Here is a 72,089-nt window from a genome sequence, read left to right as displayed (position 1 = left end):
CTGTGGGCTGTGTGAGAAGATAGACTCAGGCTCTGCATGACCTGTTGCTGCTAAACAGGCAGCGCTGTGGGCAACAGTTGGCCTGTGGACTGTTGTTTGACCACTAATGACGTTACGTATTATAACACAATATAGCACAAGCACATAGCAAGCCTCTGTAACGTTACTTAAGTGAAATAAACAATTCAATTAGCCGTTAGCGCACCCTGCTAGCCTGCCTGACAATATGAGGCGTCAGATATCTAACACCATCACACAAATTAGTCAACGTGAGCTAAGTTAGCAAGCTGTATGTTTAATCGAAATATCAAACAGAGTAGGCTAATAACGTGACACCAATCATTTTAATACGGTTTTATCTACTTACCAACAACTCCACCACTGCTTCCTGGCTCGCTGGCGAGTGGCGACCATGACTTGCTTGTCAGAAAGACGTCGTTGGTGTAGACACTTGTCACTCAAGCATGTCTGACCAATGGGGAAGCACCCGCCCCCACTGCGGTACGTTTGTGTCAAAATGATTTAAAAAAAAAACGACTTCAAAACTTTTTTCACTTCATTCAAAAAAAAAGAAAGTTCAATAAAAAAAAAACACTTCAAATGATTTTTTTTTTTTTTGCATTTAAACAGTTTTTTCTTTGATTGAAATTATTTTTTTTTGATTGAAAATGTTTTTTTTTTGATTGAAGCAACTTTTTTGGGATTGAATAATTAAGACACAAATGTCCTACCCATAACATGGTCCAAACACAAAAAAGATTACTTCAATCAAAGAAAACATTTTCAATCAAAAAAAAAGTGTTCAAGTGCAATTTTTTGAATCTCAAATATTTTTTTGCATTCAAAAACATTTTTTCTATGATTGAAAAGGTTTATTTTTTGATTGAAGTGATTTTTTTATTGAAAATATGTTTTGTTTGTTTGAAGCAACTTCTTTTTTGATTGAATTATAAAGACACAAATGTCCTACCCATAATATGGCCCAAACACAAAACAACAATACTTCAATCAAAAAAGTTGCTTCAAACAAAAAAACCTTCACTTCTATCAAAAAAAACATTTTCAAGCAAAAAAAAATAGTGTTCAAATGCATTTTTTTGAGTCTCAAATATATTTTTGCATTCAAACACTTTTTTTCTTTGATTGAAACGGGTTTTTTTGATTGAAAATATATTTTTTGATTGAAGCAACCTTTTTTTTGATTGAATAATAAAGACACAAATCTACCTCCATAATATATTTCCAAATTGTGCGCGGGCGAAACACATTCTAAATAGAAGCGGGCTGGAGTTCTGTATGGAAGCCTGTTTCCGCCACGGTTGAGTAAAAAAAAAAAAAAAGATTCTTTAAGTCATAATAATGAGAAACTTTCTCGAAATAATGACTTAACATCTTGTAATAATGAGAAACGTTCTCGAAATAATGACTTAACATCTCGTAATAAACTTTCTCGTAATGAGAAACTTTCTTGTAATAATGACTTAACATCTCATAATAATGAGAAACTTTCTCGTAATAATGACTTAACATCTCGTAATAAACTTTCTCGTAATGAGAAACTTTCTTGTAATAATGACTTAACATCTCATAATAATGAGAAACTTTCTCGTAATAATGACTTATTTTCTCGCACTTCTACACATGCGCAAAGCAGCGGAGCCCCTAAAGGTACGTGGTGTTGTAAAAAAAATTAGGATGGGAGAAAAAAAACATTCCAAATCTTTTGCGCTCCCTCGCAAAGATATTTGCGTTTCCACGCAAAACCTGTTTTGAGCTCGGACAGACACTTCCTGTTTAATGTCTCGCTGGCAGTGTTTCCTTTGGGGGAGGGACACAAAAAATAGCTATGTGGTTCCTTATCACAATCAATCATGGTGGCAAAACAATTCTCTCTTCAGATGGCTAGAGAAATATTTACAAATTAGAGAAGACAGACATAATAAATTACATTTTTATTTATTTATATTTGATTAAAAATAAAGATACTATAATTCATTTGAATTAACTAGATTAACAAACATATACAAAATTCTATTAGAATTTCCACCGGATTTCTAACAGGGTGGAAAATTCTGAGCTAAGTTAGTCATAGCTCTTTGAGTGATCAACATTTAGCTAGCTAACCTTCTACAGATGAACAGAACTTTTATAACTATGTCAGATTTGTTTTTACATTTTTTTGATAGGACAAACATTCTCAATAACATAGCCTAACAGGGTGGATCTTTAAGGGTGGGACAAGCAGGATAACATTTCAAAAACTAAAACAAATTTAGAGTTTAAATTTTAAAGAAAATTTAATTTTCTTTAATTAAAATGAAAGAAAAAGACCTATATTTTTATAAATTTCTATGAATTTAAAGAAAAAGACCTATATTTTCACATGATTTATATGTATGATTAGAGGCAGTTTAGTCTAGTCAATAACATAATTTAAAAATATTTTGAATTTTTTGTCATTTCATGGTTTATATTTCTTGCAGAAGTTGATAAAATTGAATGCATACATCAATTAAAATTGTGTAAAAAACAAAATATTATTTTAATGTGTAAAAAACAAAATATTATTTTTAATGTCTATTATCTCTGTTTAAATGGTAAAGAATATTTAAATCTACAATTTAAGCCATTTATTATAAATATGTGACTCATTTTAGAGAAAATATGAGTAAATAAATCATTGGGACAGGAAAGTCACCGCATACCAGGAATGACCCATCTATTTACAATCACAGTGACCTAGACAAAGCGTAGGTCCTGCCCTTACTCTCACAGAAACGGTTAATTCAAAGTTTACTGTGTGAAATAAACCGAAAATCCAAAAAAAGACACTTGGTGTCTCAGTGGCTACTTCGTTTAGAGAAGCTGTCAATCAAACACTTTAACGAACACTTAAACTTAAATCAGCTTGATAAAAACTACCTAAAATAACAGAAAACATCTTTTAAAAAAAATGTATGTGAAGTGTAATTTGATTGTTTAGTTTCCATCACATCCATTAAACTTCATGGGGAGGCGGGCTTTATGACCTATACTGGGACCAGCCACCGGGGGCGCTTGGCTTCACTTTTCAGCACTTGTGCAGCACCCTTGGGTTTGACTGACAGTTTGAGGAGCCAATGGTTGGGAAACACTGCTGTAGACAATAATGGGTGGTAATAGAATGCAAAAACAAACAATTAAACATTTTTTTTTTAATTCAATCAATGTGGTGTTTTCTCAGGCAGTAAGTGAGGGAGAGTGAATATTTTCATAAAAATATGAGCAGACAGGAATGAAGAAAGTGAACAGCATGATTGATATTCAAAATGGTAAGCAAGTGCTTCTTTGTTTAAGGTTTGTATATCTGCAGCCCTTTTTTCGGTTCCCATTTCTTAAAGATAGACTATTGATACCTGCTGATATAGAGCGTTATTAGGCCTACAGATGGTACTCAACCAGAATAATACTTTTACCGCCGCCGTTCCTGCGGCTCATTGAGAGCGATTGAAAGCTTGTAGCAGTTAAATTCAAATGAAACATTTAATGAGTTCATAATCACAATACTGAAATCACTGAAATTAAATTGAATAAATTTAATAATGAAAAATATCAGGCTACATCAACGAGGCTTTGCCAGAGCATAGACGTTAATTTGACTGACTGCATTCTAGCTCTGTGGTCAATGCAACAACATGAGCCTCGCGCGCGATGCTAGATCGAATCTCAGTGTAGCCGACGGCGTTTATGTTTTACCTTTCTTGATGCTTAAATATGTAACTGTTTATTTAAGAGAAGCGTTTTGTTTAATTATCAGTTGTACATTACAACATAAATTTGCTATTCCATTTGAGCCGGTGCACAGACGACAAAACTGATGAAGGAAAATTGTCAGCCGATCGCACCAGAAAATGAAGATGATGAAGCTCGTCTTATAATCTGCTAAATTATTAATCAATGGGAAATACATCATGCTAAAATAATCTGTCATAGTGTAACGGAGACTCAAGCTGATTGGAATCCATGTGCAGCTTTATTAGATACTTCAAAAGAATAGTCAAACAGGCGTGGGTCAAACAACAGTGGATGCAACAACGTAGACAGATCGTAACTCATAATCGTAGAACAGAAGTAATAATCAGGACAGGCGGCAGGCAGTCAGAGGGGTAATCCAGATAAACGAAGCACTAGGTCGGTAGGCAGGCAGAAATGGGTCAGAGGCGATAAACAGTCCAGGTAAATAATCAACAAGACAGAATACGGGGAAACGCTCAGAATTGTCAGCACGGCAAAACAAGACTTCGCGAGGAGAAGTAGGAGAAGCTGGCTTAAATAGTCATAATAATGAGTGACACCTGTGAAGGTGATCAATCCCAGGCACGGGAATTATGGGAAATGGAGTTCGAAAAGAGTTAATACTCGGGAGATGGTTCCCGCTGGTGGTGATCGGAGGGGACCACAGAGGCTGTATTTGTGACACATAGGCTAATACTGGCTCACATTATTGGGGTCGCTTTCAAGTCGCAGCAGCACGAATTACGTGACCAGCAACATATTCTGTTTCAAATATTGTGTGTAGTTAACAGTGAGTGGTGGTTTCAGACATTATTTTATTAAAGTGCATTTGTCAGTGCCGCACTCGTACTGACTGTTATTCTGCCTGACAGAAAGAAAAGCTTGTAGCTTACTGAAGGTGGAGCGGTTTGACCAATCAGATGAAAGGGGCGTTTCAGCACCGCCCACGTGTGCAATGAAATATCGAACCCATAAACCGATTTGTAAACCACAAATGATAGATGAAAAATCGAGCCAAAATCTCATTTTTCGTTTTTTAAACTAAACTAAAAAACGAATAAACGAGCTGGTTTTCATTTCTCGTCATTCCATTCAAAACAGGAAATGAAATGATCAAAAAGTACAGGGACCCACGGACCCTAGACAAATCTCTCTGCATTAATAATAGGCTATAAAATGCATTAATAGGCTAATATAAAAATTACAGTAGTCCAAGTTGGTTCGGGATTTGAATCCGTGTCATCTAAATGATCGTAACGTAAGTTCTACCACTCGGCCATGACTTTACTCGTTGCGAAACGCCCAAACGTTCCAATGTGTGTTCGCTCACACAAGCGAGAAGCGCTCTTCATTCGTCTCATTCCTCAATAGAATAGTACAAATAATCAGCTTCATTGCTCATAATTTACTTTTGTTTGTTATTTTTGGTATTATTATTATTTATTTATTTATTAATTTTTTTTATCACACTGCTCCCCGGGGAATAGGCTTGTCACCCACTGACGTCTAGGCCTACAATATGAAATACAGGTTATATTGTTATCGTCTCTATTTTTAACTTGTTATTCTAAATTTCTGGCCTTATAAAAATGTTCTATTCTGTTTACCATAGTTGTAGTATTTCATCCTTACTGTAAATTGACATTAACCCCACATACGGCAATTGAAAAAAAAAATGCAGCAATTGCTGCTGTTTTGCACAATATCCCTTTGTGCCACCTGGCGGTCATTTCGCGAATGACTTTGAAATGCGACTGGTTTATTTTTGCCACTGTACACTCAAAAAAAAAAATTGTGTCTAAAAATAAGATTTATGTATTTGAATTGCATAACAAATTCCCATGCATTTGGATTACATAGTTTTAACATAAACCAATCAATAATCTGAATGTGATTCATATTTTAAGTCATATCTAAATGAAACAGATAAGATTTATGTAATTGTATTAATAAACTGAATGTGATTTATATTTGTCAGTCATATGTAAAGGAAACAGGTAAGATTTATGTAATAGTACACAGAAAAACACCCATGTTAAATTAACACTGCTCAGTGTTCATATGTGTGCACACTACAGAGTTAAAGCGGTGTTGAAGTTAATGAGCTAATTAACTGATGATTGAGCATTAATTATGAACACCTGCTGTTAACAAGCAGAATCACTGAAGGAAAGAGAAACACAAGAACTACAACTGACTTCAGACACAGCCTTAGATTGACATCAACTGAAGAGAAAAGAAGACATTAAATCTGAAGATCTCAGCAGAGGAGGATTAAACAACTCCACAAACAGCATTACCAGCTTCACTTATTACTAACCAGACTGACTTTATTTCATTTCCGTTTTAATTAAATCAATAGTTGTATTTTAAAGTCACCATGATGGTGGTTAGCGTTTGCTTTGGTTGGGCTCTTGACCATTGACTCTTTAAGATAACATTTTCTCTGGCTGCTATAATTATGTGTTTATAAAACACATTTGTTGCAGCGAAAAAGCCAAGAGAAAATGAGATCAAGTGACATTGGCTGTTTATTGATGAAGGTGTAATCATCATATTGTGGCCTGAATCACTTATCTGTTTCAGTGTCTAATGCTTTGATTATTGGGCTTATGTGATTTTGTTTTATTTATTATAGTAGCTGTGTGACCTGACAGCATTAGATCCAACAGTTAATCAAATAATATAAAGAATTTTAAAAACATTACTTAGACATCAAGAATCAGTGTATGACTCTCAACAATGGTGACAATCAATGAAATGCTTCATACTGCAGTGCATGCTGGGTACCACCAATCAAAACTCATCCATATCTCCCAGCATGCATTGTGGCATTAATAAATTATGCATCAGGATTTTTTGTATCTTTTGTCACCATTGTTGAGATTCATATGCTGTTTCTTGATGTCTGTGTGAGTCTAAGTAATGCCATAGATGAAAGGTTTTTGTGCACTAACTATTAAAAAAAAAAAAGTATATTTTTTGATAAACAACACTGTTAGATTTCATGCTGTAAAATCAAATGGCTTCTGTTATGAATAAAACAATATTAAAAAGCATTAGACACTGAACAAGATCAGCGAATGAGGCAATTACATGATGATGACTTTGTCGTCATCATCATCAATAAACAGCCAACATCACCTGATCTCATTTTCTCTTGGCTTTTTCGCTGCAACAAATGTGTTTTATAAACACATAATTATAGCAGCCAGAGAAAATTTTATATTAAAGAGTCAATGGTCAAGAGCCCAACCAAAGCAAACGCTAACCACCATCATGGTGACTTTAAAATATAACTATTGATTTAATTAAAACGGAAATGAAATAAAGTCAGTCTGGTTAGTAATAAGTGAAGCTGGTAATGCTGTTTGTGGAGTTGTTTAATCCTCCTCTGCTGAAATCTTCACAGATTTAATGTCTTCTTTTCTCTTTAGTTGATTTCATCTAAGACTGTGGCTGAAGTCAGTTGTAGTTCTGGTGTTTCTCTTTCCTTCAGTGATTCTGCTTGTTAACAGCAGGTGTTCATAATTAATGCTCAATCATCAGTTAATTAGCTCATTAACTTCAACACCGCTTTAACTCTGTAGTGTGCACACATATGAACACTGAGCAGTGTTAATTTAACATGGGTGTTTTTCTGTGTACTATTACATAAATCTTACCTGTTTCCTTTACATATGACTGACAAATATAAATCACATTCAGTTTATTAATACAATTACATAAATCTTATCTGTTTCATTTATGTATGACTTAAACATATGAATCACATTCAGGAGTATTGATTGGTTTATGTTAAAACTATGTAATCCAAATGCATGGGAATTTGTTATGCAATTCAAATACATAAATCTTATGTTTAGACACAATTTTTTTTTTTTTTGAGTGTAGTTTTGCCGCGCCGGCTGGCACACAGGCGCAGAAGACGTGTGCTAGTTGGCAGTCGCCTTTAGTCCTTTTGGTGTGTTCAAGCACAGTGTTTTGGCCAACACTTATGAATAGAAAATATATTTCCCTATATATGAATGATCAATATTAAATGGTTTAACAGTATATTTGAAAATATACAGAATAATATATTGTGTTAATATATTACAATATATTTAATAATACGTAAGGAATTGACGTTTTTTATATATTGAAAAATATGTGACAATATATTTACTAATATATCATAATGAATGTAATTTTATATTCAGTTATACACTTCATAATATATAGATGTATACAGATATGGTAGCCTACTTAATGTGTAATATATTGCAGATATATTTACTCATGCAGCATATCACGCATATATAGATAAATATATAATATAAGATATTCACACCTGCATGTACTAAAGTTTTTAGCCAAGAGACTATCACTGTACTGAGGAGTGCACAGACATTACTTTTAAATATAGTAATTATAGTCTTAATTATGTTCAGTAGGGATGGGTCGTTCGAGACCCGGTGTCGACACACGTCTCGAGTTTTGACACACTAGTGTGTCAAAACAGTGTTCCGGAGCATTGCTTGAAATGAGGCTGTCACGTGAGAAATGAAGATTTGTTACATCACTGACACATCACGCCGGGCTTAAATACAAAGCGCATCTCAAAGAACAAAACATCTGAATGACAAAGTTGAAGTACGAATTTGTACTGAACTCCAGATGGCAAAGTCGAGCACTGTGTCAACACTTTCAAAGCTCCAACACAGTGTTTTTATAAAAGCATCACAAGCTTTATATATAACATCCCTAGCATTAAGCCAATCGTCACGTCAACCGAACCACAGGCTCTTCAACACAATAAATTTGGAGAAACAAGGTTGGAAGTGTAAAATTATGAAATTAAATTTACTTTCATAATATGCTCTAAGTTTCTTTCTTAAACCAAAGTTTAAAAGCAGAGAAATAAGAATACTAATAGCCTAATAATTCCACTGATAAAAAAAATAAAAATAAACGAAAATGAAACTGAACTGGATATTGTGTATCAGATGCATGTAAAAGTTGTAAAAGTTGATTTCTGCCTGAAGAGCACGCCAAATGAAAGCATGAACTTGTGTTATAGATACGCTGTACCACAGGACTACACAACAATAGCCACTTTTCCACCATCCCACAAACTGTTCTCTGTGATTAATTACTCCATTCCGTGCCAATCCGGCCCAGCCGGTATGGATATGGTTTCATTTTCCATGTGGGATTGATACCAGCACTCTTTGCAATGTGTTCTAATGTGTCAGTCATTGCCTTTATAACACAAGAGTTTACAGATGTATGAGATACAAATTAAGTCACTGCGTTACAGAGGATGATTGGATAATTCGGTAACACTTTATATTACGACCCGCAAACAACTGCGTAAGTAAACCGAAACTACGGTGTACGTTTCTGTAATTATAGTGTACTTCCGTGTAGGTATAAGGGAACAATATGTTAAGTTTTGGGTAATAAAGGGGTAACAAGCAGATATACAACCCGCAAAGAACTTCGTAAGTAAACCGAAATTACGGTGTACGTTTCTGTAATTATAGTGTACCTCCGTGTAGGTATAAGCGAACAATATGTTAAGTTTTGGGTAATAAAGGGGTACAACCAGATATACAAGCAAATTATTTATAATGTAATTATTTTAAAACTAACAGGTACCTATTCTGTTAATATATTCCAGGCAAAAATTGTACGTCTGTTGTATATAAAAGTTTTTATCACATTTCTGGAAAAATATGTTCTTGTGCAATGTAGTTACAGGGTAATTTTGACATCTGTGGGTTGTAAATTAAACTTTTTGGCAATGCTATTTATTGGCTTTTCTTACTAAACTACTTAACGTTAAGCCAAAAAAATTTGTTTTTGCTATGATTTTAATTTAAAACGTACCATGTAGTACTTAGTACTTACCTTATCACATTGTATTGCAATGACAAAAATGTCAGGGCAAATATACTGTGTAATTAAAAGTTTTTTTGTTTTGTTTTTTTAATAAGAGTACCTTTCTCTGTAATTACTGTGCAAATAGTGTTGTTTCGTATTGTTACATAGTAAGTAGTGTTTGTTACCCGTTTCAACCGTGTATTTACAGGGTAAGTGTAACTCCTGCGGGCTGTAAATTAATGTGGTGCTTGTTACCCCCTTGTTCTGTGTAGTTACAGGGTAAGTGTAACTCCTGCGGGCTGTAAATTAAAGTGGCGCTTGTTACCCCCTTGTTCTGTGTAGTTACAGGGTAAGTGTAACTCCTGCGGGCTGTAAATTAAAGTGGCGCTTGTTACCCCCTTGTTCTGTGTAGTTACAGGGTAAGTGCAGTAAATATACAATAAAGGATCCAATTTAATTTCTGACTTTTATTTTACAAAAAAAATTTCAAAACACTTTTTCATCTTAATAAAACATTATCTTTTCTACAGTATACTCAAACAACAAAGTAACACATTATACCCCCCCCCCCCCCCCCCCCTTTATTTGCGTCCCTTGCTTTTCTTCTTCTTTCTTTTCTTGCTCTTCTTTTTCTTAACTTCCACTGGGGACTCTGAAGTTGAGGAGTTGATGGAGTCCCATTGGTCTTGCTGCACTGCAAAAATATGAATATATATACATGCTCTTAGCAAGCTACACCTTCAATTTTAAGTTGTCGAACAATCCTCCACTCTAAACATTTTGTGCCACCTGATATTACTGTAGTAACTGTAATTTTGAAGAAAACACATTTTGGTGAAGTTTGAGTCAGATCATGGGGGGTTGTGATATTTTATAGTGATAATGACTGTAGTGCAGCAGAAAATGTTTTTTTTTAAAAGGCATAGTTGTTCTGACTGCAAAAAAAAAAAAAAAAAAAAAAAAAAAATAGCATGAAACACAAACCTGAGGGCTGTGGCAATAGTTCAATAGTTCGGATTGAGCTGATCAACAAACGGACAGGGAACTACGTCATCACGTTGAAAGGTCACGCCTGCGCCGGCAATACTATTTGAACTACTATTCATATTCATCAGAATGTTATTCATACTATTCATATTCATATTCATATTCATATTCACTGAATACTATTTCTATATATATAATCGCAAACAATACTATTTGAATTATCCTCCTACGTACGGTCGCATTGTAAACAGTGGGGCGGTACTTCGTTCGGCCGGCGCAGGCGTGACCTTTAACGTGATGACGTAGTTCCCTGTCCGTTTGTTGATCAGCTCAATCCGAACTATTGAAGGTAAAAAGTCTATAAATTATATATATATATTTTTTTTAAATGACCTATCGTTTCGCTAGATAACAACCTCTTCTTCAGCTGTGATCGCGTACAGCCCGTTTAAACACTTAAAAGACTTCTGAAACTGCATTGATTTGGACTTAACGATGGTGACCAATGAAGTCCGTTGTAAATTTTCATTTTGGGGTGAACTAATCCTTTAACAAGTGCATTTATAATGTACAGTACCAGTGATGTTTAGTTCTTCAATTTGATGTTTTAAAAAATAGGAAAGTGGTCACAAGTAAGCCCTGGAGTAGGGCAGGAGTAAAATTTAAACGTCTAACCTTTCTTTCTTTCTTTCTTTCTTTCAAAGATAAGATTATCACTCTTAAAGCAGAGATCACCTTGCTCAAAGATGAGTGTGATTTTTTGAAAATGGAAATTGAAAAGATGAAGTCTGCTGTCCCATCTGCAATGACACAAAGATATGCTGTTCCTATAGTGCCACAGCCCTCATGTTTGTGTTTCATGCTTTTTTGTTTTTTTTGTTGCTGTCAGAACAAATATGCCTTTTTTAAAAACATTTTCTGCTGCACTACAGTCATTATCACTATAAAATATCACAACCCCCCCATGATCTGCCTCAAACTTCACCAAAATGTGTTTTCTTCAAAATTAAAGTTACTACAGTAATATCAGGTGGCACAAAATGTTTAGAGTGGAGGATTGTTCCACAACTTAAAATTGAAGGTGTAGGCTAGCTTGCTAAGAGCATGTATATATATTCATATTTTTGCAGTGCAGCAAGACCAATGGGACTCCATCAACTCCTCAACTTCAGAGTCCCCAGTGGAAGTTAAGAAAAAGAAGAGCAAGAAAAGAAAGAAGAAGAAAAGCAAGAGAAGCAAATAAAGGGGGAGGGAGGGGGGGGGGGTATAATGTGTTACTTTGTTGTTTGAGTATACTGTAGAAAAGATAATGTTTTATTAAGATGAAAAAGTGTTTTGAAATGTTTTTGTAAAATAAAAGTCAGAAATTAAATTGGATCCTTTATTGTATATTTACTGCACTTACCCTGTAACTACACAAAACAAGGGGGTAACAAGCGCCACTTTAATTTACAGCCCGCAGGAGTTACACTTACCCTGTAACTACACAGAACAAGGGGGTAACAAGCGCCACTTTAATTTACAGCCCGCAGGAGTTACACTTACCCTGTAACTACACAGAACAAGGGGGTAACAAGCGCCACTTTAATTTACAGCCCGCAGGAGTTACACTTACCCTGTAACTACACAGAACAAGGGGGTAACAAGCGCCACTTTAATTTACAGCCCGCAGGAGTTACACTTACCCTGTAACTACACAGAACAAGGGGGTAACAAGCGCCACTTTAATTTACAGCCCGCAGGAGTTACACTTACCCTGTAAATACACAGTTGAAACGGGTAACAAACACTACTTACTATGTAACAATACGAAACAACACTATTTGCACAGTAGAGAAAGGTAGGCTACTCTTATAAAAAAATTAAAAAAAAACTTTTAATTACACAGTATATTTGCCCTGACATTTAAGTGTCATTGCAATACAATGTGATAAGGTAAGTACTAAGTACTACATGGTACGTTCTAAATTAAAGTCATAGCAGAAACAAATTTTTTTTGGCTAAACGTTAAGTAGTTTAGTAAGAAAAGCCAATAAATAGCATTTATAAAATTGCTGTTTTGAAATATGAAATCAGCTGTTTATAAAATTGTTTCAGATTAAATTTTATCATACTGTGCTTACATACAGCCATATATATATATATATATATATATATATATATATACATATATATATATTTAATTTACAACCCACAGATGTCAAAATTACCCTGTAACTACATTGCACAAGAACATATTTTTCCAGAAATGTGATAAAAACTTTTATATACAACAGACGTACAATTTTTGCCTGGAATATATTAACAGAATAGGTACCTGTTAGTTTTAAAATAATTACATTATAAATAATTTGCTTGTATATCTGGTTGTACCCCTTTATTACCCAAAACTTAACATATTGTTCGCTTATACCTACACGGAGGTACACTATAATTACAGAAACGTACACCGTAATTTCGGTTTACTTACGAAGTTCTTTGCAGGTTGTATATCTGCTTGTTACCCCTTTATTACCCAAAACTTAACATATTGTTCCCTTATACCTACACGGAAGTACACTATAATTACAGAAACGTACACCGTAGTTTCGGTTTACTTACGCAGTTGTTTGCGGGTCGTAATATAAAGTGTTACCGATAATTCTGTTAGTAACTTGTTTATTACGCTCAAATAGCGCACTTGACCAGCTACAGAGAGCCAGACAACAGACAAGTGACCAATCCTGAGTGGCGAAGTCACAACATGACAGATCCGTTCGGCCTGACAGTGGAAAAGCGGCTAATGTTTCCCAACCCTGTTCCCAGAGGAATGCCAGAACTGCACATTTAGCATGTTTGCCTATTCAGACACACCTGATTCAAGTCAGCTTATTAGTAGATACTCCAAGACCCGAAATGAATGGGTCAATTAAGAAAGAAGTCCAGCGTGTACTGTTGTTGTGTCTATAGAAACTGGGTTGGGAAACACTGCAATAAAGTGTAAAGCTGATGCTAATTCTGATCTGATATTATTTTCAGATCGATTTAATTCCAAGATGTCCGACAAAATGAATCTACATATAATTGGTGGACAAGGAGGTCGTCCATTCTCATTTACTGGTCAGAACAACGGTGCCAGTTTAGAGAAGATCGGAGTCTGGGTGGGAGAATGGCAGGTGAAGGCTGTCAGAGTCTGGCTTTCAGATGGGGAAGTTAAAACTTTTGGAGAAGGTTCTGGACCGTATCAAGAGTATACGTTCCAGCCTGGTGAGTATTTCTGCTCACTGTCCCTGTGGGGGAACGGAGCAGGAACACGTCTTGGAGCCATCAAATTCAAGACCAGTCTGGGGAGAGAATTCTTTGCAAAGATGACAAGCTGGCCTTTAAAAACAGAATATCCCATTGTTGTCGGCTCTGGATATTGTTTGGGAGTTGTAGGAAGAGCTGGTTCTGACATTGACTCCATGGGATTCATGTTTCTCGAAGCAGTTAAATCAACAGTTCTCACTGACGTCAACTATCCCACTATCCACCAACTGATACCACAGGTGGCAGTAGAAGAAATCAAATCCCTCACTTTCAGGAACAACTCATCTGTCACTCAAAAACAAAAAGTTGAAAGCTCAAAGAAAATAACTATCAAATCTTCATGGTCTGTGAGTGCAAGTTTATCTGCAACATTTAAAATGGAAGTGAACGCTGGGATTCCATTGATTGCTGAAGTTACTGCAGGATACAGTGTCACCATTGGAGCAACAAGCACTTATAGTCAGGAGTACACAGATGAGAGAACCGAAACTCTGACTACCGATGTAGAGGTGCCACCAGGGAAGAAGATTGATGTTGACGTCACCATTGGCAGAGCCACTTTTGACCTGCCTTACACTGGCACAGTGAAGATGACCTTAGAGAACGGCAGTGTGTTTGAGTATGGAACCAAGGGCACATACAAAGGCGTCACTTACACTGATATCAAAGTGGATACCACGGAATCTGATCTGTGATGTCAAGACAGATTGCACATGTAATGCACAAGTTCTTTGATTACTTCTAATTATGTCAATCATGTATCAGTTGCTTTACATTCAGGCCTCATTGTATTTTGGGTGTTCAGGGGAAATATTCAATATTTGTTGTTTTCAAATAACCTTATCAAATATTCATATAGCTTTATACTTTGTGTAATCAATTTAAAATAATCTCCAGATACTGATTCTGTTATAATGTGTTTAAAATGACATTTAATAAAACAAATTACAATTTATTAAATAAACCCTGTGTTGCAAGCATTGTTCCCTCTTCTTATTTCCTTATTTTCCTTACTTTTCTCTATTGGGCGAACATTTCGGCCTCATGAGCAACAGTCTTTATACCAGACCTGAAAAGGGACACAATGTGGTTTTAATCATATAGTTGTAACTTGTAACGTTAATGCGCTATTTCTATTTGATTTGACCCTTAACCCCTTGCTCATCACCCCCAATTTTGGCAAGTGCTGCATACATGACATACCCAAAATAAAAAGGTCTCTGCTCATAAGTCATTCTGAATAGACACATAACACACATATATTTAGAAAGCCAACCCTTGAGAGTTTATAGTTCAAGACTCAAAATTAACCAGACTGTTATTAATATTGAGATATATAAGCTCAAACATAAAAACAAAAGCAACAAATATTAAGAATATATTTATTAAATGTATAAAAATATTATTTGAATTTAGGATAGCAACTTATAACCACAACTAAAGTGTAGCCACAACTGTGGTCATGCTTCATTTCAAATCTGAGTATGTTATTTCTAAAATTATGCATTTTATGAAGCCTATTGTGAGACCATGTCAGGGGAGGATTTCAGAGAAATTTTTTTAGAAGGCTACAAGTTTCTCATCAAAAAGTTTATTGCCCTCTAAACGCCAATTTACAGTCTCTGACTAATGTCTGGCAGGGAGAACGTTTCGGTTACTAACGTAACCTCTGTTCTCTCTAGAAGAGGGAACGAGTATTGCGTAGTTACTACGCTACGGGAAAGCCTTTCTTTCTCGAGATACTGAAGCCAAAAATTATCCTTAATTTTTATAATCTTGTCAACGCAGTGCGGCAGCCTGCAGACCTAGGGCAGGCTTACTAGCGTGCCCATTGGCTGCCCTGCGGCAACTGCAGCAGCCTACCGCTGAGCCCTTGGCGTGACGTCACGACCAATGAGCGCGCTTGGCGCGCTTAATGCGTCACAGCCCGCGAAAAGGGGTGTGGCTTAGCGTATAAAAGCGGGGCTCGGAGGCTGCTTCTCTGGTTTCTGTCGCATGAAGCGAATGAGCTCGTGGCGCGAGCACGGCGGGCTACGCAATACTCGTTCCCTCTTCTAGAGAGAACAGAGGTTACGTTAGTAACCGAAACGTTCTCTTACGAGAGGTTCTCTCGTATTGCGTAGTTACTACGCTACGGGAACACCCTTGTCAACGCCGTGCGCGCCCAGCATCCACTGAATGAGTCCCAGGGAGAGCCCGGGGAACGTGATAGCAGAGAGCCGGGCGGCCCACAGAGGGCTAGCGCCGTACATAAGCACACACTAGGGGGTTAGGAGCGGCACGGCCGGTCCGAACTGACAATTCCCTGTATAGTGCAGCTCAACCAGTAGAGCTAAATCACACAACGTAGCCCGCGCACAGATAGTGGGCTGGCATACGCGAGACTTAGACTGATAACACTTTCGCCTGCAAGGCGGGAACATCCAGGTTGTAAAACCTAACAAATGTGGAGGGGGAGGCCCAGCCTGCCGCTGCACAAATGTCATGAATGGGAATCCCGCTGGACCACGCCCACGACGAGGCCATGCCTCTGGTGGAGTGAGCTTGAATGCCCAATGGGCACTGCAGGTCTTTAGACGCATAAGCAGCAGCAATAGCGTCCACTATCCATCTGGACAGGCTGTGTTTCGAGGCGGCGAGACCCTTGGTGCGCCCGCCAAACGAAACAAAGAGCTGTTCCACCACTCGTTTGACTGAAGACAGTGCTATCAGAAAAACGGTTTTGAGCGTGAGGTATTTCATATCCACAGTTTCCAAGGGTTCGAAGGGATGCGCTTTCAGGGCCTCCAAGACCAGTGAAAGATCCCACATAGGAACCGAGGGGGGTCGCGGGGGGTTCATCCTCCTGGCTCCTCTAAGGAAGCGGATGACGAACTCGTTCCTTCCTAATGCGCGGCCCAGCTCTGAACAGAGAGCGCTGAAATGGCCGTGACATAGACTTTGAGCGTGGAGGGGGACCTGCCCGCGTCCAGTAACTCTTGAAGGAAACACAGTACTCGCGATACCCCACATGTCTGTGGATCGAGCCCCTTAGCAGTGCACCATCTGTTAAACACTGACCATTTCGACATGTAGAGCCGCCTCGTAGAGGGGGCTCTAGATTGTATGATCGTGTTCATGACCCCGTCTGGCAGATCAGCGTGTAATCGTTGAGGCTCCACGCATGCAGAGACAGCGCTCTGGATGGGGATGCCATATCGAGCCGCGGGCTTGAGAGAGAAGGTCTCTCTTCACCGGTATCGGCCAGGGGGCTGAGTCTGCCAGCTGTATTAGATCCGGGAACCAAGCTTGGTTCTCCCAGTATGGGGCTAAGAGGAGCACTGTGTGGCGCGCTTCCCTGATTCTCTTGATGACCTGAGGCAGCAGAGAGACCGGGGGAAAAGCATACAGCGGGCCGCTGGGCCAGGTCTGGGCCAGCGCGTCCTCGTTCTTCGAGAAGAACTCTGGGCAATGAGCGTTGTCTTTTGACGCAAAAAGGTCGACTTTCGCTTTGCCGAAACGGCGCCACAGTGACTGGACTGTTTGGGGGTGTAGAGACCACTCCCCAGGGGGAACGTTGTCCCTGGACAGTCTGTCGGGGCCCTCGTTCAGGTGGCCAGGCAAATGCGCGGCTCTCAGCGAGCGCAGAGTGCTGAGCCCACACGAGGAGGCGTTCCGCCAGGGTGCAGAGCGTCTTTGATCTGACACCGCCCTGGCGATTCACATAGGCCACTACCGATGTATTGTCCGTGCGGACTAGAACATGGTGACCGTGGAGGAATGGGAGGAAGTGTTTGAGCGCTTTCTCGACCGCGAGCATCTCTAGACAGTTTATGTGTAGGAGATTCTCCTGGTCTGACCAGCGGCCATAGACCGGTCTGCCTTCGAAGAGCGCTCCCCAACCTAGGTTGGAAGCGTCTGTCGAGACAACTTTCCGGTGTGAAATCACTCCCATAGTCACTCCTGTGTGATACCATTCGGCTGCCAGCCAGGGCTGCAGGGCTGAAATGCAGCTCTGATTCACTTTGACTCGCAAGCCGCCGGCCGCCCAGGCTCGGTGGGGCACGCGCGCTTTCAGCCAGCGTTGAAGCGGGCGCATGCGCAGTAAGCCCAGCTGGAGCGCTGCTGCAGCTGAGGCAATATGCCCCAGGATACGCTGGAATGTCCTCAGCGGAACCCGGCTGCCTATTTGGAGGGATGCGGCGAGGAGGCGGATGCGGCGCGCGCGCTGCTCCGACAGTCTGGCCGTCATAGCCACCGAGTCCAGTTCTATTCCAAGAAGGAAATTGACTGACGGGGCGATAGCGAGCTCTTGGTCCAGTGACCGAGAGACCCAGATCCTCCAGATGGCTGAGAAGCGCTGTTCTGTGAGACACAAGTTCCGTCTCTGACAGCGCTAGAATAAGCCAATCGTCCAGATAATTCAGTATTCGCATTCCCTGTTTTCTCAGGGGAGCGAGAGCCGTGTCCATGCATTTCGTAATGTACGGGGTGCCAAAGACAGGCCGAAGGGCAGGATTGTGTACTGATATACTCGACCGTTGAAGGCGAATCTCAAGAATGGCCTGTGACGGGGAGTTATCTGGATCTGAAAATATGCGTCTTTTAGATCGAGAGAGATAAACCAGTCTCCTGGGCGAATCTGCGCGAGGATTTTTCTGGTTGTGATCATTTTGAACGGCCGTCTCATGAGGGCTTTGTTCAGATGTCTCAGATCTAAAATAGGTCTTAACGCTCCGTCCTTCTTGGGTACGAGGAAGTAGCGGCTGTAAAAGCTCGACTCGCTCAGAGAAGGATGAACCTGTTCTATAGCCCTTTTGCGCAGCAGCTTCGCTATTTCAGCTTGAAGCAGGTGCGCAGCTTCTGAACTCACTTTCGTCTCCGTCTGTGCTAGAAAGCGCGGAGGGCGACGAGCGAATTGAAGCGAATAGCCGTGTTTTATAGTACTCAGCACCCATTCTGACGCGCCCTGAATAGCTTCCCATGCTTCCGCATGCATAGCTAGGGGTCGAATGGTCTCTGGGTTCAGATCGCCGCGCTGCGCGGGATTGGGGAACCTGTATCAGAGAGGATGGAGCGGCGTGCGCGCCGCTGGTGCTCGAACACGGGGGCTGGTAAACAGTATTGGCCGGCTGTACAGCGTTCGGTAGCTCGGTCCCAGAGGATGGAGCGCGATTTGCTGACAAACACCCCTGGCGCGAAAGCGGCGTGGGGATTGTAATGTCTAAAAGTGAGTGCGCGTGCACGTGAGCGGGCGCAGAGTTTACACTTATGACACGGCCAGTGTTTGGGAGCTTAGAGGGTGTGCGACCCGAGGTAACTGAATGGCAGAGCGAGCAGCGGGTAGGTGTGAGCACAAAGTTGTGGGCACATTTACTACACTTAGTACTCGAGCGGTTTGTGTCCGCTTTATGAGAGAGCGCTCTATGCGCGTTACCATGGGGACCATGTTTGTGTGAAGCAGTGAGCACATGGGAGTGGGCACATTTTCTACACTTATGACACCTTCGGCCAGAGCCGGAATGTTTGTGAGCTTTAGAGGATCTGCAACCCGGGGTAACTGTGTGATAGAGCGGGCAGCAGCTAGGTGTGAGCACAGAGTTGTGGGCACATTTACTACACTTAGTACTCAAGCGGCATGTGTCCGCTTTATGAGAGTGCGCTCTGTGAGCGTTACCGGGGAGACCGTGTTTTGTGTGTAGCAGTGAGCACATGGGAGTGGGCACATTTTCTACACTTGTAACACCATCGGCGTTATAGAGCAAATGCTTTGATGGCTCATATGTTTAGACGCTCATAAATACTCAAGCACCATCCTGTGAGATGCGGGTTCGCTTTCTGTATGTAAGAAAGCTGGCCGCGAGCTCGGAGAAGCCAGCAGAAAAAAATATTTTTCTGCCGCCAGAGCCGGATTTGAACACGGTTCTCCAGTGCAGAAGCGTAATATTCTGCCACTGAGCCACAGGGGCACACATGAGCTTCCAGTTGGTGCGAGCATATGACCGAGCGTCGTGTTTCGGCGTTTGTTTGCAGGCGCGCGTGTATTAAAACAGGCCCGTTTACTGCAGCATTAGTATTTCCAGCCGCCTGAACTTAGAGGGGACTGAGAAATATTTATCCCGTGAGATGCGGGTTTGCTTTCTGTATGTAAGAAAGCTGGCCGCGAGCTCGGAGAAGCAAGCAGAAAAAAAGTTTTTTTGCTGCCAGAGCCGGATTCGAACACGGGTCTCTGGTGCGGAAGCCTAATGTTCTGCCACTGAGCCACAGGGGCACACATGAGCTTCCGGTCAGTGCGAGCATATGACCGAGCGTCGTGTTTCGTTTCGGCGTTTGTTTGCAGGCGCGCGTGTATTAAGACAGGCCCGTTTACTGCAGTATTAGTATTTCCAGCCGCCTGAACTTAGAGGGGACTGAGAAATATTTATCCCGTGAGATGCGGGTTTGCTTTCTGTATGTAAGAAAGCTGGCCGCGAACTCGGAGAAGCAAGCAGAAAAAAGTTTTTCTGCTGCCAGAGCCGGATTCGAACACGGATCTCTGGTGCGGAAGCCTAATGTTCTGCCACTGAGCCACAGGGGCACACATGAGCTTCCAGTCAGTGCGAGCATATGACCGAGCGTTTGTTTGCAGGCGCGCGTGTATTAAAACAGGCTCGTTTACTGCAGTATTAGTATTTCCAGCCGCCTGAACTTAGAGGGGACTGAGAAATATGCGAGGATTGGAGGAAGTCCGGCCTAAGCGGGACGAAATCACTCTCTCTTCCTCCTTTCGCCGGTGCTCGTGACGTCCGCTCTGATATCCCTTGAGAACGGCGCAGTTGCGCGGCTCGAACAAAGGGAGAGAGAGCGGGAAGATGTCATTATGTGCTGTGACATCGTTTGTTTGCAGGCGTGCGTGTATAACAGGCTCGTTTACTGCAATATAGATATTTCTAGTCGCCTGAGCTAGGAGGGGACTGAGAAATGTGTGAGAAACGGAGGTGGCCGGAGGGTGACGCGCGCGACCGAGGCGCGGGGTAGCTTTCTTATAACGTAAAGGAAGCCAGCCCGTGACCGTCTACTTCTGACATCCCTTGTGAGCGGCGCCTTGCGCGGCTCGAACAGAGGGGGAGAGGGCGTGCGTCATCCGGGGGGGGGGGGGTAGCTTCCTTGTAACGTAAAGGAAGCTATAGCCCGTGACCGTCCGTTCTGACATCCCTTGTGAGCGGCGCCGTTTGCGCGGCTTGACAGAGGGGAGTAACCAGCTGGTCTGCTTCACCCCCTGATGCGACGGCAGTGCGGGCAGAGGCCGGCCGCTGCGCGTCGGTGAAGGGCGGGGGAGAAGGAGAGAGCGAGGCTCGCGGGAGGGGCTCCGGCGAGCGCTCAGCTATAACCACCGGCTCGGAAGGCCTTTGAAAGCGGCGTTTTTTCTTACGCGGCCCGAAAGAGGCAGCCGGAGAAGGTGGAGGATCGTGAAACATGGCGAGTCGAGCCCGCAGGGTCGACATCGGCAAGTCCTCACACTGTTCGCAGCCGCCCGTGAAGGGCGCGGGCTGCGTGGTCGAAACCCAGGCAGAGAGCGCAGATCACGTGGCGGTCTCCGTCGCTGAGCGCGGCTCTGCACGAGCCACAGGATGAGCGAGGCATTTGCAACAACGCCTCGCGCTCTTTTAGATGCAAAGTGTGTCGCGGGGCGAACACACAAACACATACAACACAGAGCAGTAAAAGGATATATTCGCCGGATAGCGAAGCAGGCAGGGAAAGCTGAAGGCGGCGAAGGCGGCCGGCGTCCTCAGGCTGAGATCCTCGGCGTGCTGGTCGCTTGTTTCGACGGCGGCTTCCTCAGAGAGCAGCGATGCGTAGAGCTTCGCTGAAAAGACAGAAATCAGAGAAGCAGCCTCCGAGCCCCGCTTTTATACGCTAAGCCACACCCCTTTTCGCGGGCTGTGACGCATTAAGCGCGCCAAGCGCGCTCATTGGTCGTGACGTCACGCCAAGGGCTCAGCGGTAGGCTGCTGCAGTTGCCGCAGGGCAGCCAATGGGCACGCTAGTAAGCCTGCCCTAGGTCTGCAGGCTGCCGCACTGCGTTGACAAGATTATAAAAATTAAGGATAATTTTTGGCTTCAGTATCTCGAGAAAGAAAGGCTTTCCCGTAGCGTAGTAACTACGCAATACGAGAGAACCTCTCGTAAGAGAACTGGCCCATTCAGGCCCGTCGCGACAAGGCAGGCAAACCAAGCAATTGCTTGGGGCCCCGAGCTGGCCTGGGGCCCCAAGACAACGACTGGTTAAGAATAAAATGCAACGACAAACTGTGTGAGCTCCCCTTTGATAGTCAATGCAGTAAAGTGCAATGACACTGTTATCGGGATCCCCCTCAAGGGGGCCCCCCTCAGTAGTCGCTGACAGCAGCCAGCCAACCACGCGATCTCTGCTGCCGGCAAAATACAAAAACTCCTCGGCAGTCATCATGAAGCGGAATTATGCTTCAGGAAGCCAGAAAAGAATGAAGAGAAAGGAAGAGGAGGATAAGAAAAAACAAGATAGTGGTAAGTAGGGGTGTAACGATACACGTATTCGTATTGAACCGTTCGGTACGAGGCTTTCGGTTCGGTGTTCGGTAACGTTACGCATTTTCAAAGTGAACGGTTCGTTGGACCATTTTTCCTGCCGACCAAAGTTTCGTTATTTCAAATGTAGGCGCGTTGCGCGTGGCAAGCGCGCTCATAATGTAGAGACGCCGGCGCGACCACAACATTGCCCAACATCAAATGTGCAAACGTAATGCAAGCGGAACGAAACTGCTCGTTATTGTGTGGTTGACGGACCGTTGTTTATCAGTTTGGACCAGTGCAGCGCGAGCCGATCGTGATCATGCGACACTGTTACTACACAGCGCTAATAAGAGATCCAGTAAAGAAAGCATTTGAATTCGCCACAGAAGTAATAACATCGCTGCGAGATCTAGTGAGAAACATTCACATAGTTTGGCAGGAATAGTAGGCTATAATGCCTTCAAGTAACATTACGTCGGTTTTATTTTGACATTATGAATACAATGCCCTCAAATGTTAATCTTAACTAAAATAAACATTTGTTTAACTACTACAATATTACATTTATTTTTTTCCAAGGAGCTGTTTTGTTTTATATGCTCCTAAGAAGAGTCAATTATAGCTCCAGAATTGCTCAAAGTAAAAATAAATCATATTTTATGATGCTAGTTTTAATTAAAAAAAGAAGAAAAATAAATAAATCAAGGAAATTGGCATTTCTTTCTTTTTGCTGTATCGAAAACATACCAAACCGTGTGTATCGTATTGAACCGAACCGTGAATTTTGTTACACCCCTAGTGGTAAGTGATAAATTACACTGGATAAAATAGCTCCACTTGTCTTGTACAAATGGTGTAATTTTGCAGCAGGTAGGCTAGAAAAAATATGTTTATGTTAGCTACCTGCCTGACGGCAAATGCTGCTTGTAACAAACAGTTAGTGCAACTTTTTTTCCGAACGGACGGAATTATAATATGTTTTTTATTGGGGGGGCCTCCATGTCCATTTTGCTTGGGGCCCCCAAATTCCTTCAAGCGGCCCTGGGCCCATTCATGTTCTTTTCATTTAAATCGACCAACCTAACACCTTTGCCGGCATGAAACTTAATCTTCATTATTCTTTTGTCCTTATTCTTTTGTTTGAATTCAGCCATTACAGCCTTTCTTCTGGCATAATGCTTGGCCATCGACAGCTATGTAAATCGTGAATACATGATTAATCCTTAAAGCCCATGTTGCAGGTTAGAGTACACAGTAAGCCAATGTATAGAAAAATAATGTAAGAACTAGATTTAAATATAAACATATACTTATAAAACGCTATTTAGGCTTCTGGAGTCGTTTTTGTGAGAAATTTTTACTTCCGCATTTGAAAATCGCTTAAACCGCCGAACCTGAAGTGACGTAACATGAGGTAGAGCGGTCAAAGTAAACAATAGGAAAGCAATGGATCGCAATGACAGATCGGAAAGCTGGGGGAATTGTAGCCTAAATGTTTACTCGTATGATATATATATATATATATATATAATTCATATATAATTGATATGTGCAGGTGCTGGTCATAAAATTAGAATATCTTTAAAAAGTTGATTTATTTCAGTAATTCCGTTAAAAAAGTGAAACTTGTATATTATATAGACTCATTACATGCAAAGTGAGATATCTCAAGCCTTTATTTGTTATAATTTTGATATTTACGGCTTACAGCTTGTGAAAACCACAAAATCTAAATCTCAGAAAATTAGAATATTACATGAAATCACACAGTAATTACACAGTAATCCCATGGTCATTGAACCAGGTTTTGGTTCTTTTGGCAGTGTGGGCAGGTGCAAATCCTGCTGGAAAATGAAGGAAGCATCTTCATAAAGCTTGTCTGCTGAAGGAAGCATGAAGTGCTCTGGAAATGTCCTGGTAGACGGCTGCGTTGAGTGGACAGCACAGTGGACCAACACCAGCCAATGACACGGCTCCCCAAACCAACACAGACTGTGGAAACTTCACACTGGACTTCAAGCATCTTGGATTGTGTGCCTCTCCATTCTTCCTCCAGACTCTGGGACCTTGGTTTCCAAATGAGATGCAAAATTTGCTCTCATCAGAAAAGAGGACTTTGGTCCACTGTGCTTTATTAAATCCAGAGTCAACGCAGGCGTCTACCAGGACATGTCCAGAGCACTTCATGCTTCCTTCATTTTCCAGCAGGATTTGCACCTGCCCACACTGCCAAAATAACCAAAACCTGGTTCAATGACCATGGTATCACTGTGTAATTACTGTGTGATTTCATGTAATATTCTAATTTTCTGAGATTTAGATTTTGTGGGTTTCGTAAGCTGTAAGCCATAATCATCCAAATTATAACAAATAAAGACTTGAGATATCTCACTTTGCATGTAATGAGTCTATATAATATACAAGTTTCACTTTTTTAACGGAATTAGTGAAATAAATCAACTTTTTGATGATATTCTAATTTTATGACCAGCACCTGTATATGATGATATCATATAATTATGGGCCTGATATGAAGCCAAGTGAGCAGGACAGGCCAGGGTTAGACAGAACAACGGTGAGTTGTGGTGAGGAGAACAGGGCGAGAGAACAGTGTTAGCTTATAGATGTATTCACGTTAGCCGACGATATGTATAACACTATGCTCAGATCACAATACTGTACAGATTATTATCATCATGTATCAGGCAATAGCAAAGCTAGTACTTAGAACCTTACCTGCATGTGTTGTGTGTGTCAGCCATTAAGGGGACAGTTTCCAGAGGAAGAGGGACTTTATAAAGGCTTTGAATTGACCCATTTGGTGACGATGAATAAAAAAGATGATCACAATCACAACTGTCTTACTGTACAAAAACTTTATATGTAGAAACAGCCAACACAAACATTATGTAACGATCACCAGCTGGAGCTGCCCTTGTGAGCCACCAGAGGGCAGTCCACATCAGACTATCATATTCACTCACTAACTACATTTCCCATAACTCACTGCCCGGACTCATCATCACTTATCACTGATCACATTCACCTGTACCTCATTCACTGATTGCATTCACCTGTCTCATCCTGTTAGTCTGTCTATATATACCTTGTTCATTCATTCACTCACCGCAAAGTCTGTTAAGTGTTACACTGCTATTCTGAGCGTTTCCCTGGTTGTCTTTTTTTCTTGTTTTTGGATATCTTGCCTCTGGTCCCTGGATTACTCTCTTGCCTCTGGTCCCTGGATTACTCTCTTGCCTCTGGTCCCTGCCTGTTTTGTTTGTTTGTTTGTTTCTTTGTTTTGGACTGCTTTCCTGTGTATGACCCTAGCCTGTATGTTGGATTACGCCTCTGGATTGCCCCACAAAATAAAGCTGCGTTTGGATCTCCTACTTTGTGTCTCTGAGCAGTACGTGACAGAAGACTTCGCCACACTTCAGATCCAGCAGCTATGACCTCCTGTAATACAGCAGTACGGATCTCACCTGATCTTCCCAGCATGAGCCGGGAGTTCGCTGGACAGATCGCGGCCTTAGCCCTGGATAGCCTCGATCTGTTCCAGTACACCTGGGGGTTTTTTCCTCTCGCTGCCTCTTGCTCTCTGGGTGACGAGGCTATTAAGTTATGTTACCGGCTGGGGGCTAAGGAGGTCGACCCGAGGGAGCTCCCCGATCTCTCTGGTCTGGATTGGAGAGAGGCACTCTCCAGATGTCTGGAGAGCTTCCTTCCGTGGCACCCCCGTCCAGCCGAGCCTGCACTTCACGCCAGTCCAGCCGAGCCTGCACTTCACGCCAGATCTGCCGAAGCCAAGACAGCAAGCGACATGCCCGCCAAGCTAGAGTCTTCACCGCTGGTCCCGTCCAGCACAGAGCCCTCTTCACCACTGGTTCCGTCCAGCACAGAGCCTTCACTGCTGGTCCCGCCCAGCTCAGAGCCCTCTTCGCCGCTGGTTCTGTCCAGCTCAAAGCCTTCTTCATCGCTGGTCCTAACCAGCTCAGAGTCCTCTTTGCCGCTGGTCCTACCCAGCTCAAAGCCCTCGCCGCCGCTGGTCCCGTCAAGCTCAGAGTGCGCTTCTGCTGATCCAGAGACCGTTCACGTCGCTTCTGCTGATCCAGAGACTGTTCACGTCGCTTCTGCTGATCCAGAGACTGTTCACGTCGCTTCTGCTGATCCAGAGACTGTTCACGTCGCTTCTGCTGATCCAGAGACTGTTCACGTTGCTTCTGCCGATCCAGAGAGTGAGCTTCACGTCACTTCTGCTGATCCAGAGACTGAGCTTCACGTCACTTCTGCTGATCCAGAGACCGTTCACGTCGCTTCTGCCGATCCAGAGAGTGAGCTTCACGTCACTTCTGCTGATCCAGAGACTGTTCACGTCGCTTCTGCTGATCCAGAGACTGTTCACGTCGCTTCTGCTGATCCAGAGACTGTTCACGTCGCTTCTGCTGATCCAGAGACTGTTCACGTCGCTTCTGCTGATCCAGAGACTGTTCACGTCGCTTCTGCCGATCCAGAGAGTGAGCTTCACGTCACTTCTGCCGATCCAGAGACTGAGCTTCACGTCACTTCTGCCGATCCAGAGACTGAGCTTCACGTCACTTCTGCCGATCCAGAGACTGAGCTTCACGTCACTTCTGCCGATCCAGAGACTGAGCTTCACGTCACTTCTGCCGATCCAGAGACTGAGCTTCACGTCACGTCCGCCCGTCAAGTGTCTCGTCCCGCCGAGACTGAATCTGTTCCTGAGCCTGAAACTGATCCGGATACTGAGCTTGAATCTGTTCCTCTTCATCTTTCTGCGCCTGTGTCTCCGGACAAGATGGCCGACTCCACGCCTGTGTCTCCGGACAAGATGGCCGACTCCACGCCTGTGTCTCCGGACAAGATGGCCGACTCCACGCCTGTGTCTCCGGACAAGATGGCCGACTCCACGCCTGTGTCTCCGGACAAGATGGCCGACTCCACGCCTGTGTCTCCGGACAAGATGGCCGACTCCACGCCTGTGCCTCCGGACACGATGACCTCCGCCACCGAACCAGTGTCTCAGGACGAGATGGTCTCCACCGAGCCAGTTTCTACGGACAAGTTGGCCGCTGACACGTCTGTTCCGGAGCCGGAGCCAGTGTCTGTTCCGGAGCCGGAGCCAGTGTCTGTTCCGGAGCCGGAGCCAGTGTCTGTTCCTGTTCCTGAGCCGATGTCTGTTCCTGTGCCCTGGCCGCCCGAGGGGTCATCTCCGCCCTGGCCGCCCGAGGGGTCGTCTCCGCCCTGGCCGCCCGAGGGGTCGTCTCCGCCCTGGCCGCCCGAGGGGTCGTCTCCGCCCTTGCCGCCCGAGGGGTCGTCTCCGCCCTGGCCGCCCGAGGGGTCGTCTCCGCCCTGGCCGCCCGATGGACAGTCGTCTCCGCCCTGGCCGCCCGATGGAGGGTCGTCTCCGCCCTGGCCGCCCGTATTACCACAGTCTCAAGGTCCTCTTCCGCTCCACGGACCTGGCCCTCCATCCCGCCCCCGGATCCGCCTCCGGGCCACCTCCCACCTGGACAGTTTTGGAGCGTCTGGAAGCCGCTCTTTGGGGAGGGGCTATGTAACGATCACCAGCTGGAGCTGCCCTTGTGAGCCACCAGAGGGCAGTCCACATCAGACTATCATATTCACTCACTAACTACATTTCCCATAACTCACTGCCCGGACTCATCATCACTTATCACTGATCACATTCACCTGTACCTCATTCACTGATTGCATTCACCTGTCTCATCATCCTGTTAGTCTGTCTATATATACCTTGTTCATTCATTCACTCACCGCGAAGTCTGTTAAGTGTTACACTGCTATTCTGAGCGTTTCCCTGGTTGTCTTTTTTCTTGTTTTTGGATATCTTGCCTCTGGTCCCTGGATTACTCTCTTGCCTCTGGTCCCTGGATTACTCTCTTGCCTCTGGTCCCTGCCTGTTTTGTTTGTTTGTTTGTTTCTTTGTTTTGGACTGCTTTCCTGTGTATGACCCTAGCCTGTATGTTGGATTACGCCTCTGGATTGCCCCACAAAATAAAGCTGCGTTTGGATCTCCTACTTTGTGTCTCTGAGCAGTACGTGACACATTAAAGTCGGTTTGTACAGATTGAAAATGAATTATAGAACATAATATATTATATTTATAATAATAATAATAATAGTGTCGGCTGCAGACTAATAACAAACACATGAATGCATTACATTACAAGTTTATGTAGGATATGTTAATGAATTAAATTAAGACATGGCACATTTTGTAAAACAGATGTACAATAAGTGATCTCTGACGGATCCGTGAGCGTCATGTTTCCCGCTGGCGGCTGAACCACATGCTGACGGCGGACCGTCACCGAGCGACCCGATGAAGGAGCCGGGACAGTGTGCACATATCGCCGGGATTATAATCATTCGGTCTATAGTGAACGCTACCGCGTTTTTCAAAGCAGAAGCAGAAGTGAAGTCCCGTCTCTTACCCGGCACAAAACGCACACAGGCACGGAAGATTGCACCGTCCTTTTTCTTATTCGGAAACCTGTGGACTCGATGTCCTGACAGGCCATAATTCACAATCATTTACCACGACGATGATTAATTGAAATACAATAAGCACAGAAAACACACTGAATCATGACCGCTCCAACTGAATACCAACCTATCTCTGCACTGAGCGTGAACGCAGAGCCAAACGACTACCTCATGTGACGTCATATGACGCGATGGTGGAAAAAAAGCGTTTTTTTCAACACGGTCAAGGAAACTGTCACGTTTTCTATTAAATTTGTGCCCTTATGTCTTGCAAAACAATTTTTAATCCTGCATTTACTTTTCATATGGTATTTTCATACAAGGTTATATTAATAAAAAAAAAAAAAAAAAAAACCTGCAACATGGGCTTTAAGTCTTGTTAGAAAACAAACAATAAAAAACTATTATTGGAACTTTTAAATGCGAATTATTTTAAAAAAATGATTGTATGGAACTGAAAACTCCTGCAGCAGGTGCATTAGCACAACAGGTAGCCTCAAGCTACATGACACAATTTAATTTATTAATATTACACTTTTCTTTAAAGCTCACTTTTAAACACCATCGAGTATTTGTATCATATTCCGGTCGCTTTAGATGAAGCTATGGGCTATCATTACCTAGCATATGCATTCTGTAAACATTCTTTATTCATATGAAAACCCCAAATCGCACGAAAATCACACACAAAACACAAAATACTTCGTATCGTGCATTTATTAGTTACTTGTTTCAGGTGAAGAGATGTCACTTTCGCTTTGTTATCATGGATGTGCAGAATCAGGAAGTGTAAACATTCGCGTCATGCAGAAGAGGTCACGTTGAATCACGTGAAGATGATTGACAGCTGTTCAGCGAATCGTAAAGATTTGAGGTCAAGTATGACGCAAATCAAAAAGAGGAGAAACACAACCATCTAGCTCTGTGCGCTGTTTCAGCTCTACAGATCGCATAATGAAAATGAATAGAATTTTTATTCTGTATGATCAAAATATTTTACTAACATGTGATAATTAATCATTTTTCTCCAAATATGCACACTATTGGACTAATAACCCTGGCGGATGCTGTTTATTATATGTATTTGACCACAAATAAACCGGAGAAGACGAGAATGAATGTTTTGTGAGTGATCATTTCTATTCAAAATAACGATCGTTACAGATGAATTATTTTGCACTCCTGGCATAAATTAAGAAATTAATGTCACTGCAAACCACTTAAATCGTAAACAGTGGTCAAATATCGAAGCTGGAGTCTTAAACCTTCCTTATGATGCTGAGTTTGTCCAGATCAAGTAAGAGTACGTGTGATGATTTGACGAGTAATGAATTTTGAACAACAAAAATCTGGGATCACCAGTGATCCCTGCTGGGCAAGGGGTATCTTTAACAAATAAGTTCATTTGCATTATTTGGCTGAGGATTAGAAGCTCCTCCTCCTATGTGGTTTGATCAACAAAAACTCCCTGGACAAACTTGAGAAGGCATTTTTACATTTGGAGTGTTACAGTACACAAGTTACGGAAATCCAATGTATGTTTCGAAATAGTTTGAGTAACGTTGAAAATGCATCTTAATAACACCTTATCATATTACCAAATAATATATGACAAATATAAAACAATTTTCATGATATAAAATCAAAAAATCAGAACTACTTTTGACCTCTGTGATTGTCTTTTGACTTTGTACAGTAGTTACATTTGTTGTTCTTTTGTTTCATATTGGTTCGTAAATGTGTCATATTGGTTTCAGATGCAGATTTTGTCCTTAAAAAAAGATTTCTCAAGCCTGTCCTGTAACTGAAGACAGACACACTATAAACAGGTCTACTGCTGGAACCAAGACATTAAGGTAATTAGATTTCATTGTAGTAAGTTAGATTAAACTAAATTATATTATCTAAATAAGTATTATGTCACCAATTCTGAGCAGTTGTTAAATTAATGTATACATTTGTTGTTTAGATCATGGAAACTCAAGAGTCTGCTGTTGCTGAGGCAGTAAAGGCATCAGGCGAGTCCACCCTGGAAAAAGCTACAGCAAAAGCTAAAGAAACATTTGATCAGATGTTAAATGTCTCACTTAACATCGCCGTGACTGGAAATACAGGATCTGGGAAATCCTCCTTTGTAAATGCACTTAGAGGCTTAAATGAAGATGATGAGGGAGCAGCACCTACTGGAGTTACCGAAACTACACTGTTAGAAATTTCTTGTAATTTTACAGGAAATTCCTGGCTAATAGTTGCCGTAAATTTACTGTAAACAGTATACAGGACTGTTATTGTAAAATAACTACAACAAGGTACTGTACTTAATAGAATTTCCTGTAATTTTACAGGATAGAATACTGTAAATATTACAGCAACATTTTATATTTACGGCAACTTAGTAGCCAGGAATTTCCTGTAATTTTAGGGATTTCCTGTAATTTCACAGGACAGAATATTGTAAATATTACAATTAAATGTTGTAACTTCGATAAATGTCCTCTTTCAGACTTCTGCAAAGAAAAACAAAACACTTAGTATTTTTTTTTTATATTTTTATTTTCTCTTAAAACTGATGAGAAAACAGAGTGCACAATGCACAAACAAACACTCTATTACTGTACCAAACTGGTTAAACATGAGTTGTCAAACATACTAATGTCCTCTAATGTCCCCTAATGTCCCCTGCCCACCAATTCAAAATCCAGCAATTTCCTCAAAAGTGTGCAAACTGGTGTGTTCAGCCCTCGTTTTTTTCTCTGCCTTGCTGCCCGTCTGGGGATTTATGCCGCAAAAGGCTCTGAAAACAGGGGGAAAAACACACTTATCAGGTAACATTTAAGACTGATATGACATGGTCATAACCATGCAATGAAACATTAAGGGATCTTTATGAATGAATGAGTGCTTGTGTGTGTGAGACTGAGTGTCATTGTAGGCTATATGAGTATGTGTGTGTCTGTGTGTATATGTCTGTGGCTTGGCACGATCGATGCAAGGGTCTGCGATGCGAGTGCACCGGTTGGAGTGGAGTGCATCGAATAGAAATTGGGCTGAAACCGTGATGCATCTCCCTTTAAAAGCTTTGCATCGGTAAAATCTGATTTCCTATTTTATATAAGCCTTTATATTTTTAAATGATTATTTTCATTCAATTTACTTTCATAATTATCTCAGCCATTTCCCAAACGAGCAGACTATTAGATGCGGAGGGGTAGGTCTATTTTCAGGTCGAAATTCATGAGCATTGTTTACAAATAGAAAGATCTCTAAACCGTGATTCTAACACCCGAGCTACACCGGGCCTCTACACGCGCGTATTACGCTGAATTCTACGCACTCGTAGATTCAACTGATGTCAGCGATTCTGGCTACACCAGGAACACGGACAGCGCAGACCCGGCACACGTGTACTTTAAAACAGGAATTGGTTCTATTTTTCCACGCACTCGCACATCACGCATCTGCAACACAGAGAAAACTTTCATTTTGTTGGATAGCTGCACGTTGTTATAGCTAGCAAACACAAGTCCCACCCTACTCTGCTTCTGATTGGCTAAACACGTTTTTTTGTTTTTAAGTGAGAGCTGCCATAGGTTTTGGGGAACTCAAAAATTATAAACCTTTTCCGAATTTCTATCCTGATGAAAATTTCTTCACAACCGTGTCACGCCGGAATACTTTAACCCCTGAGTGTGTGCCTGTGAGAGATTGAGTGATCCCTTTCTCACTAAATTGGATAGCATAATTTGAGTTTTTTCTTATACCTGCAAAGCAATGTGTAAAATCCGATCACTCAAAATGCGAAGTAATATTTTTTTGTATTAAGTGGGCCGGGGTGACTTAATGACATCCCTAACTCTAACAAAAAATGTCAATTACAGAAAAGTTATAAACATTGATTAAAGGGATAGGTCGCCCAAAAGTGATATTTAACCCATGATTTACTCACCCTCAAGGCGTTCGAGATGCATATGTCAATCTTTTTTCAGACGAACACATTTTCAGTTATTTTAGAAAATGTCTTAGTTCTTTCAGTGGTTATAGTGTGAAGCTATGGGGTCCACTTCATTCAAGTCCCAAAATGTGCATGCATCCTTCACAAAAGTAATCCATCCGGCTCCAGGGGGATAAACGAAGGCCTTCTGAGGGTAATCCGTGCGGTTTTGTCGTAAAAATATACATATTTAAAACTTTATAAGTGAAAATAACTGGCTTCCGGTAGCGGTCGACGCGCGTTCACGGAGATGGATGCTGGCGTATGACGTAGCGTAGGAAGCGTCGTGACTTAGAACGAACGTGACAGCGCAGCCAGAGAGCAGAGCAAAACAAAACTCTACGTTCGTTCTACGTCACAACGCTTCCTACGCTACGTCATACGCCAGCATCCATCTCCGTGAACGCGCGTCGACCGCTACCGGAAGCCAGTTATTTTCACTTATAAAGTTTTAAATATGTATATTTTTACGACAAAACCGCACGGATTACCCTCAGAAGGCCTTCGTTTATCCCCCTGGAGCCGGATGGATTACTTTTGTGAAGGATGCATGCACATTTTGGGACTTGAATGAAGTGGACCCCATAGCTTCACACTATAACCACTGAAAGAACTAAGACATTTTCTAAAATAACTGAAAATGTGTTCGTCTGAAAAAAGATTGACATATGCATCTCGAACGCCTTGAGGGTGAGTAAATCATGGGTTAAATATCATTTTTGGGCGAACTATCCCTTTAAGATCCCTTCATATATCAAGTCATTGCTTATGGAGGTATATTTGATTCAAATCAACTGAACGCCTGTGACAGTGTGATTTGTAGTTGTAGAGAAAAGCCACACATGTGTATCAGTAAATTTGAAGTCAAAGAGAGAAATGTTTTAAGAGTTGCAAACTTGTAGACTTTTTTTTCTCTCCCACAAACACAACACAACAGTTACACCTTCTCAAATTCTTCATTGCAGTTTCACAAATCCTATTCTACAAATCACAAATTAAGAAACTCGTATGCTCCCATTTTTTATACAATTGCTGCAGTGAACATGTCCTTAAAACAACCCTTAACGTTCGTTTTCAAAACTGTGCAATTCACAGAGTGATTAGTGATGTTCGTTGATGTTCCAAAACAAGTAGCGTAGCGAAATACCGATTTCTGTTGGAGGACTCATTGCTCGTTAATATTACTGTGCTTCAGACTCAAATATCGAGCATAAGTTTATACGCGGTTGTGAGGTATCTGAAAAAATAGTTCCACTATAGCAAATAAGATGGATTGAAATCATACATTGCGCCGATATATTTGTTTTTAATCATCAACGAACACCACTAACCACTCGTGAGTTGCACAGTTTTGAAAACGAACGTTAAGGGTTGTTTTAAGGACACCAAAACAAACCAGAAAAGAGACTCAAAATGCTAAGTACCGGAATTATCCTTTTACCCCTCAGAGCCGCGTGGAGCACTTTTATGATGGATAGATGCAAGTGACTTTTTTGAGCTTCAAACTGATCCACTGCCATTATAAAGCTTGGAAGTGTCAGGTTTTTTTTTTTTTTTTTTTTTTTTTTTTTATAACTCAGATTGTATTTGGCTGAAAGAAGAAAGTCATATACACCTAGAATGGCTTGAAGGTAAGTAAATCATGGGGTAATATTCATTTAAAAGTGAACTACCCTTTTAACAAAATAAGGGAAGAATATACCTTGTACAATTAAGCAAGGTGTGCTGGGTAGGGTCTCTCTCTGGATATCAGCAGCTGTGGCAGAGGGCTAGGGAATAAAAAATGTAAACATTACCAAAAGTACTACCAATTACACAACAAATACCAATTACAAATCTATTATTATTTTAATATTCCATACAGTCTGCCAAGCAGCCACATATAATTTGAGACAAACAAAATGGTTAACTTGATTTTAATACTAGCCTACTGATAATTTGCTGCCTTCTCTGAAGACAAAGAGAGCAGTGAAAGCCTTTCAACAGAACCCATGCTCCGAAAAAATATTTAATGACGATGCTGGTTGGTTTAAGTTGTGCACGCGCGGTTTATTTTATATAAAGACAACTTAACGTTACATGACTGCTCTTTCACCTTGGTTGGCCAAGCACAAAGTTATAACATCTGAACATACCAGATGCTATATTCAGCTTTTATCACAGTTATAGCTAACTTACAGAATTAAATGAAAATACCTTCAATTAATTCTGTAAGTACTGACCGTAAAATCTACAAGCTGCTACGTTTATGCTAGTGTGCGAACCACGATTTCAAGACAGTAAAACAGAAGTCATAATAACGTTACAACAGCCTGTCCGGTAGCACGTGTAATCAATAATAATAATAACCTGAGCTAAGGAAGCTTACCGGGCTAACGTTAGCTAATGCTTATGTTTACAGTCTGGGATAACGTTATTTGAGCGATCGTCATTGTGGTGGTTTTCCATTAACGTTACGTTACAAGCTCAGCTCGACTCGATTCTACTCACCATGTTTGTTTTTCCATTGTGAATATCTAGTGTCTTGTACCTGATGTGGTAACTTACCTTTTTCGTTATGGATTGAGTAAGACGCCGCCACTTCAGCGGGGTCAGTTCATGTTGTTTATACCGGGAGTGAGCGAGTCGAGTCGGGGCGAGTTGAGCTAACGTTATAGGGATCTAACATTACTCTAGATAATGTCACTGAAATATACCAAACGAAAAATTGTGAATATCTCGTACCTTGCACCTGCAAGTGGTTCCTTTTCTGTATGGATTGAGAGAGAAGACGCCACTTCACCGCGGTCAGGTTGTTTTTAGTCGACTCGGGGCGAACGTCACTGAAGCTAATGTCACTGAAATATACCAAACGAAACAATCAACAGCACTCACTCATATCAACGGAATTAATATATCCATATACTTATAAAATAGATTTCATGTTAACGTTTCATACCTGAGATGTGTTCTTTCAAAAATGTTGGATTCTCTGGTACCGTTGGCCGCGCAATTTCAAAATTCAAACAGCAACGATCCCACAATGCTATGCGGTGGCTGTAAAATAATGCTTCTACAGTGTAGTTACAATAAAATTACAGGACTGTCCATAAATTTCCTATCATGCATTTGCATTTACAATAAAAACATGAATACAACATGTTGTTGTAAAATTTATTGTAAAAATTACATCAATTGACCCTTCGCAGGGAGCTTGATTGACAGGCGATCTAACCAATCATAATCCGCCATCCGCCATTTTGTCCGACAAAGCAGTCAGGAGAGATAGCAGATTAACATGGGAGAATTTGAACTTGAAAAACGGAATGTACTGACGCCTTTCCGCGGTTAAAACAACATTCCTTCTTATGTTCATTCATGTTTATTTGATGCTATAAATTAACTAGAAGGAAGAGATGATCGGTTCACGAGCAGCTTTAACTGATGCTCTACAGCGATCTGTCAGACACATTTAAGAGCCACAAAACGGTATGTATCGTTTAAATTTCTTTTAAAAAATGACCAAATTTGAAAGGTGAGACTTTGTTTAATATGTCTAATATCAAAAGTAACCGAAAAGTAACCTGGTCCGTCCTGTCTGTCAGCGTGTTGTCAGTCTCCTCTCTGCTCCGCGATGTATTTTTCACTGCGTGAGAACATGGTGTTGCGTGAGAGCAGCGTAGCTTGTCGGGCATAGCGACAGTAACTAAGGGGGGCGGGTCTTTGCGAAGGGTCAATTGCTAACAGTGTACAATGGAAATCACCATGTATGAACATCCTACAATGCCAAATGTGAAGATCTGGGACCTGCCTGGAATAGGATCACCAAACTTCAAAGCAGATAAATACCTTAAATATGTCAAATTTAAGGACTATGATTTCTTCATTATCCTTAACTCAGAAAGGTTCACAGAGAATGACATCATGCTGGCTAAAGAAATAAGAAAACAGAAGAAAAACTTTTACTTTGTTCGTGCCAAGATTGACAATGACATCAGAGCAGAGGAAAGGAAAAAGGGATTTGATGAGCAGAAAGTTCTTTCCGAAATAAGAAAGGACTGTCAAAAAAACCTAAAAGAAATGGGAGAACCTAAAGTCTTCTTGATATCGTCTTATGGCTTGGAGAAATATGATTTTGAAATACTTCAAAACACTCTTGAAGAAGAGCTTCCAGCCCATAAGAGATCTGCTCTTCTACAAGCCTGGCCAGTGTGCTCCGCAGCATCTCTTGAGAAGAAGATCAAATTATTCGAAGACAAGATCTGGGCTGCATCTCTTGCCTCTGGTGTTATAGCAGTGGTCCCTCTGCCTGGTCTTTCAGTAGCATGTGATACAGGCATAGTGTTGGGTTTCCTCTCAAGGTGCTACTATTCATTTGGTTTGGATGACAGATCACTGTCAAGGCTTTCAGAAAAAGTGAACAAGCCCCACCTGAAACATATGGCCAAATCAAAGTTTGTTGCTGCCATCAAAGAAAAAGCTGTGACCAGAGTTTCTGTTTCTGCTTCACTCACTACCGTTGCTGCTGTTGAATATTTATTTAGTCTCCTTCCAGGTGTGGGCAGTGCTGTTGCAGCAGGAATGTCCTTCATTACGACTCGGTACCTCTTGAGAGAAGGATTAAAAGATCTGGCAGAAACTGCTCGAAATATCAGAAAAGAAGCTGGGCTGAATACTGCCTAAAACTACTAGCTCCTTGAACATAATTAATCCTAAGAATGTATGTGGTCCTAGTTTGTTCTCTTCATTGATTTATGTCCAATAAAGCATGAATTGTTTTCTGTTAGACTGTGTGGGGGTTTAGCAAAGAGAATACCACTCTTCATAATATTAAAACAACCTATGCTAATATGCATGTAAACTATATACTGGAATGATAACGTTAAATAGTTGACAATTGCTCTTTGAATTTTTCCATTGCGTTTTTTTTTTCCATTACTTTTTTCCAGTCATTTATAATGTCTCAATTATCATAGAAATAATAATAATAAAAAAATGTTTGCAATTGAAATCTGGATTATTTTCCACATTTAATCATGTAATAACGCCTCATACATAAAACAATAAAATAAAATAAAATAAAAAAAAGTGTTTCTATATTTTTTTTTTGTGATAACTTTTTATGCAGTTCAACTACTCCCAATATGTTTAGAATAACAATAATAAAACATATTTTATATACAGTATATAAATATTTGATATTTTTGGCAGAGGGGGATTACAAATTAACTTAAAAAATAATAAATTAATTGCACGTCAGCGCACTTGCCCATGAGGCTATTGTGGAGTGATAAATATGAGCAGGGCCGTTTGAAGGAATTTGGGGGCCACAAGCAAAATGGACATGGAGGCCCCCCCAACCCCCCCTCCCCCCGCACGCATGCAAAGCCTACAGGAACCACAGCATAGCCATACAGTTTAAGTTCACCCACACTTTATATAAATACAAAAATTTACAGTGCAAATACTGATGTTGCATATAGGCTACTGTGCATAAATAAAAAATGTTTACGAGTTTCAAATGGTGTAAGTGACCGTGGTGCGCCAGCGCCTCCATGTCATGATTGCTTTTTATGTATTAAATCCAGGCAATTGGTTGATGAAAAATGTATTAAAATTAAGATACAATTTATACTAAACGAAATTCACTTTAAAAAAAAGATTTCTTTAAAACAAAACTTAACAAACTTGAAACCAAATGTGCTTATTTAATGGCTAAAACAAGCAGGCTACTACAGACTCTCTTTTTGTACAAATTGCAGCACATTCATTTAATTCTGAATTTTGCACATGTAAGTTGAAAGGCATTTGTTTGTGCATAGTAAAACATATCTGTAACATTTATCAAGTTCATAATTGTGCGTGCATTTATTAATTATTATCTTAATGAATAATGCGACAAGGAAGAAGCATGTAAACTGTGTTGTCTGTTTATTCAGAAATAATTGAATGGATCGGAAAAGTAACAAAAGAGGACATTGAGGGCTGAGGCTGACTATCATAATTTCTGTCATGGCAAGACTGCTTCATGTGTTTGTTCATCGTCGAAGTCCCCGTTTTTTGCTGTCATAGGCGAGCAGCGTGCCGCATTTAATGCACGAGACAAAGCCAACACATATGTTGTCACTCCCCACGACTAGTTTAAAATGTTTCCATACCTCCGATTTTCCTCCAAACTTGCTCAAAGTTAATTCTCCTGTTTTAAATTTTTTTTTGCTTCTTCAAGCTCCATGTTGCACTTAAGCTACAGAATAGTACAGCACGCACAGCAGGTGTGATGCATCACGCGTGCGAGACTGCGAGTGGCTGCGGTGACTGCGAGTCGTATTTTTGTATTTTGCCGGCAGCAGAGATCGCGTGGTTGGCTGGCTGCTGTCAGCGACTACTGAGAGGGGCCCCCTTGAGGGGGATCCCGATAACAGTGTCATTGCACTTTACTGCATTGACTATCATAGGGGCGCTCACACAGTTTGTCGTTGCATTTTATTCTTAACCAGTCGTTGTCTTGGGGCCCCTGGCCAGCTCGGGGCCCCAAGCAATTGCTTGGTTTGCTTGCCTTGTTGCGACGGGCCTGAATATGAGTAAAACCTATAGGCTCATTACAGTTTTTCTCGATTGCTTAAACACATTTCTTGAAACTATGCCTCGTATTCTCAAACACAAATCCATAACGTCTCACCCAATTCCCCAAACATCCTATTTTCAGGTCAAAATGAAGCTCTACACTCAAAACCATTCACTCTTGCTGAAAAACCAAACTTTGCCCTCAGACAGGACACACAAGCCCTCAAAATCACACACACTAGTAGTCTAACACACTGGTGCAATAAATTCAAAACAACATTTCCAAAACTAGTAAGTTATGTTGCTTGTGGTTCCCCCCCATCACAAACCTTTTCACATGATGAACACAAAAGACACAACCAAAGGATACATTGGCACATTTTTATTCATTCATATACTGCACAGTACAACACATACACACACACACACACACACACAAAAACAATATAATTTTTTTCTTTTTTTACTCTCTTCTCTAAAAAATGTTTTTATATTTACTTGTGTGTGTGACCATCATATGACAGTAAAAGAGCACACACAAATCTTATTCTAATATGGAAGTGTATTGGAATGGTAAAGAGTGTTGGTCGTGACAGGAGGGCCTCCACTCAAGGAGACAATATGATGAACACGTCTAAGAATGTTCCACATATGGTTGAAATACCATCATTTGCCTGAAAGATAACATTCTGGGAGTCAAGACTATAAAGGAGAAAGGATGCCCTCCCTTCACTGTCACACTCTGCAGCCGCTCTGTGTGACTGTACGACTGCTGGCCTTTTCTTGCAAGAAAATAAACCTCATCAAAGACTATTGGAAATGTTTGTCTTTTATTCAGTGATAGAATTTTGTTTGCCACCACACCTCCCTGAAGGCTCTCGAGGCGACGGTAAAGCGACTCAAATTTGGCCTTACTCGTAGCCCAGCCTCCCTCATAGTCATACCATTGATAAAGACATGGGCAACTAGAGTGGCTTGAAGACTGCTTGTCTTCTTGCCCTTGCCCTTCGTCATCGTCGTCCTCCTCCTCCCTCCTCCCTCCTCCCTCCTCCCTCCTCCTCCTCCCTCCTCCCTCCTCCCTCCTCCTCCTCCCTCCTCCCTCCTCCTCCTCCCTCCTCCCTCCTCCCTCCTCCTCCTCCCTCCTCTCTCCTCCTCCTCCCTCCTCCTCCTCCTCCTCCCTCCTCCTCCCTCCTCCTCCCTCCTCCTCCTCCTCCTCCTCCCTCCTCCCTCCTCCTCCTCCTCCTCCTCGATCTCTTCCTTCATGTCTTTCTGGATCCATTGTTCCAAAACTCAGGGAACTGATTTGGGCCCTTTTATCTATCTATTGAAGGATCTGATTGATGTGTGTTAAATTTTGACTCTTAGTGTTTCCACCTGGGTAACTGTGTGCTAACTGAGCTGAAGCTGTGCTGACTTGAGTGAACAATATTGAATGCTAGTGCTTTCTATATGACAACATGGTCTAGGCAATGAGAAATTAAGGGATTTGTGTGTAGAGTTTTGCAGTGACAGTTCAACAAATCTGACTCATGTGTCAAAACAGGGAATAGTGTTTATAGTTTAGTGAAATGGGTGTGCTTTTTGATAAATGGCATTATGGTTTTGAAATTTTAGTTCAAAAGCCTGGTTATAGTGTTTAAGCAATCGAGAAAAACTGTAATACCTTTGGCTTATTCCGAAAACTACAAATTGCATACTTTGTCTTCAATAACAAATGTACATTATTAGACAAATAAAACTTAGCTATACTTTGTACAAAATATATTGTATACTATAATGTATTTTGAAAGTAAACTTCAAGGAAGCTGAAGAAGAACTCAAACGAACCAACTCCCAAGTGAAGGAGAACAGCAGGAAGGTGTCTGATTATCAATCCAGGATCTCTAATATTCAGAAGGACATTTATAAGACCAATAATGTGCTGGATAACATTCAGAAGGACATTAAAGAGGTGAAGCAGCAGCTGGAGATCTCAGGTGATGTTCAGGAGAAGGTCAGGAGAGCCACACATCTACTGAGCGTCCTTAGAGGAAGAGTCTCTGTACTGGAGAGACAAACCCGAAGCTTCATCCTCTGGAAACCTGTGATTAATATGATCAAACATGTGCTGAAGGCAGCAGGACTCATGGCAGAGGACCGGCTCGTCTGTAGTGAAGATGTACCAGACCTCATTAATGCTCTGAGGGAGAATATGGAAGGACTTCTGGCTTTATGCGACTCACCCAATAATTCTGAACATGACAGTTATTACTGATCATCTAACTGTGAAATGCTTACAGAAAGAAGAACATTGAGTCGTGGCAATAAAACATAAGACTTTAAAATGCAAAAGCACGACTTAACAACAAACACACCAAAACTATTTTCCAGTGTGCTGATGTGTAATGTTTTTTACAAAGTCATTGCAAAGTTGAACAAGATTAGTAATGATTATATAAAATGCAATTATAGCTTTACAGGACATTTTAACAACTGTTTTACAATTTTGAACAAATTTTTATTGAAGTTCCTTCTTTGTTTTTCCACACTTTATACAGTCTGCTCGTGACAAGCTTTTTTTATATTTACAGTTGGGGTATTTGTACTAGTAAACATTAACACAGCTTTCCCTCTGTGCCTTAATGAAAGCAGGAAACAGTGAGAACAGCTGTATTTATGTGATTATGTTACATTACATTTAATGCAAACAAATATAATCTATTAAAAGAGGCTAGTAAATAAATACACAAAACAAACATTCTGAGCAATAGAACAGCAGGACACTACAGCAACGCCAAAAGTCATGGGACGAATCTTAGGGAATGCAGGAACTGATAAAAATTATTCCACCTTATTTTGCAACACAAAAGTAAGTCCTTTTTATGAGATTTTGTATGAGACTTCTGGTTAAATTAATGCACTACAAACCAGTGTGTTTATGACTATGATGAAGGAATTGAAACAATATGATAATTAAAAGTTTGCAATATAAAGTTGCATAATGGACTTTTTTAACAGGTAAAATAACTGGAAGCGAATGAAACCAGAAGCCTCACACATTCAAGTTACAACTGGCCATGCCACTCTTTTTAGGTTAGACATGGGAATATGCTATAACTGATATCAGTTCAGTTCATCTTTATTCATTTCCCAAGGGCAATTTGGTTGCAGGATAAAAGCATAAGACAATCACCATATAAACAATACAAACATATAAAACAGATCTTAAGACTAAATAAAATGTTCCCAATTCCAGTCAATCACACATCATCTTCACATTATCAAGATGCCACCATGACACAGGAGCATTTTGTGTTATTGTGTCAATTATGGCAAAAACTGAATAAGAAGAACAAAATGGTGCCATTAACTTTGAAAACAGCTGACGAAAAGCTAAACGGGCCTCTCTGGAGCCTCTTGTCTCTCTGTGGCTGGCCCCAATATTTGTGTTGGTGTAGTATGGGTCCCAATGGTGTTGTGTTTGTAGCAGAATAGACTTGCTATCAGCTAGTAGGCCCTACCAGGCCTCCGTAAAAGCATGTCCCCAGCGGTATGGGTAGATGGCTGACAATACTGGCTTGCTTCAGGCCTAGTAGGCCTCTCTAATCCTCTAAGTGGTTTTCGAGTGTCGGGGTACAGCCAGCAGTGTTGACGGTCAGGCACTGGCCTCCCTGACCCTGAGCCCCAACACGGGGTGCTTGGCTGTTAAATTCACTGGCCAGTCAGACAATTGGCTTCAGTGGGCCTCTCTGGAGCCTGGTGTTGCTTTCGTCAATGAAAATTATGACGAAATATTTTCGTCAACGAACCTTTATCACCTGACGAAAACGAGACGAGACGCAACGTAAATGCTGGTCATGTGACTATGACTAAAATAAATGTATAATGCAATATCGTTGACGAATAAAAACGAGACTAAATGTGGTTTACAAAATAAAACCTATGATAAAATGTCTCTTCATTTTCGTTGACCAAAACGAGACGAGATGAAATGTTATAACGTCACGATGACGACGAATGAGAGAGTTGTGCGTGAACCCGTTTATATACTGTCTGTGGCGTGAACCCATATAGCTTTGTCGGCTTTAAATTCTGGTTTGCGATCTGGTCACCCGATTATCAGTGAATTTAACAATATTATTCCATTAGTTATTCCATTAAAATGTCTCATTGATATATTTGACACATTTATAATCATTACTTTTGCCGGTTTGACAGTTATGTGTTATTGGCAGCATCACCCTCTGGTTACATGAACACGTCACCACCGCATCAGCACCGAAAACATGGAGTTTATTTTAAAGAATAATAGCACAACCTATTCGATATTCTATAATTAAATAAACTAATCAAATATTCAAAAAACGTGACTCATCCCTGCATGGAATCTCTTGTTTCTTTTCCCAAATCTTCACTCACGTCTCACCCATTTTCTAAGGGGATTATAAATGTTTCTTCATTGGTTCGCTTTTAATAAGGCCTATTATATTCGTATTATTTATTTACTGTGGTAAAGTAGAAAAACACTGTAGAACAGATAGCCTACATTTGTACTTGCATGTCAAATTCTACAGTTTGTGCTTGTTATAGACATGGTAAGGTGCGTCAAGTTTAGTTAAGCGCGTTTTACACGCGCGGATGATTTTTAGTTTCACTTTCTCTGGCAGCGCAATCTCAAACATAGCCTAAATATCTCGCCCTTGTGGAGGATAAAATTCACTCTTCAGACCATTTTACATCAAGTTGAAAACATGAAGATATCAGAAAAGAGATCGATGGACTCTTTCCTGCTCGTGTCCCACATCCCTCTCAAAGCGCATTGTGGTAGGCTATATCACGCATCTTTGTGTGGAAATATAAAACGAGTTTTTTTTTTTTTTTTTTTTTTTTAAACAACCCCCCAACCATCGCCGGTAGTTGGTCCATTACCAACAAACTGCCACTGTCACAGCCCTAAATATAATAAGATAAATTTGTTTGAAATACTATATTGACTGGGTTAAATAGAATTTCATTACTAAATAGAGACAAAAATACAATTTTCATTGACTAAAACTAGACTAAAATGTCATCAGTTTTCGTCGACTAAAACTTGACTAGACTAAAAAGAGTATGAACGTGACTAAAACTAATAAAAACTAAAACGACAGCTTGACACAAAGACTAGACTAAAACTAAAAATTAAAACAGGCCGCCAAAAACAACACTACTGGAGCCGAGCCCCAATTATGATCAGCCAAATAAGATTTGCCACTGTATTGTTGCCCGTTTAGGCCTCCCAGAAGGCAAACCCCCAACAGCGTGGGTCATTTTTGTCAGCTAGTAAGACCACTGTCAGGCGGTTGAACTTACCAGGCCACAATGAAGCTCAGTCCCCAAACTTACTGATCCATGGCAGCCAGTTTCTTACCTAAGATAACTTTCAGGCGGCCGGCCTTAACAGGCCGCTCCGAGACTGAGCCCCAGGACTTAGCAGGTCACCCTGGGTCTGACACCTGGAATCTTGGTTCATACAGTAGCAACCAGTTTTCTAGCTTGCTATCAGGTAGTAGTCCTCTCCAGGCCTCCGTGAAGGCAAGTTCCCATGTATGGGCAACGACCGCTAGCCTGACTGGGTATCAGGTAGTAGGCCTCACCAGGCCTCCCTGTAAGTGGTTTCCCAGCGATACTGGATTCTGGCAGCTAGTGGCCGCTTGCTATCAGTTTAGCTGGCCTTAGCAGGCATCTTCTGAAGGCGAGCTTGTGCCCTAGCATGACTAAAGTGTTCACTTTCTGCTACTGGTTCCCTCCCGGAACCTTTTTTTTTTTATCTAGCCTACAGCCTGGTTTGCCTACCAGGCAGGACATGTGCTCCCCTCACTGAGGGTCACTGTGAGTACTCGGCCTCCTGAGTCTGGTCAGACAGTCGTAGGCCTCTCGTGAAGCCTCCCAGTTAGATCAGCCCTTAGGCCTTTTCAGGCCTCCTCAGTGTTTTGAAACAAGCGCTGGGTAGATCCGTGGATCGAGCAGAGAAACTCCCTTTGCTATCAAGGGTTGTAAACGCTATGCTGAGTCATGCTCTCCAGGATACCCCGTCTCTGAGATCTGGGCCGAGTGGTTCACTGTCAGCTTCGCAGTTCCTCGGGTTGGATGCCTTACCTAAAGTGTCCAGAGGCTCTGTCTTCGGACAGACAGGAATTTGGCCAGACTGTTGAATAAACACCCTTCAGAAATATCAGAAAACGTGAGAAAAATAATCACTTTAATGAGAAAATGCATAAATCAAAATCAGAAATCCCAAATGTCTATTTGTATTTTCACAGTTTTTACAATCCAAAACACTGAACCTCAATGCAGCGTCGCTCTGCAACCTAACTGATGTTGATCCTAAAGCAAATCTTCAGATCCGGGTCACAGCCCCAATGCAGCCGGCCTGGAGCTGACCGCTGTTACGCTTCTCTCTGTGTTGTGTACAATAAAGATCAGAACACTTGCCCCTTCTATTCACTGAAGGAGGTTTATTGACAGTCACACCCAACATGAACTGGTCACCATCTGTGGATTACATGAAGTTCTACCAGAAAGACTCGGGAGAATTAATACTGTAACAATAACATTTATTTAGGAGCTCAGCAAGCAATCAGGTTCTTTGGCGTAGGCCCCGTTCATAACTCGCATTCAGAGGGTACTGAATCTGCGAGTCCCGCCTGAAGACGAAGGCGGGGGCGCCGCTCCCCCCCCGGCGGAGTAAGGAAAGGGGCCGTCTGGTGGTGGTGGGGTGGATGGAGGAAAAGACATCTGAAGTCTTCAGGATGGAAGGGATAGCCTGACTGATGGTGTTGGGGTTGATAGAGGGAGGACCCAGCTTGGTTGAGTAGAGGAGTTGGAGGAAAGATCCCATCTTGGTGGAGGCGGGGAGGATGGAGGTACTGGAGTGACAGCATCTGCGAACTCAGACATGTGTAAGCGCTGCCCTTTTAAGCTACAGTAAGTGATATAATTGGATAGATGAGGAGGTAATTAATGACGCGAACGATTGAGTCTTCCTGGCAGAACTTGCGCTAGCTTCATTTCTACCAGAAAGACTCGGGAGAATTAATACTGTAACAATAACATTTATTTAGGAGCTCAGCAAGCAATCAGGTTCTTTGGCGTAGGCCCCGTTCATAACTCGCATTCAGAGGGTACTGAATCTGCGAGTCCCGCCTGAAGACGAAGGCGGGGGCGCCGCTCACCCCCAAAGATAGGTGGAATTAAGGATCCGCCGGAACGGGGCCCACCCCCCCAAAAAAGTTTTTTTTTTTTTTTTTTTTTTTATATATACATATATTTTTTAATTAACTCGCCGGCCGTGAATCCTGAAGTTTCTAACATAGATGAGAAAGGAAGAGAGAGAGAGGAAAAAAAAAAAAAAAGAACATTAGATTTAGACGAGTACCATCCTTGATTATATCGAATAAGCCACTGCCGTCGTGGTTCTAGCATATTATTATTATTTATAATAAGAAAATATATATCAACTTTCGAGATACATGGACATATGCTGCTGGTATCCTTGGTTGCACGCATAAAACAGAACCGCCTTTAGATGGACCTATGAGCACGAGCCGTCTTTTGATAGAACACATGGGCCACGGGCCATCTTTTGAAAGAACACATGGGCCACAGGCCATCTTTTGATAGGACACATGGGCCACAGGCCATCTTTTGAAAGAACACATGGGCCACGGGCCATCTTTTGAAAGAACACATGGGCCACAGGCCATCTTTTGATAGGACACATGGGCCACAGGCCATCTTTTGATAGGACACATGGGCCACAGGCCGTCTTTTGATAAAACGCATGGGCCACAGGCCATCTTTTGATAAAACACATGGGCCACAGGCCATCTTTTGATAGGACACATGGCCACAGCCATCCTTTAATAGAACACATGGCCGCAGGCCGTCCTTGATAGAACACATAGGCCGCAGGCCATCTTTTGAGAGGACGCATAGGCCGCAGGCCGTCCTTTGATAGAGCACGTAGGCCGCAGACCATCTTTTGAGAGGACACATAGGCCGCAGGCCGTCCTTTGATAGAACACGTGGGCCACAGCCACTTTGGTAGTACACTTGGGCCGCAGCCACTTGAAACCATAACATGTAACAACTGTTTAAACAGACGTGAAACCCACGGCCATCTTGGTTTAGTAGCTAGCCATACGATCATAGAATGCCAATCTGCTTTGGCAAAAACACCACCACCAGTAGATAAATAGGAATTTACCTAGATCAAGACTGGAGAGCTTGCTGGGCTTCGAGGATGGATTTTAAATCTGGTCTTATGTAGGACTCGAAAGCCGAGGAGGACCACCTGCCCAAGATTTTGATAGCTGCTGTAGAGATGCCGCGCTCGGCTGCTGTAGTGGCAGCTCCAATTCTGAAGGAATGTCCGGTGAATTGAGAAGGAGATAAGCTGCAGCTTTTGAGAACGGAGTTGAGATGGAACTTGAACCGGTTTTGAGAGAGAGGTGCTCCGTTGGGTAGAATGAAGAGGGGAGAACTAGCAGAATGTCTGAGACGGATTTTTAGGAATTTAGTCATTGAGGAGAAGGGGCAGAAATCGCTACTGATTTTAGAGATAGTTAAAGTAATGCCAGAGCCTTTAGAGTCATTCTTGGAATGTTTAAGAAAGAGTGTGAAAAAATTAGGAAAGAATTGTAAGTCTGAAAAGGAAAGACCGCGTGCTGGATCGAATGTATTGGTTGGTGAAGTAAATTCTCCTGGACGCATAAAGCCGTAGAAAGCTGTAAGAAATACTGCTTCAAGCAGAGTGTTGATATATTTGGAAAAGAGGCCGTTGCGAACTGAAATGATTAACCTATGAATTAAAGGTAACGTCAAAGGCAGCCTTTTGTCAGGGGACACGATAGAAGTTTTAGCCATACCTTTGAGCATGAGGCGAATAGGAGTAGCGGTGAATAGGCTAGGAGAATCGGGGTTATAATATTTGGCGTAGAATTGAACACCTGCGAGTAATCTACGAATGGAAGAGATTTTTAAATTTCGTTTGTCGAAATTAAACGCGAGAAAGGAGCAAACTGTCGAAATCAAAATAGGGAATAAAGGAAGTTGAAAGGCTAAACAAAACATTGAAAACGAATACCAGGCAGAAGTATAAGCTTTGAGAGTCGATGGAGCAACGCCTTTAGACATGTAAAGTCTGGCTGAGCAAAGCAAATCTTCTAGTATAACGTTGTGGCTGACAGGGGAGGGCAGGGTGTTGGATCCTTGTTGGCTGCGGGGCAGAGCCGTCTGAAGGTCTGAAAACGAAAGCGAGATAGAGCGTCAGCGACAACATTGAAATGGCCAGGTATGTGAGCAGCTTTAATAATGAAGTTGTGGATGACTGACTGCCAAATTAAGCGACGCAGAAAAGGCATGATCATCAGGCAAGATGATCTGCCTTTATTAATAATAGCTACGGCTACTGGAGTGACAGCATCTGCGAACTCAGACATGTGTAAGCGCTGCCCTTTTAAGCTACAGTAAGTGATATAATTGGATAGATGAGGAGGTAATTAATGACGCGAACGATTGAGTCTTCCTGGCAGAACTTGCGCTAGCTTCATTTCATATATCACTCGTGGGCATTTCATGATGACAAATTCCTCTCCCCAGCGTATGCAAAACAAACTCATTATGTGTAACAATTAAACAAAATACCCATTAACATTGAAACATAATATCAACACAATATAAGAATACAAAAATATATTAAATTTAATCAATTTATACACTTTGTAAACTTAATTTGCTCATTGATTGATTGATTGATTGATTGATTGATTTTATTTAACCACTTATATATAAAAATATGAAACAGTACTCTGTGTCATACATTAAAAATACATAAATAGTCAGGGATGACACAATAAAGCCCAAAGACTTATTTCCATTGTGGTCCCTATAAGGGCAGGGGGAGAGGACAAGTGGCAGAAAATCACACATCAATCATTCAACATACATTAAACAAATTCATCCATATTATACAGAAAAATTAACAATAAAAATAGACTATAATATACTAATGACTACGAATGGCACCTAACCCTGTTTAAAACTGCCTATGGTTCTTACTGTCTTGGGTGTACCAGGTAACCGATTCCAAAGGGTAGTTCCAGCATAAAGAAAATACTGTTTGCCCAGATTAGAGTTAAATCTGGGGGGTACAAAATCTGTTGAGCTACCCCTAGTGGAGTACCTGTGAACTTTGTTTACTCTATTAAAATAAATTCTAAAATATTTGGGAACATCTCTATAAACATTTTTTTGTACCATACCCTGCTGCATCTGAGACACTCGATCCTCAACTTTCAACCATCCCACCCTTTCAAAGTGGGAAGATTCCAGATGAGATCTTATGGGAAGGTCTAAAATAAGCCTTATTAATTTATTTTAAGCCTATGTTTCAGGTTCCATGTGACACCATTGTACCATGAGCCACACACATAATCAAAATAAGGCTGTATTAAAGCTCCTGCCAGAATTAGCTTCGTTTTTTCATCCAAAAACTTTGATATTCTGGCCAAAAAACAGACTCTCTGATTTACTTTGGTGATTACCTTTTGGGCCTGACCTACTCCAGATAAATTGCAATCTAACATACATCCAAGATAACTTATTGATTCCTTGGCAGTAATTACAATATCTCCAGCTAGGACCTTAAAACCTGAGGCTTTCTTTAACTTTATCTTTGTTCCAAACAATATAGATTCAGTTTTCCCTAAATGAAGTGATAATCTGTTATCAGCCATCCACATGCTAATATTTAGAAGTTCTGCGCTAAGTATGCTTTCAATCATATATTTATCCTTGTGAGAAGCAACCAGCGCAGAATCATCTGCATATAACAAAAAGACTGCATGAACAAGCAGACTTTAGGTCATTTATATAGCAGAAAGTAAAGTGGACCCAAAACGCTCCCTTGAGGTACCCCACAGTCCATGCCTTTTGGTTGTATCAAAGGCTTTTTGTAAGTCTAACATGACCATGCCACAGAAATTTCCATTATCTACCTCCTTTTTCATATAGTCAGTGTAAGAAAAAATGGTGTGGACGTCGAAGATCTCAAAAATGAAGTTTATTACAGCATTAGCATAGCAGTGGCAAGGTACACAAAGCACCTTGGATTCAGCGGAGTCAAACAGAATGAATCTCATCCTCTCAGCTCAAACATTTATCCTCTATTTCGTTTGTCTTCCCCCTCTACATGTAAATTAAAGGGTTACTTCAGGATTTAGCATTAAGCTTTGTATTAGTAGAAAACCTGTAGTATTTTCGAATTACCGTGCTTTCCACCCTCATATCCCCCTGAGACAAGAGATTTATGTATTTTTTGTCTGGAAAAAATCCTCCGATGACGCAAAAATCGTCATTTTGCGTCATCGGAGGATTTTCTGGCCAGAGGCTAAAGACTACAGCCAGTAGATGGCGTTGTTCCGCATGTTTTCAGCCCGCCCATACAGGGAGGGATCTCACTCACAGAATGTACACAGTGTCAGCCGTCTTTCTTTGGAAGCTAAGCTAGCAGGCTCTTGTTCTGTGGAGAAAGCTGAATAGTAGGAGAAAGCTGAGTAAGTAGGGAAAACCATCCTCCTTTTCCCGGACTTGTCCGGCGGGCGAGATCGTTCAAAATGTCCGGGATTCAGCATTTGCGTTCTGCAGTCGCCATTCATTGTTTAACTTACATGCAGCTCACCTTTTGTTTCAATCTAACTGAATTCATTCCGATTGGTGAATCTGAATGCAGTGTTTACATGAACGCTAAACAAGTGATCGGTTGATGTGCGTTTTACCCTTGCTAAGAAAATTCCCGCTCCTCCGTGAGAGATGCGAGACCCGGCGCGTCTCAGTAACACCGGCCTCGCGTCGTTCTCCCGCGGCCGTCAGCCTCGTTCTGCTCGCCACAGTAAACATAATGAATGGCAACTGTAGAACGCAAAAGCTGAATCCCGGACATTTTGGGCGATCTCTAGAGATCCCTGGCAAACTCATCACGTAGGCTAAGCCTTGTTGTTTTCAACTAGTGCGCACTCTTACCGGTAGGCGTGGCCTCCTAAGGCAGCGAAGCAAGTGCATTCTGGGAGTTGTTGTCTTTCATCCACATGAGCCAAAAATACATTTTCTGGCTTTTCTCAGTCTAGAAAGCTCCAAATTCAAAAATTTCTTCACATTTCTTCTACTTAAATGACCTATTTTAAATACACATTCATCTTCCCAGAGGTGAAGTATCCCTTTAAGCACATCGTCTTTCCCTTCAACATGTAAATGAAGCTCTGTTTTAAATGTAAATGAAATCAGAACAGCAAAAGGTTTAGGTGATCAAATCTATCTGAAGTGATCACATCTTTGATCTTCTGTTAAAACAGAACAGTCAAATGTTTAAGGTGACAAGCTATTTGAAGTCCCTGTAATCAAGATGGTTGTTGGTTGCCCTCTGTGATACTATTTACATATTACTGAGATTGGATGTAATTCTCTCTATATGATAATTAAGCTCTTTTAAGTGAAGGAACATTTTGATATATATATATATATATATATATTGGAGTGGAAGTTGTTGGGAACAGACCATAATTTCTTATATCAGTTAGAAACAGTAAACAGGAATCTGTAGAGTGAGATTTACGAAAGTTTTGTGATTTTAAGTAATTATCAATCTGTTCAAAAATGATCCTTTCAATTATCTTTGACAGACAACCAAGAGTTGAAACAGGTCTATAATTACTAGTGTCTAGTTTACTCGCTTTCTTATATAATGGAATCACTCTGGCAATCTTAAGGTCATTGGGAAAGTATCCTTGTTCTATCGACCGGCGTCACTTTCAACCATGCTTCAATATCTGACGCTCAAAGCACCCTTTAGCGTCCATATGAGACGCATAACCCTACCACAGACCTAAACCTACCCATAACCGAAGCGTCACATATGGACGCTAAAGGGTGCTTGGAGCGTCAGATATTGAAGCATGGTTGAAAGTGACAAAAAGTGACGCCTTAGGTATGAGAATGTGTTGCAACATGAGTAATGCTCGGAGTAATGATCTCAGCGGCATCCCTCTCGAATCTAAAAAAAAAAACGCTTACCACTCCCCAGCGTATGCAAAACGAACTGGCGAGAGGTGCACACTCGCATCAAAATGGCGTCAGGACAGCGCCAAAAACAAAATTCAAAATAAAAGTCTCTAAACACAGAATAGCAGAATCAACATATATTGACAAATAAAAACAGAAATAAATAAGTAGTACAATAATAAGAATTTTAGTGAAAAAGCAAACAATACATATATTTGTATTGTATTCACTAAAACCCGTTACAAAAACATTCTGAATGTGTCGAAAGTGGCGATCTGAATGCGGCTCGACATCATCAGTGAACAGTTTATCTGTCAGAGCGAGTGTTTATGTCTGTTTGGAGTGTCTGATGCCCATCTGTACACGGTCACACAAGTTATCACTAAAATGAAAGGGAAATGATAGGTGATTAAGAATGGTGTAGAAGCTCCTAACCCTGGTTGTAAGCCCAAACTCGACACAAACTGTAAACTGGTCCCTCAAATCTGATTGGTTGATTATCTGAACATGTTGCACTTGGTGAAATCACGTTCACCATCATAAACACCAATGACCCTCATGAACTCCTATATAAAACACTCACCAGATCTACTGCAATGTGCTTGTGTATAATAAAACTATCAGTGTGCTGAAAACACACAAACACAGTTTGTTTTGCATTTAGGATATCAGAATCGCACGTGCCTAATATATGATTAGTATATGACTCCTGTATGTCACTGTAATCGTCTTTACCTTGATTACAATAATCATCCATCAAATCCTTTACAGGTGAGATATTGTTTGCTTTGTTCAGCACCATATTCACTGCAGCAACTGTATCAAAAATGTAAGGGTATGATTTTCTTCATTTGTGATTTGTTGAATAGAATTTGTGCACCGGCAGTGGAGAATTTAAAGTGTAATGGTTGTGTTGTGTTTGATGGAGAGAAATATATATGTACAAGTTTGGAACTCTTTACATTTTTCTTTATGACTACGTGACAAATTTACTGATACACATTGCTATGTTCTGTGTTGATGTTCATAGACTGCAATACTGGACCAGTCCACTAGAGGCTGTGAGAGAGAAGTCTGCTGTTAAAAAGTAGAAAGAAAGAAAGTGTTGACAATGTTGTGAACAAGTCGTCCTGTGTCGCATGATGGTGTTGAGACCACTGCAAATTGCTATGTGGTCAAAACGGGTTCACCACTTGGGCATGGACTCAATTAAAGCCTTAAACTGTCACATTGTGTGAGATAGGATTGTTACATTTTGGGCCCTGTTGTTACTTGTTACAGCAGTTTCTTGCACTGAGGGTACACTAGTCTGTTGCTGAAATGTTGCTGTCTGTTGCCTCCTCTGTGGTTTAAAGGCTATGCTACAGAGTAAAGGAAAAACGAAAAGAAAAGAAAAGTGAATAAGGGAACACTAGTGTTATACTGTAGTAGGGAAGAAATTGAAAACAAAACATTTGTTGAATGTATATATTCATGTATGCATGTGTTGATAACAGAAATCCATTCATAAATTGATGGAAATCGGGCTGAAAACTTCATAGACTGCAATACTGGACCAGTCCACTAGAGGCTGTGAGAGAGAATTGTCTGCTGTTAAACAAATGCATTAAGTTCAACTTAGTCCTGGAGGGACTTCAGACCCAGTCCCAAAGATCCAAGCGCCTTCATAAAATGTAAGAGGTTTACATATGTGGTATTTTTTATATAGGCTATTTTTTATATTTCCATATATTTTACTTTGGGTTAGGATTTTTGTTGATCTCAATAGATTCTGGTGATATCTGTCTTTTGGAGCCTCCTGTCCCAACAGAACCCCAGGCAGTCGTAAGTCGCCTACTCAATACACCAGAAATGATGACAAATAGTGTTATAAAGTGTACTCAACCAAATGCTCATCTTCACAGGACGATGGGGATAAAGAGTTTGTGCTGCCACAGAGAGGCCTACAGAGGTAATGTTAATATTATGTGTCTACACATCAAACAATTCACACATTCACATTTTTTCACATTTTTATGTGGAGTAGCCTATAGAATCTAAGTTTAAATCTAAGTATAAATGGGTATTCTTATCTCGCCCCGCCCCGCCCCCAGAGTGTGGAAGAACAGCAGGAGGACGGTCCATCAACTTCTGTTGCACAGATGAACACAGTTCAGTGATTTCCAGTAAATGCCACAGTTTAATTCTGTAGAATTTGTTTAGAACTACATTATGTAACTCTAATCTACTACTGTATTTTTAGTTGCCAGTTAAGGAGTTATATAGACTTCATCTTATAAAAAAAAAAAAAAAAAAAACAGCAGTAAAAATAGGAATCTTTTATTTATTAATAAAAGATTACTTTTATTAATAAAAAGGTACTGAAAGAATGAATGAGGTGTTTAAACACTGCTTCCTCTTTAAAAAAGGGGAGGAGACCGAAAGAAACTCTGGGTTTACTGAAGAAAACCTGCTCCCGACCAGGTTAGGTTCACAGAGTTAGTTACCATGGTAACTGACTCTGAGTATAAGTTACCTCTCTTTTAGAAACGGACTTGACTTACTCTGCTTTCTCAGGTTTAACATACCTCCCATTCTGAAACGGAAAACCCAGAGTTTCCCTCATTTCAGGGTTAACATACTCAGAGTTTTCACTTAACCTCCTTTCTGAAACAGGCCCCTGGATTTAGACCTACCTATATTGTATTTATATAAAGAGTTTACAGGCAAATTTACATATTTAACACCACAGTGGATCATCCACATATCTGTGTGGCATTGGGGTTAACAACAAATTCCTTTCCTTGTGCGACCCAGCATTGAGAGTGCACTCATGCAACGCCAGTCGCTAGGACTTCCTAAAAATCCATGAACTACTATAATATGTAACCCACTTAATTATTTTAATATCTTATTTCTTGTTCACTATAGTCAACCTCCATATTTGACTTTTAAATAACTCCATTTTAATTGTTGCATATCTTTAACATTTACAATAGTAATATTATAATGTCTGTCCCCATTTAGGAACATCTTGTTATCAGTCAAAACTTCAAAAATTAAATTCTCACTAAGGTGTTAAATTTGGTCCAATATCTGTTTTAAATTATACATTCTGTTTCCGTTTCTTTACTTTTCTTTAAGTCAGGCTATCTTATCAGCTGTATTAATATCATATCACTGTGTTTTCTTTAAAATTGTCTGCTAAAAGGTTCAGAAAAAGGTTTAGTCTATACAAGAGGTTAAGTCCCCCCCAACATTTTTTAAAGCTTTAGAGCTAAATCAGTTAGTTTACCTGGCAGTCTATTTTCCCGTTTTACAAAACAGTTCAAATCAGACCCTGTTTCTCCATGTATTGCTGGGATGTCTGGTAAAACTCCTGTCGAGCGACCTTGAGCTACTCCCGTGAGCTCTGCGTTCTAGGCTGTACCAGGAGAAACATTACTCCCCCTAACATGCTTCTGTGTCTGACTTCAAACTGAAATCTTCAGTCTTCAGTGCACATAGTTTTACAAACAATTGTACGGTTTTTAAGAAACCTGTTTCCTTTTTTATGACTTTTTATCTGGCTATTAATAGTTGTTACAACATAAGATATCAATCGTCCTTTTATTATAATGTTTTGCTTTTATTTTTATGTTTCTTCTTCCTCAATGCAATGCTTCCACATTTGAGGCTCTCTAACTGTAGTTATGGTACCTAAGTCTCGCTTCAGAAACTAATTTTTGTTTTAAAATGACACTATCACTTGTTCTAAAGTTTTAGTCACTTTTCTACTTAAACCCTCAGTAAATGGGTTCCCATGTTAGACTGGCTGACTTTATATCTCTGTAAGTAAAATTTCTATTGGCACAGTTTTTTTATTTTATTTATTATTATTTTTTATTGTTTTCCTCTTAATAGCATCCTACTTCATTTCTTTCTATCAGAATATTTGTATTTAGTCCTCTGTATTTACTATATTAACCTCTAACTAATCATTCAATATTAAAAGTATATACTAGCTACCTTTAACATAATATTATTTGATATCCTGCTTTCACTTTCTGTGTTGTGTATCAGAGGTATTGGAGTTCTCTGAACCCTCAAACTCACCCTGACTCTGTTGTAAAACTCTCATACGGAGGCGTGGACCGCCGAGAGAGTCCTTACGGGACATCTTTTCCCGTTTCTAAAGTTGTTACTCTTTGCATTGTTACTTAACAAGTTTATTGTTAATAGTTTATCTCCCATTTTCTTCATTGTCTGATATTTGTAATTATATTCCTTCAATTACCATTTTTACTCCATCATAACCTATTATTCAACTTTATATTCAAATAAAGTTTACCTGACTTATTTTGTTGTCAGTGCCTCCCTTAAGTTTTCCTAACTATCGTTTTACAGGTCTTTCAGCCTCTAGCGTTCTGAAGTACGAGCTCTTCTCTGTAATACAGTGTGGGAGACGATCTGGCACGCACCACTGTTGGCTTTTTGAGTCTGAGCTGTGCTCACAGACTCTGTCTCTTTAACCGGTACACCTATTTTACAATAAAATCATCCTGGCTGTTCCAGGACCAATAATTATACTTTCATTACACTTTTAATTTTTATTTTAATATGCCAGATAACATCCCATTTTTCCCAACACATATTGTTACAGATTATAAGTCCTACTTTTAGCCTGCATATTTCCACTTCATAAAACTGTCTTCTGACAATGTTAGGTGCATTTCTTCTGTTTGTTTAAATATATTAATATCAATTTGATATATAAATTTTCGTTTTCCTTCTGTACAAATAAAATGTATGAGAGTCCGTTGGACTAGGTTACTTTATTTTAGCTTCATGCATTTTTTTTTCATGCAAGTTTTATTTAAAAAAAGCAGCATTTTGATAAAAAAGCTTAGAAAATCATGTTCTTTTCAAAGACTTCATCCAGATGGGATTCAGAGCGTTGATTAAAACAAAGGACTGTGAAGCTTTGAGTGTGTTGATGGACTCAGTTCATCTGTGTTTTGATCATCGTTCACCTTTGATCACCTTTTTTAAAATTAAACTTATCAACATTCAAGTGTTGATAAAAAAAAAAAAACATGGAGTCAGAACCAATTTTTTTTTTTTTAACAGAGCCCTTGTCCTTTATTTTAATATATTGTATGTTCAGATATTCATAAAGTAAAATATTCTGAGGGCCATGAAATTATTTGTGGTTGTAAACAAAAGAAAAACACTGGCAGGGAAAGAATTTACACTGTAGGACAATGAAATGCTCAAATCATTCAATCTATGTTAGTCAGTAGTTGGGCTCTTGCTCTGTCAGGTGGATTGATTATCAATATGTCTTATCCGTTCATAGAGGATATGCATATGACAGAAGAAGAACTTACTGTACATATAGATTTGAAAATAAATCTGAGGTATATTTTTACAGACTGCCAAAAGCCACAGAACAGAGAAGCAATAGATCGCTGCTATTCACATAAACAACTGGATCCAGGCAGAGAAAGGTGGATTTACATTTACATTTTGTGTCAATATGTTGAATTTTGGGGTAAAATCATATCCAGTATATTTGTTTTTGTTATATACTGTATTGACAACTAATCAAAATTAAATAAGATTAAATATTTGCCATTTTATATTCTGTGTACACTATATAGTTTTTGTAAGCATTAATAAAAAAATAAATAAAACAAATTCCAAGTATTATGGCGAGGAGATATGACGATATATATAATGATATAAGTCATTATCCACAATCACCAGGGGCCTGTTTCAATAAGGAGGTTCAACCAACTCTGAGTTAAAACTGAACTCTGAGTTGACTTACCCTGAGATGGGAAACTCAGAGTTTTTGGTTTCAGAACAGCTGAAATGAGTTAGTTCAATCAACTCTGAGTTGACCTACTCTGAGTTAAGCGCGTGCACCACAACTATAAAAAGCCATTATCAATGGAGCGCAGATATTATGAGTCACCATGGCAACAGCGCCAGACAAAAAGAGGTCTGCATATTTCTCACCAGCAGAACTGGATGAGCTTCTGCAAGCATATGGAGAGTACGAACATTATTTCGTTTATAAGTTTACATTTTAATTACTGTTATACAGTGATGGGTGTAATTAATTACCAAGTAATCTAAATACTGTAATTTAATTAAAGGAATTACTCTTAATTCGTCTGCAATTTAAAGTTAAATCTGATGTAATTGTATTAGACTATAGAACAATTCTGTATAGGCTATTTAACATACATTTTTAAAAGGTATATTTTTTATGTAACCTTCTCCCTCTACACACTTTGGTCAATTCAAGAAGAATTCATGCAATAGGCTATATTGTTTATTTGAAAGCATTAAAAGTGCTGTTTCTTGTCTCTCAAGTGTTGTATTGTTGTCTTGTATTGTTCAAGTGTTTAAGGTTGACATGGGATTTAGTAATTAGTAATAAGTAGACCAATAATTTCTAAAGATAAGTCATTATTACATTAATCTAATTACACTGTTGAAGATGTCATTTGTAGTTAGTAATACAAGTAACTTACCCAACTGTTATAATATCAGAGGTGAAACTGGAAGAACAGTGTGTTATTAAACCTAATTTTAATGTTCATGTAGGTGCAATCCTGCAGGCATTAAAGAACATGGCAGCAGCTGAAATTGAAATATAAAAACATAATTCAGTCAAGTAAGGCTTGAGCATATCATGGGTGTAATAGGCCACCTGACTTTACATTTGACATATTAAATAACTAAATAGCATCCAGTGTCTCGCAGTGCAGCAGCATTTACAGCTGAGGGGATTCCTGGAGGGACTTCAGAGTCACTCCCAAAGATCCAAGGGCCTTCATAAAATGTAAGAGGTTTACATATGTGTTATTTTTTATAGGCTATTTTTTATATTTCCATATATTTTACTTTGGGTTAGGATTTTTGTTGATCTCAATAGATTCTGGTGGTAATATCTGTCTTTTGGAGCCTCCTGTCCCAACAGAACCCCAGACAGTCGTAAGTCGCCTACTCAATACACCAGAAATTATGACAAATAGTGTTATAAAGCGTACTCAACCAAATGCTCATCACATGGGGATAAAGAGTTTCTGCTGCCACAGAGAGGCCTACAGAGGTTATGTTAATATTATGTGTCTACACATCAAACAATTCACATTTTTTCACATTTTTATGTGGAGTAGCCTATAGAATCTAAGTTTAAATCTAAGTATAAATGGGTATTCTTATCTCGCCCCGCCCCGCCCCCAGAGTGTGGAAGAACAGCAGGAGGACGGTCCAGCAACTTCTGGTGCACAGATGAACAGTTCAGTGATTTCCAGTAAATGCCACTGTTTAATTCTGTAGAATTTGTTTAGAACTACATTATGTAACTCTAATCTACTACTGTATTTTTAGTTGCCAGTTAAGGAGTTATATAGACTTCATCTTATAAAAAAAAATAATAAAAAAAACAGCAGTAAAAATAGGAATCTTTTATTTATTAATAAAAAGGTACTGAAAGAATGAATGAGGTGTTTAAACACTGCTTCCTCTTTAAAAAAGGGGAGGAGACCGAAAGAAACTCTGGGTTTACTGAAGAAAACCTGCTCCCGACCAGGTTAGGTTCACAGAGTAAGTTACCATGGTAACTGACTCTGAGTATAAGTTACCTCTCTTTCAGAAACGGACTTGACTTACTCTGCTTTCTCAGGTTTAACATACCTCCCATTCTGAAACGGAAAACTCAGAGTTTCCCTCATTTCAGGGTTAACATACTCAGAGTTTTCACTTAACCTCCTTTCTGAAACAGGCCCCTGGATTTAGACCTACCTATATTGTATTTATATAAAGAGTTTACAGGCAAATTTACATATTTAACACCACAGTGGATCATCCACATATCTGTGTGGCATTGGGGTTAACAACAAATTCCTTTCCTTGTGCGACCCAGCATTGAGAGTGCACTCATGCAACGCCAGTCGCTAGGACTTCCTAAAAATCCATGAACTACTATAATATGTAACCCACTTAATTATTTTAATATCTTATTTCTTGTTCACTATAGTCAACCTCCATATTTGACTTTTAAATAACTCCATTTTAATTGTTGCATATCTTTAACATTTACAATAGTAATATTATAATGTCTGTCCCCATTTAGGAACATCTTGTTATCAGTCAAAACTTCAAAAATTAAATTCTCACTAAGGTGTTAAATTTGGTCCAATATCTGTTATATATATTATACATTCTGTTTCCGTTTCTTTACTTTTCTTTAAGTCAGGCTATCTTATCAGCTGTATTAATATCATATCACTGTGTTTTCTTTAAAATTGTCTGCTAAAAGGTTCAGAAAAAGGTTTAGTCTATACAAGAGGTTAAGTCCCCCCCAACATTTTTTAAAGCTTTAGAGCTAAATCAGTTAGTTTACCTGGCAGTCTATTTTCCTGTTTTACAAAACAGTTCAAATCAGACCCTGTTTCTCCATGTATTGCTGGGATGTCTGGTAAAACTCCTGTCGAGCGACCTTGAGCTACTCCCGTGAGCTCTGCGTTCTAGGCTGTACCAGGAGAAACATTACTCCCCCTAACATGCTTCTGTGTCTGACTTCAAACTGAAATCTTCAGTCTTCAGTGCACATAGTTTTACAAACAATTGTATGGTTTTTAAGAAACCTGTTTCCTTTTTTATGACTTTTTATCTGGCTATTAATAGTTGTTACAACATAAGATATCAATCGTCCTTTTATTATAATGTTTTGCTTTTATTTTTATTTTTCTTCTTCCTCAATGCAATGTTTCCACATTTGAGGCTCTCTAACTGTAGTTATGGTACCTAAGTCTCGCTTCAGAAACTAATTTTTGTTTTAAAATGACACTATCACTTGTTCTAAAGTTTTAGTCACTTTTCTACTTAAACCCTCAGTAAATGGGTTCCCATGTTAGACTGGCTGACTTTATATCTCTGTAAGTAAAATTTCTATTGGCACAGTTTTTTTGTTTTATTTATTATTATTTTTTATTGTTTTCCTCTTAATAGCATCCTTCATTTCTTTCTATCAGAATATTTGTATTTAGTCCTCTGTATTTACTATATTAACCTCTAACTAATCATTCAATATTAAAAGTATATACTAGCTACCTTTAACATAATATTATTTGATATACTGCTTTCACTTTCTGTGTTGTGTATCAGAGGTATTGGAGTTCTCTGAACCCTCAAACTCACCCTGACTCTGTTGTAAAACTCTCATACGGAGGCGTGGACCGCCGAGAGAGTCCTTACGGGACATCTTTTCCCGTTTCTAAAGTTGTTACTCTTTGCATTGTTACTTAACAAGTTTATTGTTAATAGTTTATCTCCCATTTTCTTCATTGTCTGATATTTGTAATTATATTCCTTCAATTACCATTTTTACTCCATCATAACCTATTATTCAACTTTATATTCAAATAAAGTTTACCTGACTTATTTTGTTGTCAGTGCCTCCCTTAAGTTTTCCTAACTATCGTTTTACAGGTCTTTCAGCCTCTAGCGTTCTGAAGTACGAGCTCTTCTCTGTAATACAGTGTGGGAGACGATCTGGCACGCACCACTGTTGGCTTTTTGAGTCTGAGCTGTGCTCACAGACTCTGTCTCTTTAACCGGTACACCTATTTTACAATAAAATCATCCTGGCTGTTCCAGGACCAATAATTATACTTTCATTACACTTTTAATTTTTATTTTAATATGCCAGATAACATCCCATTTTTCCCAACACATATTGTTACAGATTATAAGTCCTACTTTTAGCCTGCATATTTCCACTTCATAAAACTGTCTTCTGACAATGTTAGGTGCATTTCTTCTGTTTGTTTAAATATATTAATATCAATTTGATATATAAATTTTCGTTTTCCTTCTGTACAAATAAAATGTATGAGAGTCCGTTGGACTAGGTTACTTTATTTTAGCTTCATGCATTCTTTTTTTCATGCAAGTTTTATTAAAAAAAGCAGCATTTTGATAAAAAAGCTTAGAAAATCATGTTCTTTTCAAAGACTTCATCCAGATGGGATTCAGAGCGTTGATTAAAACAAAGGACTGTGAAGCTTTGAGTGTGTTGATGGACTCAGTTCATCTGTGTTTTGATCATCGTTCACCTTTGATCACCTTTTTTAAAATTAAACTTATCAACATTCAAGTGTTGATAAAAAAAAAAAAACATGGAGTCAGAACCAATTTTTTTTTTTTTTTTTTTTAACAGAGCCCTTGTCCTTTATTTTAATATATTGTATGTTCAGATATTCATAAAATAAAATATTCTGAGGGCCATGAAATTATTTGTGGTTGTAAACAAAAGAAAAACACTGGCAGGGAAAGAATTTACACTGTAGGACAATGAAATGCTCAAATCATTCAATCTATGTTAGTCAGTAGTTGGGCTCTTGCTCTGTCAGGTGGATTGATTATCAATATGTCTTATCCGTTCATAGAGGATATGCATATGACAGAAGAAGAACTTACTGTACACATAGATTTGAAAATAAATCTGAGGTATATTTTTACAGACTGCCAAAAGCCACAGAACAGAGAAGCAATAGATCGCTGCTATTCACATAAACAACTGGATCCAGGCAGAGAAAGGTGGATTTACATTTACATTTTGTGTCAATATGTTGAATTTTGGGGTAAAATCATATCCAGTATATTTGTTTTTGTTATATACTGTATTGACAACTAATCAAAATTAAATAAGATTAAATATTTGCCATTTTATATTCTGTGTACACTATATAGTTTTTGTAAGCATTAATAAAAAAAATAAATAAAACAAATTCCAAGTATTATGGCGAGGAGATATGACGATATATATAATGATATAAGTCATTATCCACAATCACCAGGGGCCTGTTTCAATAAGGAGGTTCAACCAACTCTGAGTTAAAACTGAACTCTGAGTTGACTTACCCTGAGATGGGAAACTCAGAGTTTTTGGTTTCAGAACAGCTGAAATGAGTTAGTTCAATCAACTCTGAGTTGACCTACTCTGAGTTAAGCGCGTGCACCACAACTATAAAAAGCCATTATCAATGGAGCGCAGATATTATGAGTCACCATGGCAACAGCGCCAGACAACAAGAGGTCTTCATATTTCTCACCAGCAGAACTGGATGAGCTTCTGCAAGCATATGGAGAGTACAAACATTATTTCGTTTATAAGTTTACATTTTAATTACTGTTATACAGTGATGGGTGTAATTAATTACCAAGTAATCTAAATACTGTAATTTAATTAAAGGAATTACTCTTAATTCGTCTGCAATTTAAAGTTAAATCTGATGTAATTGTATTAGACTATAGAACAATTCTGTATAGGCTATTTAACATACATTTTTAAAAGGTATATTTTTTATGTAACCTTCTCCCTCTACACACTTTGGTCAATTCAAGAAGAATTCATGCAATAGGCTATATTGTTTATTTGAAAGCATTAAAAGTGCTGTTTCTTGTCTCTCAAGTGTTGTATTGTTGTCTTGTATTGTTCAAGTGTTTAAGGTTGACATGGGATTTAGTAATTAGTAATAAGTAGACCAATAATTTCTAAAGATAAGTCATTATTACATTAATCTAATTACACTGTTGAAGATGTCATTTGTAGTTAGTAATACAAGTAACTTACCCAACTGTTATAATATCAGAGGTGAAACTGGAAGAACAGTGTGTTATTAAACCTAATTTTAATGTTCATGTAGGGGCAATCCTGCAGGCATTAAAGAACATGGCAGCAGCTGAAATTTAAATATAAAAACATAATTCAGTCAAGTAAGGCTTGAGCATATCATGGGTGTAGGCCACCTGACTTTACATTTGACATATTAAATAACTAAATAGCATCCAGTGTCTAGCAGTGCAGCAGCATTTACAGCTGAGGGAATTCCTGGACGGACTTCAGAGTCACTCCCGAAGATCCATGGGCCTTCATAAAATGTAAGAGGTTTACATATGTGTTATTTTTTATAGGCTATTTTTTATATTTCCATATATTTTACTTTGGGTTAGGATTTTTGTTGATCTCAATAGATTCTGGTGGTAATATCTGTCTTTTGGAGCCTCCTGTCCCAACAGAACCCCAGACAGTCGTAAGTCGCCTACTCAATACACCAGAAATGATGACAAATAGTGTTATAAAGTGTACTCAATCAAATGCTCATCACATGGGGATAAAGAGTTTGTGCTGCCACAGAGAGGCACACAGAGGTAATGTTAATATTATGTGTCTACACATCAATCATTCAGATTATTTCACATTTTTATGTGGAGTAGCCTATAGAATCTAAGTTTAAATCTAAGTATAAACGGGTATTCTTACGGGTTATTAAGAAAACCTGCTCCTGACCAGGTTAGGTTCACAGAGTAAGTTGCCATGGTAACTGACTCTGAGTATAAGTTACCTCTCTTTTAGAAAGAGCTTTCTCAGGTTTAACATACCTCCCATTCTGAAACGGAAAACCCAGTTTTCACTTAACCTCCTTTCTGAAACAGGCCCCTGGATTTAGACCTACCTATATTGTATTTATATAAAGAGTTTACAGGCAAATTTACATATTTCCCCAGCGTTAAAATCAGGCTCACATAAATGTCAGGAAACACGATTCCTGGCTGCATGTCAATATCCGTGGATCACTGGATCTTTGGTAAGTTGTAAGGAACACTATGGAGTCCAGTTGGCTTTAGTTTAAACAGATAATCGTTTGTTTTACTCTATTAAACCCAGTAATGCAGCAGCACCCGCTCCTTATGTATTAACACAGGGTTTCCCTAGGTGTTGCATAAATGGAAGTCACGTGACATACTTTCCTACTCACTACTCCCTGGCCGGTTATAAAGCAATATACGAAAAACAAAACGTAAGGACTCAAGTCCAACGTAAACCAAAAAAAACAACCACTGAGAGAAAACAAACGATTAACTCAAAATACAAAGGGTAGATAACAAAAAAAACAAAAAAAACAAGGCACGCCACTGCGTGACCCAAAACGAAAACCAACAAAGCTCCTTCTCTCTCCCGCTTCCGGTCTACGTCAGTCTCTCATAGTAAGGACGTCCATTCAGGTGTACGTCGTAATGATGATGGACAGCCAGCAGCAATGCCCTAAGAGGTGACAGCGGAGAAAGTGACAGCAAGAACAACAAAAGAAACACCGTCTTGAATATCTTCCTCTACACTTGACATCAGATCACTGGTGAAGCAGCCGTTCTCTTTCACCAGCTTGTCGATGGTCTCCAGCATATTTTTCACATGAACCCTGTTGTTCCTGTAGCCTAATCGACAGTCATTCCAGTGTTTATTGTCAATGACGTGACAGCAGCCTCCACATTTATCCACAAGCTCCTGCAGTTTTGGACTCTTCTTCACAAATGCCTCGATGCTTTGATCTTCTAGATCTTCACCATGAGTGAATAAAACCACTGCATGTTTAAAGGTATCCTCTCCACACCATTTAACTATTGTATCCAGAATCTCTTTTTCCTGTGCTGTGTACCTTTGAACTTTTAGAACAATGACTAAGGCATCAACAGCAGGAGCACATTCAGTAATGGATCTAATGATCTCAGATTTGATGATTTCCTGTGTGTCAAAGACTCCAGGTGTGTCAATAACTGTGACTGTTCTTCCACCAACCATCACAACTCCTGATTTAGATTCAGCTGTTAAAGATTCAGGTGAAGATTCAGTTTTAAATCTTTGTTCACTGAGAATTGTATTTCCACTGCTGCTTTTGCCATCTCCTGTTTTTCCAAGAAGAAACATTTTTCTTGCAGGTTTAGACGCTATTTGAAAAAAGACACTCTTGTAAGTTTGTTTTGAGTACTGTAAAAAAAAAAAAAAAAAAAAAAAAAAATATATATATATATATATATATAGCATGTTAATACATATTAAACAGATTTGATTTTAGTCTTATTTTATAACATTGTTGGCCTAACAGTTGTAGCACAAGTATAAAACGTCTGTTATCATCCCTGAAAACAAACACAAGTAATGGAGTTCATTACTTAAAGAGGCACTGATGTCCTATAAAGGGCAAAAAAATTAACACCACAAACACCTCTTACACCTCAACATTACACATCGAAGTAGATCTGTGGGCAGACATCACTTAAAATAACTCTTGTTTGAAAACTGTTGCCGCACGCAACCACAGGAGGATCACCTTCTGAACTGTTAAGAGGAAGGAAGAGGCGCACAAAGTTAAACACTCTCTCACAACAGCTCGTGGTGAGGAAGTGACAATGGCATGTGACTGTGTGCAGTGTGTTCAGGTAAAGATAAAACGTGGAGCTAGACCACCACCATCCTTGATGTGTCATTACAAGTGCACAGGTCATGTGAGTGATTCCTTCAGTTTCTGACTGCACTGAATCTGACTGCAGTAGATGTGAAAGATATGGATAAAAATGATGTTATTTAAGCCAGCGCAAATACCTTTGTTTACATCCTGTTTTCGGTTGAAGTCCAAAGTAATGCACAGTCCTAAGATTGCCGAGTTCACGCGCGTGATCATAGGTAACTAAACCTATGCGCGTGAACTCGGCAATCGACTACTTTGGACTTCAACCGAAAACAGGATGTAAACACAGGTATTTGCGCTGGCTTAAATAACATCATTTTTATCCATTTCTTTCACATCTACTGCAGTCAGATTCAGCCGTGATCACTCTGAAGGAATCACTCACATTGGCTGTGCACTTGTAATGACACATCAAGGATGTTAAGAGGCTAAAAGCAGGTTTAGTACTTGCCCCATTGAAGTCAACAGGGTGCAAATTTTAAAAATAGAATAACTCGGTGTAGGCAACACCGATTTTAGTCATTGTTCTCTGTACTGACAGCACTCCAAATGTACAAAAAAATTAGCTTAATGTTAAAATTGACCGGAGTTCTCCTTTAAAAGAACAAGTAATTGCAACAGAGAGACAAAACATACTTACTTATACCACACAGCACATCATGCAGTTTGGCCTTTTCCTCCACTAATTTTTCCACCTCTGTCTTGCATGCTTCGCATGGCTTCCATGATCTGTCTTCTGCTGACTCAGGCGAAATGAAACATGGTTCTCCATATTCTGGAATTGGATCACGCTCGATGATTAAAGTATCTGCAGATGAGCTTGAAGAAGTCTCATGTTCAGAGGTGCTTGTCTGGCTCTGGTCCCCAAGAACAGCAGGTTTTTGATGTGTATTAGGACTGTGCAACATTTTGAGGAAGCTTTCTTTGGCTGTAGGAGCTGGTGGCTGTCTTTGCTGATCCAAATCTGCCAAAACAGGCTGCTGTTGTGTTTGGTCTGAAGGTGTGGGTAGTGCTGTGTGAGGCTGGTGATGCTTTGAATACTGCAAAAGGCTGGAATTGTGTGGAATTGGAGACAGAGTAGTTCCATACTGGTTGAGCGACTGGACTGGTGAATGCTGGTAATGTTGTGGCGTATTTGGTGATGACTGGGAAACTGGAAGTTGGTACTGTGGCCAGGCAGTTGCATGCTGGTGCTGTGGCTGGACAGGTAGAAATGACTCTGTAGGTGGAGGCTGGTACACTGGCCAGGTTGTTGGAGGCTGAATGACATTTTGGTCCACAGTATTTGGGTGATCCTGTGCAGAGGTGGACTGGCCTGCTTGAGGTAGGAATGGAAGGTTGTAGAATCTTTGTGCAGCTGCATCTCTTTTTTTCATGTCCTTCTTTGTCACCTTCTTGGTATCCACCGTTTTGTCAGCTGTTCCAATGAAGTCTACTGTAGCATTGTAGAACTTATTGTCAGACCATCTTGCAAGTACTTTTTCTCCTGGTGTCAGATCTCTAAAGCAAGCGATGGGTTTATCATCTTTGTTTTGTATATCACAGAGATTAAAAATCTTTGCTGTGTATCCATCTTCAAAGGTCAAAAATACAAAAAGTCCTGAAAATGAACACAAAGTAAACAAAAAGGAGATTGTGAGTAAATCAGTGCAGGCTAAAAATCAATCTTACTTAAACATGCTACTATATCTTTATTGTCTTATGTCTAACCCTCTTAGCAAAGCAACAAAATTACCTCTTCACTTTAGCCTTCAACTAGGATTAACTTTATTCTTTTAGCACTTTCAAATTTATTCGCTCCTGCAACTCTTTGATTTATGCACTCTCTATTCTATTTTTTCAATGTTTTTAATCCCTTTCATTATTTAATTATCACACATTTTATTTGTTTATTTATTTATTTATTTTACACATTGTCTATGAAGAGTATGGCGCAGGAATACTTTTTTGTAAAGAACTTTGAGCTGCAATTCCTATACAAATTATTTTATCCCTTAAATTTTGAGATGATTCGCAAAATTCAGTCACAAAAATGTACAAATAAGTTTCACTCCTTTTTCATGACATTCCATTAAAAATTCCTGTAGGCTATAATCAATATTTGTGCCTCAAGCTACCATAAAAATTCCAGTAATAAGAGACCAAATATACTGACGAATATTTTGGTTAGTAAAGTGTCCAAAGTACGTTAAAAATAACCACTTAAACCAGTTTTAATACTTAACAAAATTAGCTAAGCCGTAGTATAGTAAAATAACTCAATTACCATCTTGGTTATCTCTGGGGGAGCTGGGGTCTGGTTCATACAAACTCATCTTTTTCGGAGGGTTTCGCGCTCTTCTGGGCAGTTTTGTATCTGCACTCATTCTGTAAAATAAACAAAAGTACAACACATTTAATTATTGGGGTCTCACAGCACGAGATCAAATTTTTCCAATCATACACAATTTATGTAACTTCAAGAATGTATAGGCCTCGCTGAATGTAGAAATAATAATCCCAAATTCTTTTTTTTTTTTTTTACTTAATGTTTATTGCAGAAAGCTAATGTTACCATGGCCTTCCTAGCAAGCTTAACTATTTGCTACAAAATACGACCAGTTTCTTCAGAGAGTATCAGAACCCGCATACACTCGCCATTTAAAATGTAACGTTACCCAAATTCTGTTTTAAAAAAACATGTTGCTTACCTTCTTTTGAGTCCTGCAACTGTTTTTTCCTCCATTCCGTTTGCCTGCAACTCCATCGAAAAATAACTCCATACGTTAACTAACGCGCGCCTTAACCTCGTTGATTCGGCAGCGACGATGCAGCATTTGTGATTGATGGCGCTCTCTTCTAATGCTGACGTTGAGGCGGCATCATCTACAAGGTTCAAGGTTCACAGTGTTTTTGCGCCAACTGAAGCTCAAAAAAGAAAACAAAGGTGGCGGTGCAGCATCTGTAAGCGGTGAGTGGATACAGCGACTTTTTAATAATAGAATAAACTTACTTGTGTTTTCTTTGTAATTTAAGGTTTTTGTGAGCTTTGTAAATGTACAACACATTATCTTTTAGTACTTGATTTTTTATTTTTACATTCAAAAAATCAAGTTTTATTTTTATTTCAGTTAACTGAAATAGTTCTTACACGCCCATTATTTCAGTGTCATATAATTTTGTTTTCATTTACTACAATAAACTTATGAAACCCTAATAATGAAATGGTTAGTAAAATAAGTGATTGTCACATGCCAAGAGTTTTCACTTGTGCATTCTGTACCAGCTAATAAATGTTACAACTGCGATCATTTTCATTATGATCATAATTTAGTCAACTTTATGTTAATCAATTTCTATTTAATAGGAAAGGTTGCACGTGTGTATAATTATTCATTTAATGTAACCCTTTTCAGTCTGAATAAATTTAATGTATTTTGTGCCCTTTTATGAACTATCTGTACCTTTTTTTTCTGTCAACCACAGGTTATTTTCCCTGCAGCCCCCGACACCAGTCAATATTGCTCTTCCATAGAGGTTACTGATACATTTGATAGTAGGGGGGGTAAGTGTAACACTATTTAACACTGTGTATTAGACTGCACTGTCTACCATTGGTTCCCAACCTGGGGTCCGCGGGGCGCCAATGTTCACAGGGGGGGGCGCGGGAGCGGATATGCTTTGAGGTGAATAAAGATGCATAAATGTTCTACTAATAATTTTATATAAAAATATTTTTTCAAAGTTTTTAAAAAATCATATGCTAACAATGCCGATTTCAATTACAATTTCGTTATTTCAAATGTAGGCGCGTTGCGCGTGGCAAGCGCGCTCATAATGTAAGAGACGCCGGCGCGACCACAACATAGACCCACAACATTGCCCAGCATCAAATGGCAAACATAATGCAAGCGGAACGAAACTGCTCGTTATTGTGTGGTTGACGGACCGTTTATCAGTTTGGACCAGTGCAGTGCGAGCCGATCGTGATCATGCGACACTGTTACTACACAGCGCTAATAAGAGATCCAGTAAAGAAAGCATTTGAATTCACCACAGAAGTAATAACATCGCTGCGACTCTTGCGAGATCTAGTGAGAAACATTCACATTTCTCCGTTATTAACGGATCAAACAGCACTGACGTGGAAACCAGGAGAAACATTGTGTCATGAATGAACTATCGTGTCCAGATCTGCAACATTCACCGTGGATTTACTGTAGTAACACTAACTGCAACCATGGAAGTTTGGCAGGAATAGTAGGCTATAATGCCTTCAAGTAACATTACGCCGGTTTTATTTTGACATTATGAATACAATTGCTGCCCTCAAATGTTAATCTGAAATAAAATAAACCTTGGTTTATAACTACTACAATATTACATTTCATTTTTTCCAAGAAGCTGTTTTGTTTTATATGCTCCTAAGAATAATCAATTATAGCTCCAGAATTGCTCAAATAAAAAAATATCACACTTTATTATGTTTTATAAGTTTTAATATAAAAAAAAGAAATCAAGGAAATTTCTCTGGCATTTCTTTCTTTTTGCTGTATCAAGACCGTTACACCCCTTATATATATATATATATATTAGTGCTGGGTAAAAAATTAATTGCATCCAAAATAAAAGTTTGTGTTTGCATAATATATGTGTGTGAATTGTGTATAATTATTTTGTATATAAATACACGCATATGCATATATTAATTTATTTTTTTTTGCATGTATATACTGATACATTTATACATAATTTATATTATATATAAATATAAATAATTTATATATAAATAAATAAAAATATTAAATATATACATGCATATGTGTGTATTTATATATACAAAATAATTATATACAGTACACACATATATATTATGCAAACACAAACTTTTATTTTGGATGCGATTAATTTTTTCCCAGCACTAATATATATATATATATATATATATATACACTGCTCAAAAAAATAAAGGGAACACTTTTTAATCAGAGAATAGCATCAAGTCAGTTAAACTCCTGGGATATTGATCTGGTCAGTTAAGTAACAGAGGGGGTTGGTAATCAGTTTCAGCTGCTTTAGTGTTAATGACATTAACAGCAGGTGCACTAGATGGGCAACAGTGAGACAACCCCCAAAACAGGAATGGTTTTACAGGTGGAGGCCACTGACATTTTTTCCTTACTCATCTTTTCGGACTGTTTTTCACCAGTTTTGCATTTGGCTAGGGTCAGTGTCACTACTGGTAGCAT

At 39.8% G+C, this 72,089-nt stretch overlaps 3 protein-coding genes across 3 annotated transcripts in view; 2 read left to right on the top strand and 1 right to left on the bottom strand.

Annotated features, from left to right (window-relative positions):
* LOC307155348 (aerolysin-like protein) overlaps nt 1–14,896 on the top strand; it is a 22,598-nt gene extending 7,702 nt beyond the window's left edge. The window contains exon 2 of the mRNA XM_079865952.1: nt 13,648–14,896. Coding sequence (XP_079722078.1) covers nt 13,665–14,612 — 948 coding nt within the window. The 5' untranslated portion in view covers nt 13,648–13,664 and the 3' untranslated portion in view covers nt 14,613–14,896. The remainder of the gene's footprint in view (nt 1–13,647) is intronic.
* Nucleotides 14,897–30,775: 15,879 nt separating this feature from the next.
* On the top strand, nt 30,776–37,842 carry LOC307156316 (interferon-inducible GTPase 5-like). Its single transcript, XM_079867608.1, has 3 exons — nt 30,776–30,818; nt 30,932–31,216; nt 36,680–37,842. The coding sequence occupies exons 2-3, from the start codon at nt 30,935–30,937 to the stop codon at nt 37,613–37,615; spliced, it is 1,218 nt and encodes a 405-aa protein (XP_079723734.1). The 5' UTR covers nt 30,776–30,818; nt 30,932–30,934; the 3' UTR covers nt 37,616–37,842.
* Nucleotides 37,843–65,660: 27,818 nt separating this feature from the next.
* LOC307156315 (uncharacterized protein) lies at nt 65,661–69,634 on the bottom strand (the record flags this gene model as incomplete). The annotated part of the gene is made up of 4 exons (XM_079867607.1): nt 69,552–69,634; nt 69,128–69,228; nt 67,502–68,461; nt 65,661–66,217 (listed from the first exon to the last, which is right to left on the bottom strand). The coding sequence occupies exons 1-4, from the start codon at nt 69,605–69,607 to the stop codon at nt 65,661–65,663; spliced, it is 1,674 nt and encodes a 557-aa protein (XP_079723733.1). The 5' UTR covers nt 69,608–69,634.
* Nucleotides 69,635–72,089: the final 2,455 nt, after the last annotated feature.

Source organism: Squalius cephalus (genome assembly GCF_949319135.1).
Source record: "Squalius cephalus genome assembly, chromosome: 3".
NCBI lineage: Eukaryota > Metazoa > Chordata > Actinopteri > Cypriniformes > Leuciscidae > Squalius > Squalius cephalus.
This window is presented reverse-complemented; position numbering and strand designations above follow the sequence as displayed.

What these genes read in the sequence shown, in the direction of transcription:
- LOC307156316 (XM_079867608.1), top strand. Translation starts at nt 30,935, where the DNA reads ATGGAAACTCAAGAGTCTGCTGTTGCTGAGGCAGTAAAGGCATCAGGC. An exon ending in ATTCCTGGCTAATAGTTGCC is followed by an intron (nt 31,217 to 36,679) that starts GTAAATTTACTG and finishes AATTGCTAACAG; the next exon opens with TGTACAATGGAAATCACCAT.